We start from the raw sequence: 72,089 nt of genomic DNA, 5'->3' as shown, positions 1-72,089 counted from the left end.
CTCAGTGTCTGAAGTTATGTCACCTTTTTGTCTCTGATTTTGTTAATTTGGATAGTCTCTCTTTGCCTTATGGTTAGTTTGGATAAGGGTTTGTCTGTCTTGTTGCTTTTAAAGAAGACACAACTCTCTGTTTCACTGATTATTAGTATTGTTGTCTTTGCTTCCATTTTATTGATTTCAGACCTCAATTTAATTATTTTCTAGTATGTAGACCTCATGGGTGAGTTTGCTTCTTTTTGTTTTAGAGTTTCAGGTGTTGTGCCAATTCTATAGTGTGGGATTTCTACAACTTCTTTATGTAGCAATTTAGTGATATGAACTTTCCTCTTACTACTGTTTTTATAGAGTCCCTTAAGTTGAGGAAGTTGTGGATTCATTTTCATTGGATTCTATGAAGTCTTTAAATTCTTTATTTCTTCTTTGACACACTGGTGATTCAGTTGGGCTTTATTCATTTTCCATGAGTTTGTAGCTTTTCAAGAATCTGTGTTGTTGTTGAATTCTAACTTTAAGCCATGGTGATTTGACCTAGCAAAACCACTCTTGGGCATACACCAAAGGATACTCAGGTATACCAGAAGGGCACTTTTTCAACAATTATTCATAGCAGCATTATTTCTAATAGCCAGAGCCTGTATACAACATAGATGCTCCTCAACAGAATAATGGATAAAGAAAATATGGTACATTTACACAATGGACTATGACTCAGCTATAAAAAAATGACACCATGAAATTTACATGCAGATGGGTGGAACTAGAAAAAATTCCAAGTGAGGTAACCCAGACTCAGAAAGACAAGCCCAGTATGTATTCACTCATAAATAGATATTATAGAGCAAAGGAAAACCAGACTACAATCCACAGCTCTATAGAAGCTAGGTAATAAGGAACACTCTAAGAGGGACAAAAGGATCTCCCTGGAAAGGTAAATTAGATGAGATCTCCTGGGTAGACTGGGGAAAAAGGGGTGGTAAAGGGTAGGGTTGGGGGAATGAGAACATTATGGAATGGGTTGGTTAAGGGGGAATGGAGTGGAAGAGCAATGAAAGAGATATCTTAATAGAGAGAGGGCTGATGGGGAATGTACTGTGTATGTTTATCTTATTGATTGTTAAATAAAATACTGTTTGGCCAATGAGACATCAAGTAGACAGGACTAGGAGTCAAAGAGGATTCTGGGAAATGTAGTAGAGAAGTGTTGATCCAGGCTGGAAGTGACATAGCAAGGAGAATCATATTTAAGCGAAGGAAAAACAGGAAGGGTCCTCTTTTCCCCTCCGCTCCTGCTCCAGCGGCACAATGTGATCCACTGACAAGGAGGGACACCAATAAGGTGTCTGATAAGATAAGTCTTATAAAATATATAGGTTTATGATAGTTAAGACTGAGCTAACAGATGAGAATCCTAGTCAATGGCCAAGCAGCTTTGAATGTAATACACGTTTCTGTGTATTCATTTGGGCCTAACTCCGGCAGACAGCTGGTGTAAAGCTCACACATGGTGGTGGGGCTCAGGCAGCTTTTGGCAGAAAGATTTATTGTAACAGAGAGCCACTGTGGGGTTAGGGAGAAACCTGGTTATGGTGTAATTCCCAAGAATCCACAAGGATGAGTCCTATCAATCATGGATAGGAAGAGAGGGAGGAGGGAATAAAGAGCAAGGGATATCAACATCATTATGAACAAATCTACAGATACAGTTGAACCAAGCTCATGGATACTCAGGAACTCTAATATGACAACTTGAAGATTCCAGCAAACCAAACTAGACCCTTTGGGTGTGGGAGACAGTTATGAAGCTTAGATTATCTAAGGGGACACTGGCAGTAGTACTAGAAACTAACCCTGTTACATGCTCTATCTTGTTAGAGCCCATTCCCTGTAGTGGATGTTCAGCCTTAAAGCATGGATGAGATGCCTGGACCTGCCCCAACTTAATGTGCCAAAAATTGTTGATTCCTCATGGGAACCAGAAGACGTAGATAGTGGGGGGTGCTAGGGAATGTGAGGGGAGCAGGGAGAAGAGATGGGAGGGCAAACTGTAGTTGGAATGTGAAATGAACTTAAAAACAAACAAATTATCAACAGAGGGGGAAAAAGAAAATTTTAGTCAAAGCCCTTTAACCTACCTATCACTTTCATTTGAAAATAAGTTACATGGAGGACATTAATTTTTTTCTAATAAAGAACTTGAAAGATTGGTCAATATTTAAGAGAACTTATATATTTTGTACAGAAATTATTTTCAATTTCTAGCACCTTGGTGGTGGTTCACAGCCATTGGTATCTCTAGATTTGAGACATCTGATTGGATCTTCTGATTTCCATAGGGACCTGGAATGCATGTGGTACACATGAGTGCAGTCAGGAAAAACACCTCTTCAGCATAAAATAAATGATGGGGTATGGAATGGGATGGGGGATTAGGTAGGGGGCATGGAAGGGAGGGAGAGGAAACTGGGATTGATATTTAAAGTAAGATAGTTTCTACTTAAATAATATTTGTATATAAAAATAATACAAATTTTAAAATTAAAAATTACAGAGCATACAAATAAAATCAGAGGGGAGAAACAAAGCTCCAATCAAGTAAAATCAAATGTGTTGGCTTCTGCAGTACATAGCGCTGAGAACTGTAAGAAAGCACTTTGTGTATATGTGAAACGCTTATACTTTCACTTTGGAGAGAAGAAGAAAGCCAAAGGGCAAGAAATAAAAATGTGAGTTCTTTAACATTAAGACTAAATAGTAACTGTATAAATTTAGGGTTGCATACTTAAGGTGAGTTAGAACCAGAAACAAATTTACAATAATCCCACATTTGGAAACTTACAAAGATAAGCTATCACTTGGTTTTGAATCTAAAAACATAACCTTGAAGGAATGAACCAATCAACTATTAAACATTTTTAAAGATCTGTCTAAATCATGATACTACACTTACCCTGAAGCAACAATTATGAATTTTTGTTGGAAGTGATACATTCATTTCAGGTGCTCAGAAGTAAGAAAGTATTTAACTTGCTTTTTTCATTTTACAGAAGCCCATAGTGAGATATTTTAGGTAATTTGTTAAGATTTGTACTTCAAAAGAGACTGGTTATATTAAAGATACTGAACTTTTAAAGTTCTTTTTTTTCTTTTAGAACTTGAGATGCTTTTAATCTTATCCATTCTGACAGGTGTAAGATGGTATCTCGGAGTCGTTTGGATTTGCATTTCCCTGATGATTAAGGATGTTGAGAAATTCCTGAAGTGTCTTTTGGCTATTTGTGTTTCTTCTGTTGAGAATTCTCTGTTAATATCTGTACCCCATTTTAAATGGATTTTCATCTGGCAGACTTTCATAGATGACATGTGTTTAGCGTTTTAAGTTTTTCACCTACCCTGTACTTTACTTCTTGACATATCCCTTATGAGCTTCTGTGACTTTTTCCTAACTAGGTTAGATAGTTAGAGAAAATGACTCTAAGCTTTCAAGTAACTCATTCACCAGATTTTCCTTGTAAATGGTCAAACAATCATTCTCTAAACTCAGAAATATCACTCTTGAAGAGATAGTACAGTATAACGGAAAGTGAGCATTCTTAAAGAAAAGATTTTTCAAGAGACACGGGGAGGAACATCCCAGCAACTTGTAAAGCATGTTGAAGATAGCCCTTTCACAGCTTCCTTTCTTAGTTACACCTGGCCTCTTTCCTTCTGTCAGCCTTCCTTTCCCATGAGTCAGATTTACTACTCCCAGCAGAAATGGTGAAGCTCTGGATTGAAAAACATATCAGATGTTGAAGTCACTCTTTTCAGGCAAGAATTCCAGAAACATGTTGAATAATATGTTTACAATAAACTTACTTTTCTTAAATTTCTAAATCTTTTATTATAAAGGAACAGATTTGTTAGTATAACCATTATGAAGGTTGTAAATCATGGGTGGAAAAGATCATTTTTTTGTTTGTTTGTTTTTGGTTTTTTGTTTCTTCAAGACAGGGTTTCTCTGTGGCTTTGGAGGCTGTCCTGGAACAAGCTCTTGTAGACCAGGCTGGTGTCAAACTCACAGAGATTTGTCTGCCTCTGCCTCACAAGTTCTGGGATTAAAGGCATGCACCCCCAAAAATGTAAACCAAGTGCATGCAATGACGTTTCCTCTTTCTGTGTTTCCATATTTGCTGTTTCTTAGAGTAATCACTACACATTTAAAGGAAATTCTAGCATCTATTTATATTTTTTCTGTTGTTCCTTTTAAATTTTCCTTTGTGTAAAATATTGTATAATTTTGAAATAACTCTGATGTGTTTGTTATTGTTTTATTTTATTCTTGTTTGGTTATCATTTGATTTAATATTAATAATTTGGTGAGCATATTAAATGCTTACTATGTAAGTCCCTTCCATTTCTAGGATACTGTTTGATCATAACAATTAATCTATTAATACATTCACTGGAGAGTATAAATGTATTGTAAAGAAAGGATACTTTTCTGTATTTATATGATCTGGTAAGTTAAAGGTGGACTATGAATTCATTTACAGTTAACATGATGGAAATTTTACCACACCTTTATTGCCTTTCTTCCCTGTTTAGACATGGATGTATCTAACAACTTTAGGAGCTCAATATTTTAAAATATTTATTTAAAATTTTTATCTGTATGAGCACTGTGCCAGAATAAATTTCTGTTATATTGAATGATTGCTACCTGCAAAGGCTAAAAATAATTCAAGTCAAATCATTTGGAACTGGAATTAAAGACAGTTGCGGAAAACATTTGGCTGTTGTTTCAGTGTCTGTCTTGGTATTTTGATTTATTGTGAATGAGATGGATCTGTTTTTTTCATCAGAATATTTAGTTGGATGTTGTTGATTTCTTTATGTTTTCTTTGTTTCCTGTAACTTTGCTAAAATACAAGATGTAGTTTATTTCTGTCATCTGTGTCTTGACATCATGCAATCTATTAATGACAACAATTCAATCCCACATTCCCCATTTCTGTCTGTTATATTTCTTTACCTTATTTCTCTATTTTAAATTTGAGCATTATATTTAATGAAAATACAGAGAGTAGGCAACCATATCTCGTTATAGCTTTGGGAAAAAATGCTTTGGGTTTTTCCTCATTGGATATATTTGTTTCTACAGTCTTTCTTATGTGGAGTGTTTTCCTTGTATTCCTAATTTCTTCAGGGATTTCATCCTGAAGAGCTATTTAACTTTGTTAATTTTTTGCATAAATTGAGAAAATAATATGATTTTTATACCTAAGCGGGCTTTTGTGCTATATTAAATTTATTAGTACATGTTGAACCAACCTGTGTCCCTGAACTGAATCCAACACTGTCATAGTAAATGTTGCTTTAATAGTTCTCTTGAATTCAAATTAAAACTATTTTATTGACATTATTATTTTCAGTGGTTCAGGAAAAAACAGGTTTCTCTTATTGTCATTGATATTAATCTGGTTGGGGTATTTGAGTTATAGTGGAATTGTGTAGTATGTTTAGTGTTATTTCTGTGAGGAACACTGGAGTTAGCACCTCTTTAATAATACAGTAATGTGTTTAGAAATCTACACAGACAGACAAACAGACAGACACACACTCACACACACACACACACACACACACACACACACACACACACACATACACACGTAACAATTGATGAAAAAGATCATGAATTTGAAAGAGTATTGGAGACTTTGGAGGAAGGAAAGGGAAGAGAAAACTAAGGTAATCATATTGCATTCTCAAAAGGAAAAGAAACAAAATGTATTAATTGATAGACATAACAGATTCAAGCCAAAAGTATGGTAGTGTGTTAAAGAAACAGTCTATACTAAGCTGTTTTCATGACTATAGCTCTATAATAGAGCTTGAAGTCAGGGATGGTGATGTCTCTTGAAGTTCCTTTATTATATAGGGTTGTTTTGGCTATCCTGGGTCTTTGGTTTTTCCATATAAAGTTGAAATTGTTCTTTCAAGATTTGTGAAGAATTGTGTTGGGATTTTGATAGGTATTGCACTGAATATGTAGATTGATTTTGTAAAAACTATGTGGATCCTATCTATCCAAGAGCATGGGAGATCTTTCCATTTTCTGATATCTTCTTTAATTTCTTTTTTTAAAGAATCAACGTTCTTGTTATACATTACACAAAGGTATTTTATGTTGTTTGTAAAGGGTGATATTTTTCTGATTTCTTTCTTAGCCAATTGATATCCTGTATATAGTAGGGCTAAGATATTTTTTGGAGTAAATGTATCCTGCCACTTTGCTGAATGTGTAGGAGATCAGCTGTAGGATCAGCTGTAGGAGATACCTGGTAGTGTTTTTCAGGTCACTTATATAAACTATCGTGTCATCCACAAATATGACACTTTGACTTCTTCCATTCCAATTTGTATCCTCTGATCTCCTTTTGTGTTTTATTGCTCTAGCTAGAACTTGAAGTACAATATTGAAGAGATATGGAGAGAGTGGGCAGTCTTGTATTGTTCCTTATTTTAGAGGAATCTCCTTGAGTTTCTGTCCATTTAGTTTGATGGTGTCTGTTGGTTTACAGTATATTGCTTTTATTATGTTTAGGTATGTTCCTGTTTTCCTGATCTCTCCAAGAGCTTTATCATGAAGAGGTGTTGGATTTTGTCAAAGGATTTTTCAGCATGTAGTGAGATGATCATGAGATTTTCCTTTCTCAGTTTGTTTATATGGTGGATTACATTGATGGATATTTTATGTTGAACCATCCCTGCCTCTCTGGGATGAAGCCTACTTGATCATGGTGGATGATTTTTCTGATGTATTCTTGCATTTGATTTGCCAATATTTTATTGAGTATTTTTGTATCAATATTCATTAGGAACACTTGTCTATAGTTCTCATGCTTAGTTGTGAGGCTTGGGTACCAAGGTTACTGAAGTCATGTAAAAGGAGTTTCACAATGACCCTTCTGCATCTGTTGTGTGGAATACTTTGAGGAGAATTTATATTAGCTGGTTTTTTTTTTTTTGATTACTGGTAGAATTCTGCACTGAAACCATTTGTCCCTGGGCTTTTTTTGGTTGGGAAACTTTTCCACAGCCTCAGAGATGTTAGGATACATGGAGGACCCTAAGAGAGACATATGTGACCCCCAGGAGAAGCAGAAAGTGACAAGATCTCCTGAGCTAATTGGGATCATTGGGGGAGGAAATAGGAAGCTAGAATATAGAGAAAGGGAGAATAGGAGGGGAGAGGAGGACATGAGAGAACAGGATGTTCTCGTCAGGGGAAAAATAGAGTAGAGCAAGAAAAGACAAACCATAATATAGGGAGCCATTATAGGTTTAAAGAGAAATCTGGCACTAGGGATATGTCCAAAAATCTACAAGTTTGACCCCAAATAACAATCTAAGCAATAGTCGAAAGGGTACCTTAGAAGCCCTTTTCTGTAATGAGATTAATGGCTACCTTATATGCCATTCTAGAGTCTTGATCCAGTAGTTGATGCAAGCAGAAGCAGACACCCACATCTAAAAACTGAGGTGAACCCTTGAACACAGTTGCAAACAGGGAGGAGTGATGAGAAAAGGGGTCAAGACAGGGCTGGAGATACCCACAGAAAGAGTTGACCTAAAAAAGTGGTTGCTCATGGACCCTAGGGAAACCAGCAAAGAACTATTCCAGTCAATGAAAGGATGTCAGTTTGAACGTCTGGGCAATCTATGGGGCCTCTGGTAGTAGATCAGTATTTATATCTAGTTCATGAGTGGACTTTGAGAGCCCATCCCCATGGAGGGATACTCTCTCAGCCTAGACACACGGGGAAGGGCCTAGGCCCGGCTCCAAATGATATGACAGATTTTGTAGATCCCCATGGAAGGCCTCACACTCCCTGAGGAGCAGAAATGGGTTGGGATAGGTAATCAGAGAGGAGAGGGAGAGGGGACTGGGATTAACATGTTAATAAAAAAGCTTGATTCTACTTTAAAATTGGTCTAATTACAATTATAAAACTAAAAGAAAAAAATGTTTCAATTTCTACACTGGAAAAAAATGAAGTCTACTACTAACTCTACTCTGTTTCCTTACATGAAAATTCTAGTATATTTTCCTAAGTGACCTTTCTGCATCTACATAGAGACTGTTTCATGAATGAATTTCACAGAAAGAAATACAAAATACAAATAAATCACCAAGCAAATATGATCACTTTAAAAGGAGAATTTCCTAAGATCTGTGATACAGGATATCTCTCCAAAGACAGAAATCTGAAGAGAGAGAGAGAGATAGAGAAATCTAAAGAGAGAAAGCCAGGAAGGAAGGCAAGAAAGAAGGAGAGAGGGGAGGTACAGAGGAAAGAAAGAAGGAGAAAAAGCCATAAAATTGCAAAATTGCTTGTTTCAATCTGGCCATTGGCAATCATGTCTCCCACTATTAGTCACAAGTGAATCTATGGTAACTCAAGTTTAATAAATGCTAATAGGCTACAGAAAATCAGCACTTTGATGTTCTATTATTCTTTTCTGTAATTAAGATAACAGAATTCCACAACCACTGAAGAATTTCTACACTGAAAATTCTTGGAAGAAAACTATATTAGATTGTTTTTTTCATCTGTTATATCATTTTTAAGCATCTTAGATTTTATTGCTCACAGTAATGGCAATGTTCTTACATTCTCCCCAAATTGGAATCTGATAACTTAGGTTGTTTTTCTATTTCCTTCTGTCATATGGTTATTAAAATCACCATCAAAAACAAATGTAAAAGGAACATTAACCAGGAATATCATCAGCTCAAGAGGCCTTTATTCGCTTCTAAATTTTTCATAGTAAATAGGTTAAAGATGTGTAAACATTAAAAATACTTCTCTTGAGTTTTACAAACACATAAACCAAACATCCATAGTCAAACTAAATAGAACATATTGGGTGCTTATCATCCTTATAGATCTTCTTTGGGTGAGCCTCATCTTCCATCATTTTGTTTAATTTATTCTGGTTTACAGCCTTAAGTTACTTCAGCTTAACCACTATCCTATCCATCATGACTTTCTGTCCTAGTTTCCCTTCTCATTAAAATAGTTATAACTTAATTTCTAAGTCAAACTGTGGCTTAAGGCAAAGTATTATTTTAAATATATATTTATTTTATAGAAATTACTTTTGTATGCATGTATTTTTGTGCATTGCACTACTTGACCCCATGATTCCTCAGGAGACCAGAAGAGGACATTACCTTCTGTGGATCTGGATTTATGGAAATTGTGGAACTCCATGTGGAGTTTCTAAACCCTCATTTTGGAAGCAAATGTATTTATATCTTTAAAAATTTTAAAGACTTTTCATGCAATATTTTATGACCATATTATTTCCATGTTAGACCCTGATTGCCTCAGATATTTGCCCTACCTCCCCACCCATCCAATGTTATGCCTACTTTATTCTCTCTCCTTTAGGAAACAGGAAGACAAAATGTAAATAAATAAATTAATTAAAAAACAGATTTTAAGGAAAATAAAATGAAAGTAGCACATATAAATATACACACACTCTTTCACACAACATAAAATATAAAAACAAAAAATCAAAAAAACATTATATACAAGGAAAGTCCAGTCAGTTGACAACAAACCAAAGGAATGTGTACCTTATCTTTCCTTTAGCAACATATGCCTGACATAACAGTCTATAAATAGGAAAACTTATTTTTTGGCTAATTGTTTCTCAGATTTGAAAGCATGGTGAGTTTCCCTTTTGACTTGTGGCACTCGATGACAACTTCCAGAGTATCAAAAACATTAGAAAAGTAGACTTGTTATTTATTGGTATGCTGAAGCAAGATGAAAAGCAGGAGTATTGAGGGTTTATAGCACACACTGCTAATGACATAGCATCACCAAGTTCACTCTGCCTCTGCTTTTCATGTTTGGAACAGTATCTTCTAGTCTTTTCAGGTTGTGTCACATGTACTGATAGTGGCATGGGACACATAATCCTAGGCCTCAGCTGTGCTATGCTCAGGAGGAGAGAGTCCAGCCATCCTCACCTCACTAAAGTCCCAAGTTTTTAAGATAATACAACAACTCCGTAGTGCTGCAAGCTGTTTGCCAGATATCTGGTATTTAGTTCTCTGAAAATCCAAACATAACAAGATACTGACAGATAGTTGTTGAAGATGAAAGGGGAAACAGAATATGTGTGAATGCATACATGCATGTGTTTGCTTATGTGTGTGTATAGATCTCTCCTCAGAACTATGATGGCTCCCTCTCATATGGTATCTGATGGGGGAAGTACTTCTGTGTATGTTTATCTTATTGATTGTTAAATAAAATACTGTTTGTGCAATGAGACAGCAAGTTAGATGGGACTAGGAGTCAAAGAGGATTCTGGGAAATGTAGTAAGAAGTGGTGATCCAAGCAGGAAGTGACATAGCAAAGACTCATATTTAAGCAAAGGAGAAACAGGAAGGCTCCCTTTTCCCCTTCCTCCTCCAGTGGCAGGATGTGATTCACTTATAAAATATATAGATTTATGATAATTAGACTGAGCTAAAAGATGAGGAATCCTAGTCATTGGCCAAGCAGCTTTGAACCTAATACAAGTCTCTCTGCATATTAATTTGGGCCCTAACTCGGGCAGGCGGCTGGAGTAAAGCCCACACACGTGGTGGTGGGGCTCAGCGGCTTTGGCAGAAAGATTTATCATAATAGATATCTCTCATCCTGCTCTCCTCTATTCTTCCCACAACTCAACATTTCTGCTACTCCATTTCCTCCTCTCCCCTCCTCATCTCCTCCTCTCATTCTGGCAGCTCCCTCTCCCCTACCCTGATGTTCCCAATTAGCTCAGGAGATCCTGCCCCTTACCATATTGAGGGGTCCAAGCATTTTTCCATTAGGGTCTTTCATGTTTCCTAGTTACTTTCATGAAGAGGATTGTAGACTGGTAATCCTTTTCTCTATGTCTAAAATTCATACCATGTTTGTCTTTTTGTGACTGGGTTTCCGCACTCAGGATGGTTTCTTCTAGTTCCATACATTTGCCTGTGAATTTCAAGATTCCATTGCTTTTTCCTCCTGAGTAGTACTGCATTGTATAAATGGACCACATTTTCTCTATCCATTCTTCACTTGAGGGGCATCAACATTGCTTCCAGTTTCTGGCATTACAAACAATGCTGCCATGAATATGGTTAAACATATGTCCTTGTTGTTTGAACTTGCATTATTTGGGTATATGCCGAAGAAAGGAATTCCTGGATCTTGAGGTAGACCGATTCCCATTTTTCTGAGCAACCACTATACTGATTTCCAAAGTTTTCTTACAAGTTTGCACTCCCAGCAGCAAAGGAGGAGTGTTCCTTTTTCTCCACATCCTCTCCAGCATAGATTGTCATTCGTGTTTTTGATTTTAGCCATTCTTGCTGGTTTAAGACGGTATCTCAGAGTTGTTTTGAGTTGCATTTCAATGATGGCCAAAGATTTTCAGCACTTTCTTAAGTGTCTTTCAGGCATTTCAGATTCCTCTGTTGAGAATTCTCCATTTAGTTCTGCACCCCACTTTTTAATTTCATTGTTTGGTGTTTAGTTGGCTACCTTCTTGAGTTCATTTTATATTTTGAAAATCAGCCCACTGTCAGATGTGGGGTTGGTGAAGACCTTTTCTCATTCTGTGGGCTGTCGATTTGTCTTACTGACTGTGTCCTTTGCCGTACAAAAGCTTTTCTGTTTCAGGGGGTGCCATTTATTAATTGCAGGTCTCAATGTCTGTGCTACTGGTGTAATGTTCAGGAAGCAGTCTCCTGTGCCAATGCTCTCAAGGGTATCTACCATTTTCTCTTCTAGAAGATTCAGTGTTGCTGGACTTATGTTGAGACCTTTGATCAAATTGCACTGAAACTTTGTGCATGGTGACAGATATGGATCTATCTGAAATCTTCTGCATGTCTGAATCTGGTTGTGACAGCACAATTATTTGAAGATGCTATCATTTTTCCATTGTATAGATTTATTATCATTATCAAAAATAAGGTATTTGTAGGTGTGTGGGTTAATATCATGATTTTCAATTCGACTCCATTTGTCTATCTACCTATTTTGTGCCAATACCAAGCTGTTTTTAGAAATATGGCTCTGTAATATTGCTTCAAGTGAGGGACAGTGAAACCTTCAGAAGACCCGTTATTGTACAGAGTTGTTTTGTTATTCTGGGTTTTTTGTTTTCCATATAAAGTTGAATATTGTTCTTTCAAGGTCTGTGAAGAACTGTGTTGGGATTTTGATGGGGATTGCATTGAATCTGTAGATTACATTTGGCAAGATTTCCAATTTTATTATGTTGATTCTACCTATTCAAGAGTATGGTCGATCTTTCCATTTTCCGATATCTTCTTTAACTTCTTTCTTTGAAGACTCAATGTTCTTACTGTACAGGTATTTCACTTTTTTGATTAGGGTTACCCCAGATATTTTATGTTGCTTGTGGATATTGAAAATGTTTTCTCTGATTTCTTTCTCAGTGCATTTGTTATCTGTATATAGTAGGGCTACTGATTTTTTGAATCAATTTTATATCTTGCTACTTTGCTGAAGATGTTTATTAGCAGTAGGAGTTCCGTGGTAGAGTTTTTTGGGTCACTTATGTAGATGATCATATCATCTGCAAATAGTGAAAATTTGACTTCTTCCTTTCCAATTTGTATCCCTTTGATCTCCTTTTATTTTCTTATTGCTCTAGCTACAACTTCAAGTACGAAGAGATATTGAGAGAATGGACAGCCTTGACTTGTTCCTGATTTTAGAGGAATCACTTTGAGTTTCTCTTCATTTAGTTTGATGTTGGCTGTTGGTTTGGTGTATACTGCTTTTATCGTGTTTAAATAGGTCCCTGTTATTCCTGTTCTCTCCAAGATCTTTACCATGAAGGGATGTTGGATTTGGTCAGAGGCTTTTTCAGCATCTAGTAAGATGAGCTTATGGTTTTTCTTTTTCATTTGTTTATATGGTGGATTACACTGATGGATTTTCATATGTTGAACCATCCTTGCTTCCCTGGGATGAAGCCTACTTGATCATAGTGGATGATTTTTCTGATGTGTTCTTGGATTTGATTCACCAATATTTTCTTCAGTGTTTTTGCATCGATGTTTATGAGGGATATTGGTCTATAGTTCTCTTTCTTAGTTGTATCCTTGTGTGGCTTGGGTATCAAAGTGATTGTAGCCTTGTAAAAAGAGTTGGGCAATATCCCTTCTTCTTCTATTGTGTGGAACAACTTGTGCAGTACTGGTTTTAGGTCTCGTTTGAATTTGTGGTAGAATTCTGCAGTGAAGCCATCTGGCCCTGGGCTTTTTTTGGTTGGTGTGGCTGTTCTTGGCCACTAAGTACCAGTATTGGGTGAAAATCTGGAGATTTTGATGAACCACAAGACTCCTGGTCCTTTTCTGAGAAAATGTCTCTCACCTTTATTGTGGAGCAGCCTTATATACAAACTTACAAAAACCCCAGGTCAAAGGGTTCACAACAGGATATTGATCCCAGTGGGGTGAGATCAGGAAAACAGGAGGCACCTGTGGTTATGCTGGAAAACAACTCTTAAGAGACCACATGGGGGCTGTGTTCCAACATCTCCCCCTTCTTTATATATAAGAAAACAGTTATCAAGTAAGAACTATAAGATTTTAACCATTCTATATTAGTGTGTTACTATAACTATCTTCAACTCCATAAAAGACCATAGAAGGATAATATATAAACTCTAGAACTGACAGAGACACCTTGATTCCTAGACAGTCACCCAAAGTTTCTTGGTAACCTTGGGGCATCCATCTTTAGCCTACTGGCCACAATGTGTCTGGCAGACTCTTTCATGAAACAGGGAATTCTAAACTGTCCTGCATTGGCAGTTTGTACTCCTCCATGAAGCAGGAACTCTTTAGGCATTTTCCTGTGGGTCCTACATGTCCAGTTTATAAAGCAACAGTTAAACAGTTTAGGCAAGAGCAGCTTCTTGCCCAAATTGGTCATCTTGCCATGTCAACATCAAACTCTATAAGAGTTTCTTGGATGCCCATCTTCCTCTCAGATAATTGGTGTGCCAGGAGCAGTTGTCTCTCTCTGTCAAGAAAAACCCTAAACCATTTAAATGCCATGTTTTCTGTAGGACTTTGAAAGGTTTGGAAATATCTATATATCTAGAAAACCTAACTAATATCAACAAATGAAGATCCATTCCAATACAAAGTATCATTTCTATATCATATTCCTCCTTTTTCCTTTTAAAAGTGATTGACTGTGACCACTATCATTTTTAACCAACCAAATTTAATTGAAAACACCTAATTGGATCACCTGGGCCACTGCTTCAGGGGGTCCTGCCCCATGAAACCATACCACTCTGGAAGCCCGGTAACATACCATCCCTTCACCCTCCATGGAAATAAAAGCAGAAATTTTCGTCCCAAGTAACCTGTACTTTTATCAACTGTTGCTCCTTCCCCAGCAATTAACAATTTAAAGACAACACAATAGCATTCTTTTGTTAACAGTCACACATTTACCATCACACTTCATACACACATGTGTGGCTACACCATACCTACAGAACATACATACATCTTTTGAACAAAAGTCACAAAGGAGAGGAGGTGTCAGGGATGGCCATCCTTACCATAGCTTAGCATAGTGGAGGGTCTTGAGGACTGCCGCATCTTTGTCCATTTCTGTATGGTCTTTTGTAGGGCCTGGGTCTTTTCTTCATCTATTTGGACATATTCTCCTTTCTCATTTTATGTGACAGATGATGTGGGACTCTTTTTTGGAGCTGGGTTGTTAGTGCCACTGGGTTCAGGGGATGAAGACATTGGGTTCTGCATAGGGACATAATTCTCCTCACTGTCTCCAGAGTCTGTATTGGAGATGGAATGGTAGTACTAGGAGGAGCTGTAGTTAAAGATGTGGTTGATCATGGACCAAGACTTGGTGACAGATGACTTGAAAGGGAGCTCATTGATAGTGGCTTTGCTTTTCAGCCAGGCTTGAGGTAGATATTGACCGGGGGTGGCTGGATCTCGTTTCCTTGGCTGGCAAAGTGATGGGGAACTGTGCTCATGAGGATGTCAGAATCTGGGTTTGTGGGCACATAGTTGTCATCAGAGCTGGCAGTATCTGATCAACCCATGATTTAGCAGAGATTTGGAGATTTAGCAGACCAGCAGGCAGTTTCTTCACCTCATGTTGGATACTTGTAGTCACTGACTAGAGGTCTCTGTTGAGGCTGGAGACCTCTGGACGCTGCCCCACAGAGGTGTCTTGTGGTTCTGTGTTGGGTGAGCTATGGCTGACTCCACTAGGAGGTTTCCAAATTCCATACACAGGGTGTTGCTGGGTGCCTTGATGGTGTACATGTCCTCACTATCTGCCTCAGACCCTGCTCTGAGCAGGGGCTGACTGGAGCTGCTGAATTCAGCTGGAGAATAGCAGAGATTATGACTGACTGAAGAAAGGTTTCTCAGGGTGTCAGTGCTCTCTTTAGTTTGACTGAAGCCGCATATCTGGCAGATGCTCTGGACTCACCTATTCATGTCAGCCTCTGTCTCAGCCACCAGGTAGAAGGTGTGCTCATTGGTAATGATATCAAACATAAACCTCATTTGGAGCTCTTGTTTGTTGAAGGTCAGGGTTCTTCCAAGCATAGTGCCCCAATTTTTCTCAGGAGGCAATTTCTCCAGCCAGCCTGTGCACAGAACATCATTGCTGGCTGACTGGAGCCTGCAGCAGGCTTGAGCAGACAAAAGCACGGGCTGCTGGGTCAGCTGGCTGCTGTTGGGTAGCTCTGGAGGAGGGATTCCTCAGTGGCGGATTTTCCACATTTCTTCAATAATTTTCTTAGCATTATTGCTTTATCCAAAGTTAAAATTAAATATTACCAGTACCTTGTCTCTTTAAACTTTATCTCTGTGATTGACTGTGATCTCTATTCCAATCCAACTCTCTTAGGAGTTGAGGCACCCCTTCCAGTAACTTTCCAATCCAACTCTCTCAGGAGTTGAGACACCCCATCCAGTAACTTTACAATACAACTCTCTCAGGAGTTGAGGCACCCCCTTTTCCAGTGCCTTTAAAATCCAACTATCTCAGGAGTTGAGGTATCTATTTTCCAGGGCCTTTACAATCTAACTCTCTCAGGAGTTGAGGTATCTATTTTCCAGTGCTTTTACAATCCAACTTTCTCAGGAGTTGAGGTTCCTATTTTCTAGTACCTTTTGCAATCCACCCTCACAACTCCTTACTTGCTTTCAGCCTTCTGAGGGTTATCTCTCAGGGTCCCCTTTCTTTCCCAATCTCAGTAGGACCTCCACTTGTGGCTGCTCTTGGCCACTAAGTCCAAATATTGGGTGAAAGTCTGGAGATTTGGATGAACCACAAGACTCCTGGTACCTGTGATTATGCTGGAAAACAACTCTAAAGAGACCTCATGGGAGCTGGGTTACAACAGGTTGGAAGGATTTGATGACTGCTTCTATTTCATTAGGGGTTATAGGTCGATTTAAACTGCTTATCTGTTCTTGGTTTAATTTTGGTAAGTGATATCTCTCCAGGAAACTGCCCATTTCCTTTAGATTTTCTAATTTTGTGGAGTACAAATTTTCAAAGTATGACCTGATGATTTTCTGGATTTCCTCAGTGTCCTTTGTTATATCCCCCTTTTCATTTCTGAGTTTGTTAATTAGCATGCTCTCTCTATCCTTTTGGTTAGTTAGGATAGAGGTTTGTCTATCTTGTTGAACGTCTCAAAGAACCAACACTTTGTTTCATTGATTGTTTGTAATGTTTTCCTAGATTCTACTTCATTGATTTCAGCTCTCAGTTTGATTATTTCCTGGCATCTACTCCTCCATGGTGAGTTTGCTTCTTTTTGCTCTAAAGGTTTCAGTTGTTCTGTCAATTCTCTCATGTGACTATTCTCCAATTTGTTTATGTGAGCACTTAGTGCTATGAACTTTCCTCTTAGAATTTCTTTCAAATTGTCCCATAATTTTGGGTATGTTGTGTCTACATTTTCATTAAATTCTAAGAAGTCTTTAATTTCTTTTTTTATTTCTTCTTCAACCCAGGAATGGTGCAATTGGGTGTTATTCAATTTCCACGAGTTTGTAGGTTTTCTGCAATTTGTATTGTTGTTTAATTCTAGCTTTAAAGCATGGTGATCTTATAAGATACAGGGGCTTATTTCAATTCTTTTGTATCTGTGGAGGTTTGCTTTGTTGCCAACTATGTGGTCGATTTTAAAGAAGGTTCCATGTGGTGCTGAGAAGAAGGTATATTTTTGTGTGTTTGGATGGAATGTTCTATAGATATCTGTTAAATCCAGTTGGGTCATAACTTCTGTCAGATCCTTTGTTTCTGTGTTAAGTTTCTGTCTGGTGGTCTTGTCTAGTCATGAAAGCAGGGTGTTGAAATCTCCTACTATAAGTGTGTGTGGTTTTATGTTTGGTTTGAGCTTTAATAATATTTCTTTTACAAATGTGGGTGCCTTTGTATTTGGGGCATAGATGTTCAAGATTGATACTTCATCTTGATGGACTTTTCCTGTGACGAGTATGAAATGTCCTTCATCTCTTTTAACTGATTTTAGTTTGAAGTCTAATTTGTTAGATATTAGGATTGCTACACCAGCTTTTTTTCTTGGTCCCATTTGATTGGAAAAATTTCATGCAAAAGTCAAACAGGGGAGGAGAATACAGTACTTAGCAATATTTAATAAATATTTTACCAAAGTAATTCAATTTGAAATTAGGGAGTTTTCAATAATGCATCATGTTGTATTACAGGAAGTTTTCTATCCATTATACAATGACATTTATTATTAGCATGAGTTTATTTTTCAGCTGTTGAGAAGCTGAGACTTAAAATGTAATTTCTGATAATGTAATGTTTCTGACAATGTAATATAACACCAGCGAACATTGTAACTTCTAGAAATATTCAGAAACTTCAGAAAATGGATTAGAATCCTTTTCTCTATTCACATTCCCACTATAGCATATAGAGGTATACATAAAAGATTATATTTTAAACGACAGTTTTAAATATTATGCAAAATGTTTCTTCCTTTGATAAACCATTGCTTTTTTGTCATGTGTGACATATTCTCAAAAAATAATTTAATAACCACATCATGGAAGCTACACAGTGTTCTTTATAAAGCTATCATAGAAGTTTTAAAGTTGTATATAGGATGACAAAAATTAATTAAAAGATTAAGTGTGAGAAACATTACATTTTCAGGTTACTTGAGAACTTATTTTTATAATTATTTACATGAGATTTGGTATCCTCTTAATGATCATTTGAAAATTCATTATCTTGTCATATCAAACATAATTATTTACACTTTACTGTAGTAAAATATTGATGCTAAAATGCAATTTATTTCCTTTGATTGGTTAATATGAACTCATAGGATGATCTATCCACATGCTGGTATAACAATGTCATTGGCATAGGTTTAAAAATGATGCATGAAATAGAGTTTTAAATAGTGCTATTTCTTTGGACCTCTATTTTCTGACCTTACTATGCAAATACATTGAATCATGTCATGTAATTTTATTGACAAGCCATGTAATACAAACTTCCTGAGGGCATTTCTATAAAGATGTAAAAAGATAAAAATGTAACATGAGATTGCTTTCAAAGACATATAGTGTAGTATTAAAGGTCAGCTCCTAGTAGTTTCCCTTGGTCATCTTGTTACATGACAACAATTATAGTTCCCTTGTACTCCAGCAAATATAGAACTGTTTTTCCAAAGTATTACATTAGCATATTATTTTCTAAATGTTGTCTTTATTAATATTTTTAAACTTAGTTTTATGTATGTATTGATTATATTATTTAGCATATGCTCATTTTACACCTCACTAATTTAATTTCATAAAGAAAAATTCAAACATGTATAATTAAATGTTTTTTGTATTATCCATTTCCCCTTATCCTCTCAGTTCTGTTCCCCACAATCCTCCTGTTTACACTATTTGTTTCCCTGAGTGGTCTCCTTTCTATTTTCAGAGAATCCACAGAATAAGAACAGAGGACGAGAGTGTCCAAAGAACTGAAGCTCCATCCCCATTAATTAGTATCTTCTAGCAAGCCTCCAAAACATGAAGTTTCCATAGGCTCCCATTGAAGCAAGTCATCTGTGGGCCAAGTGTTCCTAAATGTGGGCCAATGATGGACATTTCATATTCAAACTGTGAAAATTACTTCCATCGACAGTTTACTTCATTGCTCAACTGTACTTCATGTTATTTTGCAAATTGTCTGTCAGTGTCAGTTGATAATTTAGTCATAGGGATATCTTATTTTTTGATATTTATTCTTTATATTTTAGTTATCTGTCCAAATACTAAAGCCTCCCATTCTGTATTTTTTCTCTTATCTACATGAACTATTCACTTTGCTCCACTGATGCCTTTTTTTCCCATTAGTCCCATTTTAATTTGTGGGACATTATATCCTGAGGAATAGGAAACCTATCCAGTTACTGCCTATGTCTAGACAAAGTGCCTCTGTACTTTTACTTCTGATAGTTTAGAATTTGAGATCTTATATCAAGATCTTTAGTTCCCTACCAGGTAATTCTTTGATTTTTTTTTCAAACAAAGCTCTTAAGCTGTGCAATCAAAGAAATTCATGTTTGCTTGTTTTGATTTAGTAGTTTTGTTTTGTTGTTTGTATTTTCAAAAGATAATGTTTATGCTGCAGTGAAATGTGAATTATGTTTACAACAAAGTGGAATGTTTTACTGGACAACTCTCAAGTTGCTTGCATAACAAAAGTGGTACTTAGATCCCAGGTAAAATATTTTTGCAAGGACAAGAGAGAAAATGGTAACACTTCTACAATAGAACCAGGTCATACCAAGGCACCTCAGAGAGATGTACTGAAACAGAAAGGGTCATGGATGCACATGGAAGCAGATCACATGGGGAACACTTGCAGGAGTGCACTAGGTCACTGCTTAAATGAGGGAAATAAGACAGCTTAGCAGAAGAATCTGTGACTGAAGGAGGGCAGTGACATGTGCACTTTTGAGTGAAAGATTCACAATGGATGCCATATTTGCAAAACACCAGGTACTATTACTGCACCAACATCTGCATTCTGTTTCCAATGAAACTTACAGGTTTACTTGTTTAACTCTGAATTTTCTTCCAATCAAATGCACTATCTTCTTTTAAAGATAAAATATAAATTCTTTCTCTTGTGACCTGTTGAATAAAACAGAACAAAAATACTCAGTATGAATGTTCAAGAATCTTATCTCTTCAATGAGTGGTTAAATAAGCCTATACAAGGCTTTAAAATATTCTTCATTCTTTAAACAGAAGCAAAGACACTTTCATAGCTGGAGATAGAAAAGTGGAATGAATGAGTCAGGAGAGATCAGTTCATAGTGATTTGTCCATCCATTGTAATTGCAAATCCATGTTGCTTTTATTTCATATCTTAGACTAATCAAATGTGTAAAAAGTCTATTATCACTAGTTAAAAACATATCTTAAGTGCATGTTGATAAACTCAGTGTTGTATAAGCACTCAGTCTCTGAATGATACTGGAACATTTGTTTTTGTTTTATTTTTATTTTTCCATTATCATTACACAGAAAGCAAACAGGTTTCTGGGCTCAAGCAGTTTGAAGGCCAAGGTCTCAATTATGTTTTTTTCCCCTGTAAGTGGTCCTTTCTGTGTCTAGATTGAAGTGTCTTAGCCGAATAACATGGTAGAAGATTGTGCACTTAGTGTCCAGGAACTATTTTGCTTTGGATAAATAGAGTGCTTCACTCTCTTTCCTTTCTGCCAATCTTCGTTTCATAAGAACCAAATTACCTAAATGGAGAGTAGGCTGTTAAATGTCTGAACTTCAAGATCTTAAAAGTACTGGAGTTAGTCCTATTGGGCACGTGACAACAATGGTCCTGTTTCTACTTAAACACCCCTCTCCATTATGTACTGACAGCATAGAGAAAGGTATTGTCCTGAACTACCAATGTTCATGTTCAATGAGGGAAATCAATAACTTTACAGAACAGCTTTTCATTTCTTTACATCCTAACTTTGACTGAAGGATTCATTAGATGGGAGGGGAGGAGGTTGAAATTTCTAGTACTGTTAAGGACAACACATCCCCTGAATATCTTCTTCCTGTCATTCTGTGGTTGCTCACCCTAGAATGTATTAGAATGGCAGAACAAGAAATGTATCTTTAAAAAAATAGTAAAAATCTGTAAACAGCATTAGAAAGGGTGACAACAAAAAGGCAAAGCAATAGTAAAATCTCAACACCATATTCAGCCTGCAGTATTCCCCACAGAAATGTAGCCGCTGCAGAATGAGTGCATTGGTGGGTATTCTTGTGTATAATCCCCACATATATCAATTTCGTCATCTCAGTCTGAAGCTTTTTCAAACGTGTTTCTCCTCTGTTTCTAAAAAAAAGATAAATTTAATAATATGTGTAAGGAATAAGGGTAGGAAGCAAAAACACACAGGACAGCCAATTTAATTTCCAATATGACGGTATCCCAGCTTCTTTGATAGACTGCTACTGGCAGCCTTATTCATGATTAAGCAGATTTATTTTTCAGCTTTCCTAAGAAGTACCTCTACAGTGGTAAAATGTCATTTTCAAATCGGACTATAGCGAATGATATTAAAGGAGACTCTTGTTTCACTCTTAAGAACATTTTAGTAAGATTTAGAAGTGTTAATTCATTGCAATTTGGTTAATATGGGTAAAATATTCAAAAACTTTTGTAATTTTCCAAACACTTTCACTGCTAGTAAAGTATGACATACATTATATGTTAAGAAAGTGTCCATCAAAACACAGATGCCACTTCTGTTTGAAACATGAGGAACATGCACACACACACACACACACACACACACACACACACACACACACTATATATATATTTCCTTATGTATCAAAGCAATATTAATTATTCTGTTAAAACAAAGTAGCAATGAAAGCACTAAATTCTGTAAACTCTTTCAATGATTTTAGCAGCTGGTGGTCAAATAGATTAGGATAGTGAATTAATTCTGAAAGCTTATTATGTTATTTATATAGTCAGCATATCATTCATCTAAAACTCACAAATAGGCACATAGTCATTTAATAATCTTAGTAGTTTTGGGTTCATTTATCTATTTATCTATTCATTTATCTATTGTGGAATATAATAAGATCTTTTTATTCTTTAGTATGGATTTTGATTCTGCTTTCAAAATTTGAAGCTTTGATATATAATTATAGAAATAAAAACAATGCTGCTCAATGTGGCAGCTAAACAGAAATGATGCATTAGACTGTCTGCCAGTTGTTAAATAAACAAATTATTGATTTACCTGTCCTGTTTATAACTCAATTGTTTGTATCTTCCTCCCCAATAATTACCTTGTCAATCAATATGATAGAAAAGGTCAATCATATGTGGAGAACAAAGAGGTCTAACTTGAACCATCATACAACAGGGACATCCTCATGACAATTACTGAAACTTCTGTCAGTTCCAGGTACTTTTGACCTCAATGGAGCAAAGAACCTTCAGAAGCTAACCTCTTCCCATACTGATAAACATACTCACAAGATCCAGGAGTCTGAGACATTAAAGGGGAAATTTTGACAAAGTTAAATCTTTGCAGCTTAAAACACAGCCACTCAACAATGTATAAAACATAATGTTATGATCCCCTACTCTCTGTCTGTCTCTCTCTCTCTCTCTCTCTCTCTCTCTCTCTCTCTCTCTCTCTCTCTCTCTCTGTTTCTGTCTGTCTCTCTTCTTAGTATCATAGTTAAAATAATAAGAATATATAAACTCAGAAGGAAACAAGGAAAACTTTATTGGAGTCTGAAAGTGAGGAACAAATATGACACATTTTGATTTTATCTAGTGAAAATGAAGACATAGGAAGAGGTCAGAGGAAAAAGATAGATAAGAGGAAGAGAGAAAGTGGGGCCTTGGCTTAGTAGTCAAGAATGCTCAACAGTGAAATTGTTGAGCAACTGTGAGTTTATGATAATACTCACAGTGTATAAAGCACAAAGCACAAAGTATTTTAGCAAGTGTTCCAATTTTCTTCTTTTGGTGCTGGGACAAAACCATAACCAAAAACAGCTGGAAGGAAGAATATACTTCTTAGTTATAGTTTATAGCTCAGCATCAAGGTAGCTAAGGTGAGACAGAGAACATGGAAGACCTTTCTTATATAATTCATGATCACCCACCCAGAGGTAGCACTACTCATAGTGTTCTGGATTCTCCTGTATCAATTATGTTTTTTAGATACAATTTTACTATGTAGCCTTGGTTTGTCTGGAATTTATTATACAGACAAGGCCTGCTTTGAAATTATGGAAATCAGTCCACTTCTTTCTTGGGAGTTCTAGTATGATAGCTACACATAACCACAAAAGGCTGTGTCAGTTCTTTCAAAGAACAACAAAACACCTGCACAGATAATAGGTTGGAAATATTAAAGGGATAAATATTTTATTCTTAAATTTCTAAAATAGTCATACTTTAATAGGAGAAAACCACAATTTTCTAATGAGAAGCAGTAAAGTTCTAATAGGTTCACCTTTTCACATGGTTCTTCAAATCTTAAAGAGTGACAATAGTGACACCTTCCATTTCACCCAGGATATTAGATCCAAAGCTTATTATGAAGAAAGAAAATCCAATCTTAATTTCCTCTTGGCCTCCTAATATTTGATCAACTACCTAACAAAACCACTTGAAGTGCTGGCATGGTTCCACATGGCATCAAGAACTTGGTTGGTGGAAGTTAATTTTTGTTGAGTTTTAAAATGATTTATATAATCCTCACAAAGATGAGAGAACAATAGAGAGCTGGCTAATAAATCATATTAAGAAAGCACCAATGATACATTATCTCTAGACTTGCAACATGAATGTCACTTTGTCCACATCATTGAAATTCTAAAGTCCATCTGTGTTAGAGAAGGTCCAGGGTCAGATGATGTTTTTACTTACAAGTAACTTTTCTTCACACAAATAACAATAACAAAACATAGTGACCCAAGCATCTCACTATTTGAACTATTAAATGCAAAGTCATTCTCTTCATTTCACATTCACAAAAGCTAAATGTTCATTCTATATTTTCATTTTATAGATCAGTGCATCTCATTCCCCAATGATATTTCAAGGTTCATCAAATAACTTTACTTCATCTGTGTGAACACTAACTATACTGTCTCCTCCTATACTGAGGAGATTCCCAGACTCTTAGAAATCAACTCAAGGAAATTCACTTCCACCCTAGTTCAACTGTACCACTATTCCTTACAATTAACACCATGGAACTCTTGTTGCTCATGAAGCTGTTATACTTTTGCATTTAATTTTTACTTATATCTCTTTGATATTATTAAACATCATTGATGCTCTTTCTCTACTATTGTCTTCATAATCTCTATTCCTTTCCTTCATCTTTCCTGGAATAATATATGACTTTATTTAAATTGTGTTGTTGAGAAAGTCTGACTCTGAACATTTATATACATATCTAAGAACTATCATAAGGCAATTGGAGCCTATCATCTCTAACATTAATACGGGTTCTGCAGTTTAGGTTTGTGGAATATGCCTCAAGATATGCTACATTCTTATGGTGTGGAATATTTGTTTGATGATACAAAGATGTGCTGTATTCTTTTGTGATATATCTGTTTAACTCTGTATATCTGAGTTATTTTGCCTGCCTAAAACACCTGATTGGTCTTATAAAGAGCTGAAGAGCCAATAGCTAGGCAGGAGACAGATAGCCAGGGTTACAAAACAGAGATAATAAATAGAAGGAAAAAAAGTAGTCTTGATAGAAGAGAGAAGAATGAGGAGTGGGAAAAGGAAGAAAGGAGGTCCCAGTGGCAAGCCACCCAGGGACATGGCTGGCCATAGTGTAAGAAAGAAAGAAAAATACACAGAATAAAGAAAGTTAAAAATACCAGTGGCAAAACATAATTAGAGAAATGAGGTAATTTAGAAAATCTGACTAGAAGCAAGCCAAGCTAAAGCCAAGCATTTATAAGTAAGAATAAGTCTCCATGTATTTACCTGGAAGCTGGGTAGTGAACACCCAAAAGTAAAACAAGGAAACAAAAAACTACAGTATACATTTATTTCCCTCATTCTTGTACCACCACTGGCTAGAACCACAATTTTTTCTACACTATGCTAGAAAATAAATCTTTTTGTAAGTCCTCATCAACTGTTTCTAATAATTAAGTAATCTTTCCACTGTGTCACCTGCTATGTTCTTTGTTGCTGTAATAAACACTTGTCCTGCAAATTGTAGCTATAATTGATTTGTTTTGTTTTGTTTTGTTTTTGTTTTTGTTTTGTTTTTTTAATTTTTCAAGGCAAGGTTTCTCTGTGGTTTGGCTTCCCTGGAACTAGCTCTCATAGACCATGCTCATCTCGAACTCACAGAGATCCACCTACCTCTGCCTCTGCCTCCCAAGTGCTGGGACTAAAGGCCTGCACCATCAATGCCCGGCTTGTACCTGTAATTGAAATTCAATTTTCCCATAGAAGTTTACATTATGAATAGCATCAAACACATGCCAGAATCATGTCTAAGTTTTACATGATTTAATGCAATGTTTTCTTAGGACTCAGAAAGAGCAAGTTATAGGTTTGGAATTTTAATCCATAAAGATTGGCCATAAACTGTTATTCTAATGGCCTGTCTCCTAGTTCCTTCTAAACAATATTCAACTCTCTATACTAAATGGAATAAGCATTTGGAAAAGCCAAATTAATGGATGCATTGAGTGTTTATTTTTAGATTTGTGCATCTTTTTCTCCATTAATGGACACTGTCATTTACATTCCATGACTTTGCAATTTACAACAGGAATTATTTTAGCTATTTGAGCTTATAAAAGTTGTACGGAGATGTATGAACTACTCGGATGGCACTGAAATATGTATCAATTAAGCTAATTAATGAATGAAGAATGAATAACTTTGATAAAAATAGACTATTCTTACTGTAAAGCAATTTCTTCATTCCACAGTAATATAAGAGAAATTAAAATGTTTTGTAGTGTTACACATGGAAGGATTTAATATACTGCTGGATGTTGGAGGGCATAAGCTTCATCTCCTTGGCTTCCCTTTGCTGTGCAATGAGATGCAAAATTCTTAAATAGAAAATAAAGATTGTTTCCAAATGTCTCCTACATTTAATGCACATGTATTCCCAAATAATAAATGTATTAAACCAGCAAGTGGCACTCTCATCAAAAGCACCATTGTTTATACGCCCAGTCTAGGCTTTTGATACACTAAATAGAGAAACACTGCTTGTATGATTCAGTGCTGGAAGGAGCCCTTAGCTAAGCCTTTAATATGTTTGGGATCAAAAGTCGGATAGCAAGCTTCTGGAACATGAAAGAAGGAGAAAGCATTATCCCTTAAAATGATCTGGGGATTTTAGAAATGTGCTTTTGTTAAATTTTTTTCTGGGTTTTTCAGATAGAAGGGACCGAGGGTTTTAGAAAGAAGGCCACAGGACATGGAAGACAAATTGAATTGCTTTCATGCTGTGACCTTGGCAAGAAATAGACAAGCTCAGATGATGTAATGTTTAGGTTTCCTCCTAACTCTAATGTCCCATGAATTGAATAATAGCCAAGTGTTCCAGCTACAGAAAATCATTAGATGTCTTACATATTTGAGTGATTTGTGTGTCTCTGTATGAGTGCAGATAACAAGTGAATTGGAGTTTGCTGGGGATTTTTTTCTTTATTCTGCAATTTACTGTTAAAACTGGCTATTAATCTGGTCTATTGAAGTCCAAGAAAGTTACTGATTTCTTCAAAAATTCCAGATGCTCAATGTAACTATTACTTTCTATTGACAATATTTTAATTTAATTTAATGGCATGTTTTCACACATCAGTGAATAAAATCCTTGTCAAGCTACTTACTATATCAAAATGACATATATCAATCTATGTACTTCTGGATTATTTTTACCTGATATTAAAAATATTTTAATTCTTTGTGTTTTTCTTCAAGAACTGGAATATGAAAATATATATAGAATAAATTTAAGATAACTTGAATAAAAAAGAAAGACTATGGCTTTATTTCACCAATACTGATAGATCTGAAGCCATATTTTACAATATTAAGTACACATTTACTACTAATATGTAGCACACTTCAGTGTTTCCTGTAGAAAATATTAGGGCATAAGTCTATGTGTGGCTCTAAAGTTGGGAGACACTTAGCAAAATGACATGAACACAGCTAAAGTTGATAAATGATAATCAAATTGGGTTTTCATTTAATCCAAGCCCTGAATGGGCTAACATACTGAAACTCTATTCCACAAATATTAATTTAACTTTTCCAGCATTGCATAAGTGATTTGTGGTTTATAATTTAACATCCTTTCCAAAATACTTCTTATTGAAAAGTAGAAATTTTCTAAGTACATGTGAGAAATGAAGATTTCACAAAGGTCTAAAACATGTTTCCCACTAAGGTGAAAGCACAAGTGGCATTTATCATAAGAGGACAGCTTTCTCTGAGTATTTGTCAGAAGAAACCAGGATCACAAGGGAGAGCAAGTATGTCAGTGGTTTTTTATTCTAAGTGGTCTATTCAGTTTTATTTGATGTGCACCGATTGATGTCTTTCCTGCCTGCATGTCTAGGCTGGGTTTATAAAACTTTCATATTGTAAAATCAGGAAGACTTCTGAAAAACCTGGCTTTCCTTAATACTATCATGGCCATCTTCACAAACTCATCTCTCTCCTCTCTCTCTCTCTCTCTCTCTCTCTCTCTCTGTCTCTTTCTCTATTTCTTACTTTCTTGTGTGTGTATGTGGTATATGTGTAGATGTGTGTGTATTCCTTAAGTCAGTATCAAGTCATACTGCATTTCCTAAAATTTTAATTAGCTCTCAAACAATAATATTTACCCAATTTTTATGTCAATATTTTATATTTACTGGAATTTGCATTTTGAAATGCATTACTTTTTAGGAAAACAGATTTCTTTTTTAAAAGTAAGAATTCAATATCATATTTGATTATATTGTCAAAATCTAGGTTGATCATTAATGAGACACTTTCAGTATTTAAAAGCAAATAAACTATCAAAAATTCAGAGATTTTGTTTTTGTTCAAAATCTATTCAATTTAGCATATTGTAGAAATTATCATAATTATAAGTAGCTGTAAAGGGACTATCTGTCATCACAGAGTTGTGCTAAATATAACACAATATTACTTATATTGTTTGGAAAGGATCAGAACAAAAGTCATCCATTTTATCCCCTACATACTCTTGATGAATGTGGAGGTAAAAATCATATTATTTAGAGGATATCTCAAAAAATCCTTTCATTTTACTGAGTGGATAATAAAAGAAAATAGAAGTATATTTTCTCATATTTCCTCATTTCTCAAATGAACATAAGAAAATTTTGTGATCAGTAATTGCTCTAAGAAATAAATCACTAGTAATATAAGCACAAGGATATGAATTCCAATAATGGGCATGACATTCTGCTTGCCATCTGTAATGCCCTAGCTCTTCTGCGCACTGGGTCAAGAGACAGGAGTTTCTCTTTGAATCAACAGCCAACAGATTCAGTGAGACTCTATGTTAGGGGAATAATTAGAAAGTATGAGAGCCCCCACTCTGTTATCTCCTCCAACCCTGGATAGACAGGTGAATATAGGCACATGTATAAACAGTACAAGTTTATACACTACATTGCATATACACACACATACAGAGAGAGATTCACACACATATTAACACAAAGTTTTAAATTATGATTCTAAACAAGAAAAAAAGATTTCCTATTACAAGCACACACACACACACACACACACACACACACACACACACACACACACATTAACTGAATCTCTTTTTGATGCTCATATGCATATTTGCATATGGCTGACTCATTAATAAACTCAGCTTTCTCTTAACTACTTACTTAGGTTGCAACACATTATAAATAAACCTCAGTTCAGGGAAGATGTCAGCGTAGTAAATTCCTGTTTGTTTAATGTAACAGGAGACTGATTCCTGTCTAAAACCTAGACAATGTATTTATTAAAAAGAAAAAAAGGATCACATCAGTTACAAATTCTACTACCTAGCTTCAAAAGACAATGTCATGTTCCTTGCAGCAGTTTAGTCCCAGGTTCCCTCCATAGCTTCTCTAGTTTGAGTTTCAGTGAAGGGCTCAAAACTACTGCATATACTGCCCTGGTGCCTAGCAACTGAATGGATTTCATCCTGAGATCACCTTATCTGGAGCACTTAGTGGACACATCTTACAGCCCCTCTGTCAAGGTCTCCTAATGGAGGAGGAAGGAGGGAAATATGCAGACATTTGCCTACTTTGCAACATACTCCTTTACTTTTTATAAATTCAGAATCTTTGAGGAGTGATTAAACAACACACCACTCTGATCTTTTAATGTTTCATTTCAATCAGGGACAGGATATCCTTGTGCAGAGAACAATTGCCTATGGAAACTTAAGCATTCTCCAGTTGAGATATACATTTATATCACCACAAAAGTTCCTAACTATTGACCATAGTTTTCAGTGTAACTGCCATCTTTCTTCAAGGTCACACAGAAGGACATGAATGATGACTATAGCTGTGTGTATTAAGGTTTTAGATGCTTTGTTTTGATATTTTCTCCGTTGAAATCACAATCCCTAGATCCCAACACTAAAACAACAAAAGTGTTATTACTTCTCATCCTAATCACTCACCTTATTTTTATGTGAGACACTAAGGTTGGTGTATATTCAATTAAATGTAATTTAATTGTTGTGGCTCAGATATGGCACTCAGTCTTTCTAGTCAAACTAATTAGTGTTTTAATCAGAGACTCCCTTCAATTCTAAAGAGGCCCAAGAGTAAAGTCATTTCATGTTTCTAGAATCTGGGACTTTAGAACACTTGTCAGGCAGTTCTTGAGACTACCTGACAATGTGAAAATGGCATTCTCATTAATACCCAATCCTCTCTCTGAGAATTCCTCTGCCTGCTTCTCAGGTTCCACGACCAGCTCTAAGAGAATTTCAGTGGTTCACACACATCACCCGCATCTGGTTAAATCTGTAGCTCTACCCTGTTAAGCTTGTGCCTTCTTTCGCAAGAAATTGCAAAGTTCTTTCCTTGTCAATTTCAGTATAAATTTGTTTACTTTTTTCTTTCCAAATCAAATTAAAAATTGCTATTTTTTCAAGGGCAGTTGGCTTACAATCAATTCCTCTTGTCTAGTCAAGTGAAATTTCCTGCCATCTAGACATGATGTAATTGTCATCAGGAGGAAGAATGAATAGTAACATGTCCATTACAATCCACAGTTTTTAAAAATAGAAACAGATAATTAGATAATGCACTCATAGTTAAGTTATCAGGATCCATCTAAGGGGAAATACTTGGAAAGCCAAATCATGCCAACACTATGTGATTCAGAAGAAGAGTTTGATCATGAATGTTGCTTTTGAGCTACCCAGATTGCTCTGATTGTCTTTTTCTCAAATGTCTTTTTCTTAAATATCTTCTCCCCTTTATTATGGTAAAATTGTTTATGATTCTTCTTTATTTTGCAATGCATCTGTATATCTATGTATCAAAAGACATATTGTACATGATAAATATGTATAATCCTATATGGCATTAGAAAATCATCTACTAAGTCATCTGATTGACTGTATATTAACCTTGAGAGTAGAGGAAGGGGTTGAATCAATTTATCTTACAATGAGAACATCTTAGGTCCCTTGTATTTCTATCCTGTGAAAATAGGGACATCACCTTTGTGCTTTCAAGGTTATACCAAATCAATCAAGAATCTGGAATTATATGAAATGAGTAGACTTAGTAGAAATGAGCACTGAAAAATAATAAATAATTTTTCTCAAAATTGACATTTACCAACAGGTACAATTTTGTTCCTAATTTGTTTACCAAACAGAGAATCCAGGACAAAACATTGTGGATGACCTTCATTCTTATTTCACTTTTTAAAGGTGATATGAGCAAAGCAAATATTCCACAGGAAATTCTCCATACCCTTGAAGGCAGAGACTGTCATGCATAGTTTGGTATGTCCCCTGTGACTGGCTCACAAACTAAATTCCTGAGCCAGAGTCATTTCCTATGATGACAGCAAGTTATTGGCAAATCTCCAAAGGTATAAAATCACACTGAGGCTAATAGTAAATTAGAGCAATACTATTTGGTTTGATGGGGTCAAACTATTTCTCTGGCATACAATACAACTCATCCTGGTACCCTTGATGAAATTGCCTAAGAGTATCAACAATATTGTTTCATAAGCTTTACCACAAAAAGAACCATTTAAAACTTTTGAGAGAGTCTTATTCTTGCATGTAAAACAGATTTTTAGTCTCTCATTACTTATACAAGAAACAATTAAAAATACTTTTTCACAAAATTACTCCTTCTAATAGCCAAAATGAGTGGGTAAGCATAACCAGAAATTGACATAAAACATGAATAGGGGATTCTAGATTTAGGATGATTTATTTGTCTGGATGTATTAAAGGGACAGAACCTCCATGGTCCATAAATCAACCGAAATCTGCTGATCTTTATTACATGTATTCACCTCAGAAAATTTTAAAGGAAAAATGTTGATTCGTGGACAACTTTCAGTTAACACATAAATGAGTTCAAACTCTCCTTAGATATTATGTGGGTTTTGGCACTATTTTTTGTTGTTTTTCATTGATATCAGTCTATGGAAAAATGGTTTATCAATGTCAGCATAGATGAATGCCTGAATTATAAACATCATGGTGTCAATTTGGCCAGTGTAACTTGTGACAGCATAACTGTCTTATTCTGAAACCTGAACAATTATTCCTTGTGCCCTTTGTTTCACTCTCTTGCTTTGCTATGGTAACTTTCAAAAATTCATTGACACATAAATGATCAACTTAGTATTTGATGAAAGATCTTCAGAAATCCAGTCTAGATCACTGAACCACACAAGTAAGTATTTATTTGAATGTCATATAAAATATCTTTTATATAATAAACACATAACCCTTAATTCCAAAGTCTATGTTTAGAAGGCATTAAGAACTAGAAATTTCTTCAATGTGTCAGTGTTAATTAACTTTAAGTATACTAATGCAAACAACACCACATCCTAATTAAATGCTAAAGATCAGCACTTACTAAGGTGAAACAAATTGACAGAATTTTACTTACTGTATAATTGCAATGTTTATTTTAAATTTAAACTAAAATAAATCTTATTGAAATAACACTAATTTTGTACCACATTCAGATTTTATATTATGTTATATTTTACATGTTAGAGAAATCTGAACTAAGGTTATAGTGAAGTGGTTCCTTTGATAAATTGACTGTCATGGAGGCATGAAGATCTCTGCTTGTACCTCTACTACTCAATAACAGCGGGTACAAATACAGTCTGTAACAGCTCTGTGGACACAGAGAAAGGATGACTGCCATGGGCTGATTGGCTGTTCAGTATAGAAAGGTCATGAACTACATGGTCAATGAAAGACCATTTCTGGAAATAGTAAGCAAAAGAGTGATCTAAAAAGAGTAAATGTCCTTCCCCTATAATGGTACTAATGACTACCTTCTATGCCCTCCTAGAGCCTTCATCCAGTAACTGATGGAAGCAGAAGCAGAGACCTACAACAACACTGAGCTGAACTATTGGAATCCATTTGTAGAGAGGCTGGAGTGATGAGCACAAGAATCAAGATCAGCCCGAGGAAACAAACAGAAACAGTTGACCTGAACAAGGGAGAGCTCATGGACACAAGCCTAATAGCTGGGAAACCAGCATAGGTCCGAACCAGGGCATATGGATGGCCTGGGAAGTCTATGGGGCATCTGGTAGTGGAACAGTATTTATTCCCAGTGCACAAATGGACTTTGGGAGCCCATTCCCCATAGAGGGATACTCTCTCAGCCTAGACACAAGGGGGAGGACCTAGGCCCTGCCCAAAATGATGTGATAGACTTTGATGACTCCCCTAGAAAGGCCTCACCCTCCCTGGGGAATAGAAAGTGGATGGAATGTCTTGTTGGAGGGGGACACAGGAGAACAGGAGGGCAAGGGAACTGAGATTGATATGTAAAATAAGATTGTGTTCTTTCTCTGTCTGTCTGTCTGTCTGTATGTCTCTAACATAGACACACAACCAGAGGTGGGAGGGGGAGAGAAAGAGGAGAAATAAAGATGGACAGAGAAATCCATTTCGAAGTAAACATTATAGCAGAACGTATTTTGTTATAAGAACTGTCTAAACTCTTACTTCTCACTAGATGGCGCTCTAAATCTAGACTGAGATACGTATTTCTGTCACCAGAAGCAACATTACTTTGTTTTATAAACAATTCATTGAAAGTAGTGACTAAATAATGCACCAGTCTTTATGTACAATATTCAGAATATTGTCTTTATATGTGAACAAGGTAAGAAGACATACAATGTATAATTAAACGTAGATCATTGATTCAGTACTGGAATTAAATGCAAGACTATAAACATGCAATGGCTATTATAAAATGTTTGCTATGCAAATTCCAATATAAATTTGCCAGGAAAAGTTCAAATATTGTACAGATTACTTAATATTTGATAGCATAGAACATTATAATGTGCTTTTAGTTTTGTGAACATAAGACTATAGATTTACACAGTATGTAAATGGTTCCCTATTTTTTAAGTTGTATTCCGAACCGTGCATGCAAAGTGATGCACAGCATAACCATAACTCACCTCTGTGAAACTATGTTTCTAAAGTCAAATACAAACGAACAGTCTTCATCGAAAATTACATAACTATCATGACCTCTGACCTCTGAGGCCAGTGGTTCTCCAATTTGTTCATGTCTGACAGTGATTTTCAGATTCCTAAGTAGAGGAAGCACTTTCTCATCATACTTTTACATCTAAGTGTTGACATTTCATATACTGTGATCCGAATGAACTTTTTGAAATGTGATCTCAATCATTTGACTAGTATCAGGTCAATGATCCTATGACCCAGCATAATTGAAACAATCAACTTATTCTCTATCCAGCGACCTCGGCCCATATGGTTAGCATACAGGGCAGTGTGATGGCCGAGCTACTCATTCAGACTGTCAAATTACACTACATTAAGGAACACATCTAGCACAGAATAATGCCACTGCTGGAGAAAGGAAGCATTTAAAGATGGCCAGCAGTATAAAATGTTCTATATAAGAAGCCATCAATTTTCAAGAATAAAAGTCAATATACTGTTCCCTTGGTCTAAGGTAAGGTCATGATTCCAATTATTATGTAAAAAGGTTACTATGAATGATTTTGGCATGGCTGGTGAACACATGCTTTTTTTCTTATTCTAATCCAATATTAAAAATTGACTAAATCTCTTGGTCAGATGTGTTGGGAAGTAACTTATATTCTTCCTTTATATAGCAGTGAATAAGACTGTCAAGCAAAACATGAAAAAAATGTATTTATTATGGCTGTACTGCATGGCTCAATCTAATGTGTGATGGAGGAGAAAGAATGCCACATTATTTACACAAATATCAGTATGTGATTAATTTTCAGTGATGGCAGTTGAACCTGGAGTCTCACAAATGCCAGTGGTTTAATACTGAGCATTCTCCTCAGCCATTAAAATTGTTATCTTTGTGTTTTTGATTCAGATACCTATAATCTGATTTGAAAGGGGAAGTGAAAAATAATATGCTACTTTAAAATCCATATTTCTGAAACAGTACTGCACAAAGTGGACTATACAATTTATAAATGTGTTTGTTCAAGTACATTAAAAAAGCCTAATATATTACTTTTTCTCTCTGTCTATCTCCCCTGTCTCTCTCTCTCTCTCTCTCTCTCTCTATATATATATATATATATATATATATATATATGTTTATATGTATATAAACATATATATATGTGTGTGTGTGATTTATATTTGTATGTTGATAGATATATATGCTTAATGCATTTAAAATGTTACTACATTTGAAATTAACATTGTGTCTGTGAGTAATGACTAATTATAAATAACTAAATCATAAAACCAATTAATAAAGGAAACATATTTCTATTAATTTTAAAAATATATATAATTACTAATATCAAATTAATAAATATTGTATTCATTATTCTTTAAAATATGCCATATAATACACTGATCATGAATAGAACATATTGCTATGCAAGTAACAGAAATATTAAGAAAGAAATAGAAAAGAAAGTTTTTGTAACGATGTTAAAAATAAACACAGATTTTTAATCTCATATTTTTAATAGAAGTGAAGCTGATATTTACAAGACCTGAAATGAAAACATGGTTGCAGCAGTAGTAGTGTATCCAATAACCTCAGGCACTTCTATCAGAGAAATAAAGCAATTGGACCTGGACCTGTATCCTGAATTTTCATACAGGCATTGAGGATTTGGAAAAATGATTTAATTTCTCATAGACTAGGATTGTTCATCAAGTAATAAAACATGTGGCTAAACTATTACTGTTAATTATCTAATTGGAAGGAAAGCTAAAAATGTAATTCGTGGGATCCCTGACCAAACATTCATTATATAGATTAACTCTAACTAATTATGGGATATGATTACTTATTCTTATAGCTCTTCTACAAATTAATGCTTAGTTATGAAATTAATCGTTCCAAATTATGTGAAACAAGAAAATTAAATTCCAAAAAAGTGAGTATGTGGTGCTCAAAGCAAATTATATACCTAAAACACATGTCCTGCATCTAAGTAACAGAGAACACGGGTTCTGAAGAGGGAGTGGATTGACTGTAAGTTCAAGAACAGGAAGTTTGCTGTAAGATTGCATCCTGGAAAACAGTCAGGGAAGCTACACCTATGAAATCTTAGCAACATGGATGCATGACGAGGACCTATAAATAAGGCTGAACAGATAAATGAACTCAGATCATATGAGGAATTCACATAGGGCCCCACCCTTAAGAATGATATAAGATAACCATGGATTCCAGCAAGTAGGTGAAATAGATTTCTTCAGGGATCAGCCTTCTAACTAGTTTTACAAAAACCAAATGGTCATTACAGAAATCATATTGATAGAAGGAACATCAAAGAGACTGTGAGTTCTATTCATATATTATATATTTAAGGACATATGTGTGGATTTTTACATATTCATACACATTTATGTATGTGTAAACAGACACAAGCATATCAAAATTAAAGAAAAGAGGCTACAAATTCGAGAAAACATAAACATGAGAGTGGAAATAATCAGTCATGCATCTTACACATGTAGCAATTCTCACTGCTGTGTTTCCAATGTTCAGTACTGTGTACTGTACAACATCCAGTTGTTTGCAGGATACTATATTGGACTGCAAGATCAGACCTTTAACAGGTTTAAAATTTTTCATGCCATTAAAAAATATGTAGTATGAAGCTAGGCAGTGGTGGTGCATGCCATTGGAAAGCAGAAGCAGGTGGATATTTGTGAATTTGAGGCCAGCCTGGTCTACAAAGCTACACAGAGAAACCTTATCTTGAAAAATTATATATGTATATGCATATATGTATATATGGAGTTGCAGCTACAGATGAGTGGTAGACTTCTTGTCTAGCATGCACAGAACACTTAGTCCTATTCCGAGCACTGCAGAAACTTGCTATGCAGATCTATACCAGGATTTCTCCTGTTCCCAAGACTTCAGGAGGTTAAGGCAAGCTGATCATAAATGCTAGTTCAAATATATGTAAAGGGAGACAAAGGGGGGGAGCACACACACACACACACACACACACACACAGAGAGAGAGAGAGAGAGAGAGAGAGAGAGAGAGAGAGAGAGAGATCCTAAACTAAACCAGATTCAAATATTACCCTAACCTAAACACTGACCAGTATCTCTACATTCTGAAAAGTACAATATGTAATTTTGTGATGTATATAGGATATGATCATCCAAAATGTTTTCTTTTTTCTTCATCAATAGCTACTTTTGGTTTCACTCCAAGGGAAACTATTATATAATTACTACTCCTGAAAACAGTTGTTAAAATAAAAAGCTTTTCCAATTGATCACTGAGTTGTCTGGAATTTAATATATAACTCATTGCTCAACATTTCAAATCTTTCTTTTTATCTTATTGAAAATCGTATTGTTATACCAAATTAACTTAGAACAAATTCCATCTCTTAATGAGAGTTAGTGATGTGATGTAATCAGGAGCACAATTTAAGAATTAGTAGTTACCAATGAGATGACTGAATTTTTCACATTGAAGAAGATAAATTTCTACTTAAGGCATTTCAAGAGCTTTGTTAATAACTAGTATTTGTTGCCCTTAGGCTCCCTGGAGAATTTGTATCCCAAAGGATTAGAAATATAATCTATTTATTTTAATCCTCATAATTGTTAAAAGAGACCCAGAACAAAATTATTTGTGATTCCTCCATATGTGTCTAAAAGTATACCATTTGGGAAATAGAGTGCCTATGAAATATATCAAAAGTAGTTATTATATCAATAAGCCATTGTATATCTTGTGAACCTCCTTTAAATTATTGTTTATAGTTATCCAAACATTCTCAATCAAGATTTACATTCCTAAGCATGAGCTTATCTCCCAATAAACAGTCAAGTATTCTTCTCTTTAGTTAACTGTACTTAAATGATGAAGAGGGTAAAGAATAAATAAATGATACACTGGTTAATACAATGTAATTAAAGAATACATTTTGACTAGTTTACCTATTACTTGCATGTTACACAAACTTAGTCTTTGTAGACTTGTACTAATCTTGTCACATTTCTTCTGCAGATGTGGTCAAAGAGTTGTTATCCTTTTTCTTTTTCAGTTTTCTTTTTTTTAATCCACCTCAAATGCAGCATAAAAAGAAAAATCTCACCAAGAAACTTCTATAGATGTACATTTTGAAAATAACCCTCTTATTTATAGTTCATTTTGAAATGAATTACAAATAGGAATGTATTATATCAACCATACACAGTAACAAGTCATAAATAAACATGTGTGGGGAGAAATGTAAAAGTGGACACAACATTGCCGCTGCATGCATTGACATATAAACTGCAATTATTCACAAGACCAGCACACTATCAAGTCAATGAAAGTTCCAGCTGGACAGGTGAGGTGAGGGTGAGGTTCCACATCTAATTGAGGATGTTTTGGCACTTTACGGTGAATGAAGGAGAAAATGTCACTCTCCTTTGAGGATATGGCTGTTGTTCATGTTGATGGCCATACATATTCATATGGATTTGGATTGTACTAAACAGGGATAGAGGGATATTAATAACAATAAATATATCAGTGAAAGACATGTTTGAAGGATCTCATTGTCATGCAGACATTACTCTGAGGCAGAAGAAGTTTAAGTAACATAAAACGTTTCATTGACAGGAGTTTGCATATCTTTTATCTTATTTCTTCTTGTACTGGGATATCTTCCCTAGTCAATATATTTAGCCATTACTACAAGAAGATAAGCTTTATAATCATAACATTTCTAATCTCTTCCTGTGTCTTAAAATATGTAATAGTATTCTGCCCAGGGGTTCAGAATGAAAAGCTAGCCACAGGTCATAGATGTCAGGTAGTGGTGATACATAACTTTAATCCCAGCAGCCATACTAGCTAGAGGTAGAGACAGGCAGTGGTTGCACACTTCTTTAATTCCAGGATTCAGAAGACAGGCAAATGGATCTCGGTTAGTTCAAGGCCACACTGAGCTACTTAAAATTGATCCAGTCTAAAAAAGAAACAGCTCACACAAAGGTGATCTCAGAACGTGGTAGAAAATACCTTTAATCCCAGTTTTTGAGATACATAAAGTAGGAGCAGATATTCAGTCTGGGGCATTTTTCTCTCCAGCCACATCCAGGGAATTGGCCTTCAGCCACTCTGAGGAAAGGATAGCCATATCTTTGCTTCTGCAAACTTCCAGCTCAAACAGAATACAATATCTATCTATCTATCTATCTATCTATCTATCTATCTATCTATCTATCTTTGTGTGTGTGTTACATTGAATTGCAAAGTTTGCAACTCCCAAGAATCTAGAAGCATGATCCTATCTAAAACTCCTAACAATAGCAGTTACATTGTCTGAACTGCTCATTTCCTGTGACCAGGAAAGACTTCCAAGGGAAGGTTTGGGATACCAACCCAGCCACATAACCTTTGACCTGCCTATGGCATGTGCCTCTCCTGCCTATGGAATGTCCTGGGGTGGACAGGCTGAAATATTGTAGCACTGGCCAACCAATGATTGGTTCAGCCTGAAACCCAAGCCACTAAAGTGAGCCCTTGCCTGACACTGCCTGGAGCTCTACATTCCACAGGCTGGGTGGCCCAGAGACTAGAAGAAAAGGAAACACATCCAGAGAAAAAAATGTCAATGTAATAAGGACTAAAAATATTCTGCCAGGACAATAGTCATCAGAGAGGCTTCATCTAGCAACTAGTATAAACAGATGCAAAGACCCACACTCAAACATTAGTGTACTCAAGAAATCCTTGCTCAGCCTAGATGGGGGGTGTTGGTCCTGTCCCAAAAGATGTGACAGACTTTGATGAATGCCCATGGGAGGCATCATTTTTCCTGAGGATTGCATGGAGCCTAGGATGGGGAGATGTTAGGGATGAGTGAAAGAATGGGAAGGAGAGGAAACTGGAATTCATATGTAAAAGTAAGATTGTTTTAAAAAGGAAAAAAGAAAACAATGGAAGGATTTGAGGAGACAGAGAAGTCAAGTACATCACAAAAAAACCCAGGGAATCAAATAACCTGGTCTGACAGGACTGAACCAAGAAACACAGAGCCTGCATGCAACTGACCTATGACTTCTGCATATATGTGACACTTGCATGGATAACTTGTAGAGCCAGCTGCCAGAGCAGTCATGAAATAGTACCATGCAGCAGAGGGCCCAGATGCTCCTTACCAATTTCTGGTTTGGCTCACAGGGGAAAAGAATTTTACAGATGCAAAAACAAAGTCAGGTCCAGACCAAGACAATTTCTAAACAGATATAGTATGCTGAAAATTTGCTTAGATGTTGAAGAAAGGAAAGGAAATGGGTATAGGCAGTCACAGAAAACTAAATAGTTTTAAAACAGCAAAGTCTTTAAAGGGAGAGTAAAGCAACACAAAAGTAAAAAAACACATAAATATGGGAAATCCACAAGGTTTCTGGAACCATTTTTGGATCCAGACCAGACTCGATTGGGGATGACATCCTGGAAATCTTGGCTACAGATATGAAGAAAGAAGTAAAAGAAAAATTACACGACAGGTAATGTATATGCTGATCTCTTGACATGGAAACAGCTCTGAGACTGGATGAGGCATGATAAATCTTGTTCATTACAGAGTTCTCATCTCTTACTATTTCATGCCATCCTTTCATATGACCTGAATAGAGGTTTGTGTATACAGTCAAAACAGACTTATAAATTTGAGAGGTGTTTTTACCTGCTCAAACTTAGAACAAAAACATCATCTTTAGCTGATGTGTATATAGCACACATTCCATACTTGTGTTAATACAAATACATATGTTACCTTTAAACTTTTGTGTTTTTTTTTCAGAAAAAGGGACTTGACACCGATGAAAACACTTATCCCAGGTTATCCAGCCTCTCAGAATGATTCTGTTGCAGTTTCCTCAAAATTCTGCACCCAAAACATCTATAAAGCTGCTAATTGAGATGGTTCAGCCTCACAGATTATCTAGCCAAGACTTCAGATAAGCTCTATACTGTCCCATCACACAGACACTAAACAAACAAATAAAAACCCAGCTAGCTCTTCCATTAATTGATCATTATCCCAATTTTCTCAGGATTCCCTAGAAATGTCATGATCCCTAGACAACCAGAGAGAGTCTAGAGGACATGATGTGTCTATTCCCAGCATGTATGGTCAGAGGTTTTTGGGTTGTTTGATGAATGTGAATCATCTTTTAGGAGGGTTGGTTACAAGTTGTTGTTCATTAAGGTCAAGAAGAAAGCTGAGCATAGGAGATTAAATTTAGAAATCTTGTCTGAAAAGAAGAAGAGGGGATACAGAAAAGGTGGAATAAAAGGGTAGATTATTGAATTTACTTTAAATTAAAAATGCAACTAGTAGTCTTCAATATTTTACATTGGTATTGACTTTTCTATATTGAGACAATTTTAAAGTTATTTTTGTTATACTCTATGTATGTTTCTATTCTTGTTTAAGGCATTGTATCTATGCAACCCATTTAAAATGTAAATTTCTAGTCCTTGAAAGTTACTATCACAAACAATTTAGGCTAATTTAAAAATACATGTTAGTAGTTAAATCATCTAACAATCAAATTTGTGGCCAAGTTAGGTATGTTTTCAAGGTCAAACAGAGATATATTCTAGATGAACATATGAACTTCATACATTTCAGAGACCTAAGAATGTGACCTTTAAAATGTTTTAATAAGGTAATGCTTTTCTTGACAGTGGGACTCATCTGTTCCTAGAAGCACCAATTTACAAACAAAGGATGGTGGGAGTCTAAGGACCTCCACATGGAGTTCATTTTCTTTGTGGCAAATTTAGCACCTGTGCAAGAAATTGCTCTTTCCTCAACTGCTGACAGTATTCTGTCCAAATCAGGCAAGCAAGACACAAAAGAAAGTGACTGCTAAACTTTGTCAGATAGTCCTTCAAAATCCCCTCTTCACTTGAGAAGTCTGTCAAATATTCTTGGTACATAGGCCAATGACAGATGCACAATAATGCAGAGGAAATTTGAGTGATTGTCCACACAGCCAGCTGTTTCTGTCATTTCTACAGTTTTGAAAGTTGCTTGCTCTGAACTTTCTGTTTACTCAGGTAATATATCCTTTTTGGGGTTTTGAGGAGAAGGATGACACCAGGAGACCAAGGGCCTCAGAATCTACTAAGCAAAAATCACATGAACTCACAGATAGTGAAAAGGCAACCATGGGGCCTGCACGGGTCTGCATCAGGTTCTCTGCATATTTTTCAGCTTTCAGCTTAGTACCTTTATGGACTCCTGACTTTGTGAAGTAGTGGATCTCTGATTCCTGTGTCTGCTCTTGGGTTTTTTCCTTCTGTAGTTTTGTCTTGTCCAAATTCAATGTGATGTTTTTATGTTTTTTTTTTTTTTTTTTTTTTTTTGTGTGTGTGTGTGTTACCTTAAGTATACTGTTTTGTTAAAAAATGTTTAACAAAATAAAAGAAGGTAAAAACTCTTTAAAGTATAACAACAAAATAAAACAGTAATTGAAAGAAGTAAAATGTGAGAATTTTTAAATCATGAACATTCACATATTCTTTCCATTGTCTTAACAACCATGAATCAGATGCACTTTGCAGAGAAGCAATAGGGTTTTGTTTTTTTTTTTTTTTACAAAATTACTGTGTTCTCCAACCCTGCCTGCTTTAAGAATAATGCTAATTACCCACAGTTAGATAATCTAGATTTATAATAATGAACATTATGATATTGTATTGCATGTGGAATTTATATGAGAGAAAGAACATAAAAATCAAAGTGGGCCATCAGGGTGTTTGAAAGATTGATGATAAATCTTCATCGTCAAATCCACTGTATCTTTAATTACAGAAGAGACACACCTCTAACAATGTTTAAGAAGAGATTAAAATAAAAGAGTGTGAGAAAAGTAAATTTAGAAGATATTAAAGATAAAACATAAATAGTGATTCATAGTCATCTAGACAAACATAAGATTAGCATTTAAAATAATTTGAGTAAACATAACTGTACACCATGTTGATATTTTACTGTTTCTTTGAATTGTAAATATATATATAATATATATATATATATATATATATATATATATATTCTGGTTAACAATACAATTGGGGTTGTTTCTAATACTTATGACTTTCCTTACAAATAGAAATATAAATTATATTGTTAGAAGCTAGCATATGTTATAATATGGTCATGACAATATCACATATACTATTTAAATAATGATAGTAACAACAATAATATGTTGCCTCCAGGAGCTTATTTTGCCAACTTAAAAATCTAGTTTTTGTAAAAATAACAATAACTCTGGATATCATTTCTCCATGAATGTTACCACTATGAAATAATTTTATAACAGGGTAAGATTCTTAGGTAATGGTCCTAAGAAGAGCACAATATAGAGACAGATTTATAAGTAAAACTGTCTTTCATATTTATTGCAGGTCACAAATTTGACCAAGTAGCACTGGCTGCCATTGGAAAGATGAAGGTAAATTATATGTCCCTGTGTGTTTTCTTTAGTAGGTTTCCTACATTCTTTTTTTTTTTTTTTTTTTTTTTGGTTTATTCAAGACAGGGTTTCTCTGTATTGCTTTGGAGCCTGGCCTGGAAATTGCTCTGTAGACCAGACTTGTCTCAAACTCACAGAGTGCCTCCTGCCTCCTGCCTCCTGCCTCCTGCCTCCTGCCTCCTGCCCCCTGCCCCCTGCCTCCTGCCTCCACCTCTGCCTCTGCCACCCGAGTGATGGGATTAAAGTGTGCCACCACCACTCTGCTCTTACAATCTTTCTTGATTAGTAACTGTATTTCAAGACTCTTTCTTACAATTGGTGAAATGAATGTAATGGAGGAAAAATGATAATTCTCTTCACAAAGTTAAATTTGACAATTCTATGTGTATATTTTGTCTAGATTTGCCCATTCTCATTTGGGAAAAAATGTTAAATACAGTAAATTCTCATTATATCCTGTAGTTGTATTCTATAATGTTTCTTTAAGAACTGAGTTAGCAAATATTGAATAATTGTTCCTAGGAGGAATGCAAGGCTACTTTCCTGTGAGTTTCTGTTCATAACAATTTTATCAAGCACTCAATATATTACTTTCTTTTAGGTGTGCTTCTTTAATATATAACTGCTGTATTAAGATTGAACTCATAGTCAATAGTACTTTAACTCAAGCCCGAGAAAACTTATCTAAAATGTGACATTATTTTTCCATAAGGCACATAGCTCCCTTCCTTTTCTTAAAACAATGGCCAACAGTTTACTCCTATGCTTCTGGGAAATTTTAGACAATTCAATCATCAATGAAAGACATAAAATTTATTTCAGAAATACTAGACAGAACAACAACTAAATCATTTATTGTATGAAACCTTACACAGAAGAACATAGAGTTTTCCTGTCTCATGTCAGCTGTGAAGGTAGCTTACCTCAGGCAAAATGGAAGGCATTGAAGATTATTTCCTTATGTCTTTACGAAACCATAATACATGTGGGCCTTGTTACAAATAATTCTGTACACAAACACGCACAGAGAGGTTACTCATGTAGAGTAAGGATGAAAAGACTGTATGGAAATTAAATGAAAGAAAAGATATACCCACATTGACTGTTGTGGGCAAAAAAAAAAATCTTCCCACTTATTGCATTTGAAATCCACTCCACAGGGAGACAAGTGGATGACCCATAGCTCGAACTGTGTGCTCAGGTTTGAGGAAGTAACAGGCCCATGAGGGGAGCTCATTACTGATGGTTATTAAACTACAATAGCCACAGAGTGTCTTCTAAATATGTATAGTTATATCCATAATAAAAAATCTTCCAGCCAGAATTAGAGGAGCATGTTTTTACATTAAGTAGTGGTGAATACAGAGATATGGCTATGCCAAGATGCAGAGTAAGCAATGGATGTTGATTTAGCTCTAAACAAGATATTTATTCCATCCCATCTAGATCTCAGGGAACATTATCAGACAGATCATAGGAAGTATGTAAGGCTCTGAAGATAGGGAAAATCTATAGAATGATTTAAACATTCAAATTTTGGGGTATTGTGCGTATTGTGTCCCAAAAATTAACCTCATATGTATTATAGCACTGTCTTGGAGATACCATAAACAATTTAGGAAGGGTTTCATAGTCACAGAATTGATAAAAGATAAGTATTCACCCCATTGGCTCTAGACTATTTTGAATATTTAACTTTGCCATCTCTAAAATGTTCTCATTTATCATTTTTCTGTCAATCTAATTTTCAATGCCTGAACTTGGAGATGACATGGAACATAAAAGTTGTTGAATATTTTAAAGATTTTTGTGTGTTCTTTCTTCCTTTCTTTCTCCTCCTTTCTCTCTTTCCTTCTTTCTTTCTTCCTCTTTGTGAGTGTATGCATGTACTTATATCCCACATGAATGTGGGTATGCTTGGATGCCAGATGAATGTTAGATGACCTCGAGATGAAATTACAGGGTGCTGTTAGATGAAATTACAGGTGTCTGATGTGTGTCCTGGGAACTGATTTTGAGTCCTGAAATGTCAGTAAGTATTCTTATCTATATTTTTGGTTGTGAGCCTAGCCTTTAACAACTGAGCTACCGCTAGAGGCTGAGTATTCTTATCTAATAAACCTTTTATCCAGCTCTAAATAAAATTATATGAAGTTCTTTTGTAAACCCGTTTATTTATTTATTCATTTATTATTTGTTATGCCATATTAGAACAAGTATCCTGTGTGTTCTGTTATACATGTTGACATAAGTGGAGAGCCTGGCACCACTTCTTTCCCGTACTAGGAAAGAAAACAGCATGAACACTTACTTAGTGCTTTATCAATTAATTTTACAGGTGACTGCTTGACCTGGCCAAAGAAGATTTTTAAGATAATAAAAACCACCAAGACTAAAGCCGTAGACTATTGAGCCTACAAAACAAAACAAAGCAACAATTGCAACCCAAGAAAAGAAAAGCAATGAAAACATTATTTCCTTTGATCTAATGATAATTTGTAGCAATTACACAATGAAATGTATTGTTACCTCTGCTTCTTAATGGATGTCTTTCAGAAGTGATTATCTTTTGCTGAAAAACAATTGACATGAGATTTTTCTAAAACACCCTTATAATATACTACAAACAGAGAAATGTTAATTGAGCTAAATAGCAATAGAGTTATTTAAACAAAGACTTATCTTTCTTTACCTTTGCCAATATAATAAAACAGGCATTTAGAATGTATACAGAATTACAGGTTAGCAATCTGTATTGTTTTAGAGCTTTTAAAATATAAACATATTAAAATAAAAACTTAAAATATAAAAAATATAACCAATATTTTAGGGAACACTGCACCTAAATTATAACAATTAATGACAAACTTATGAATATTTAAGTATTCAATATTTAATCATAATAAAGGCAAAGTTTTGATAGGATCATTAAAATTTAATCTCGACACCATCTTCCATTGATTCACATTTCAATTCATTTGCAGAAACATAAAGAGTAAATTAGTGATTATCTTAGGCTAATGAGAACACTATTATTTTTCTTATTGATTTAAGAGTGGTAATAGGAAATGGGTGTCTGACTTGCCAACTGACAATTCCATATATCATACTCAAGGCTTAAAGGGAGTAAACTGTGACACAAATACATAAAACAAAACCATTAGAGAAGACTATGTGGTTGTTTTATTTTGCTAATCAGAAAGGGAAACTAGTTTAAATGATTCATATTGAAAAGATAAAACACAGCTAACACAGAAACTGACCCGTTTCAGTTTTAATTGTAGGGATTTTCCATCAACTGTTAGCCATCCAGTTGCAGCATTAGAGGACTCTTTCTAACTCTTGTCCAGTACTGTCCATACACCTGCAAATAGAAGGTTCATGAATGCCTTCCCTCATCTCTCACTTGAGGTTTACTTTGTCAAGAAGACTGGCTGAATTTCACAATTATATCTGGTAGCTTTGGATGGGACAAAAGAAATTACTGATATAATTGCTCATAACGTTTTTTTCCTCTGAGACTCAGCTGCATGGGGGGGGGAAGCATTTTTATTTTGTTTGTTTATTTGTTTTCTGTCTTTACTTTTGTTTTGTTTATTTTGCCTTTGTTTTTTTCTGTGTGTATGTGTGTGCATGTGTGAACATGGTGAACAGGATTTTGAAAAGTTTCAGATGTAGGTCTTTTCTCATTTATTAAAAAAAATTCCAAATGTGTACATTTATGGACCCATAACTAAAACAGAAATAAGATTAAAAAAATAAAAAAACTGACTTAAAAAAATAGATTCTTCTTTCATGCAATACATCCTGGCCACAGTTTCCCCTCCCTGCACTCCTCCCAGCTATTCCCCCCAAGCTCCTTTCTTCCCAAGATCTACTCATCCTTCATTTTCTCTTAAAAAAAAAAAAATTGCAGACCAACAAGAGACAGCAAGTAAGCAGGAGTAAAACAAGATACAATAAGACAAGATAAAAGCCCTCATAATGGCCAGGCGTTGGTGGCTCACACCTTTAATCCCAGCACTCGGGAGGCAGAGGCAGGTGGATCTCTGTGAGTTCGAGGCCATCCTGGTCTCCAGAGCTAGTGCCAGGATAGGCTCCAAAGCTACACAGAGAACACCTGTCTCGGAAAAAAACAAAACAAAACAAAAGAAAAACAACAACAAAAAAAAAAACAGCCCTCGTAATGAGGCAGCCAAATAAGAGGAAAAGATTTTCGAGAGCCAAGATGAAAATTTCCACTGTAGGAGGTCCAGGGAAACACCACAGCCATCACAAATATGCAGAAAACCTACAGACCCCTGAAGGGCTGGGCTTGATGCTTCAGTCTCTGTGAGTCCCTGTCTTCGCTGCTTAGTTTGGAATGGGATTGCTCCTGGTGTTCTCCATCACCTCTGATTCCTAGAAGCGTCCCTCCCTATCATCTTTCTGGTTTCCTGATCCCCAATAATTTCATATTAATGTGAACATTTATGAAACCATGAAACTCTTCAATGTTTTTCAAATATCTTCTGTTTTTCATAATGTGATCGTAACTCATCACATCAAAACACATCAAAATTATATAATGAAGAATTTTTCCATAAAATTTTTGGAATCCTTATTTTTATAAAATTTACAATTAGAACAAATTCAACTATGTTTTCTTTACATGGCCTTGTATAAATGATCATTTTTTGAGAGCGCAAGTTTATCTTTTAATATAAAAGAGAACATGTTCTAATTAATCTCCTACCTACAGCCTTTTCTATACAAATTAAGTGAAAATACAATTTGAAAGGAGATTTCCTAAAATAAAAGCATGTACAAAAACAAATAAAACACAAAATATCTTATTCCCTCCACCCCACCCCATCCCTTAATCACAAACTCATTTTTAATATAAATTTTTATTTAAATTAGAAACAATCTTATTTTACATAACAATCCTAGTTCCCTCTCCCCCCCCCTCCTCCCACGGCCTCCACCAACTCCCCCATTCCTCACCTGATCCACTCCCCAGGGAGGGTGAGGCCTTCCATGGGGGATCATCAAAGTCTGTCACTTCATTTGGGGCAAAGTCCTGTATAATTATTAATAATTGCATATAGATTATATATATTAGTATTTCGTCAAACATACAATTTTCCACATATATAGCATGCATTCAGACAACGTAATTCAACATAAAGTTTCTATAGAACTACGAGTTCTTACCACCCACAGTAACACTGAAATTTTGTTTATAAACCTTCTAGTTACCTTAGAGACAATATTGAATTGTAAAATATTTTAGTATATAAAGAAAACCATTTGTCAACTTGTAATTGACATAATCAAAATTTTTGGCATTGGGGTAAATGGCACAATCTGCTCATATATTAATGTGTTAATGGAATTTTATTATAGATTAGAAGCAGGTGTATAAACAGACAAATTATTAGTTGACTTCTGCTGCAGTATCACTATGTAATAAATTGGACTTTAATTTTTCTTTTTCTTAGAAAGGCTTAGTTACATAAAAATAATAATGTCGATTTATGGATTATAATTGAGGACAATTAGAAATAGCAGTGTTGTTATTTTATATTTATTTTTTATTACATGCTTAACACTAGCTCAAGCTGGTGTCATCAGTTTTTGAGTTCTAGTAAGTTTTGTTATTTTTTATCTGATTGTGGCTAAAGAACATGAGTACATTGACAATTGTGTCTGCAAAACAGTACAAAGTTATTTTCCCATATATGAATAAAATTTCAGCATTTAACTTCAATTGCTTTACTCATATCTTAACTTATAATTTCCAGTAAATGAAGAGCTAAAATAATTGAGTCCACCACAAATTCATATAAAGCGCCTCTACTACCCAATGTTTAGGTAGCTGGAATTGAGGCTACCATAACTAGTTAACAGTAGATAAAATTATGAGTGTGTAGCCTCTCTGATGAAATTAATAACTTTATGAGAAAGGAAAGATATATGAGCCCTCTCTGTTTTTCACTCCATTACTCTAGGATTACAGAAGATGCTGAGAAGCCTGGAATGGATACTTCAATTGTAACTAAATTGCCAGCCACAGTAATTTTTAACCTTCTCAGAAGCCAGGACTGTGAGGCTAATCATATGCTGCTTAAAACATCCTGGCTAATGTATTTTGTTACTTCAATCAGAGCACAGAGACCAAGTACATACTAGTGTTTGATATCACCACTGCTTTTTCTGAGTTGGACAAAATTTAATCCTTTTTTTTGTTGTTCTGAGTATAAATGATATGAGCACCTAATGTTGCAGATAAAACACTGCTTCTATCTCAGCACTCAAGAAGTTCCAATACAAAGGCAAATGAAGGAGGTTATGAAATAAATTTCACCATGTATACTTGAAGAAAAGGTCAAGAAATAAACCAAGGTACATGGCAATATTTCTTTCTTCAAATCCCATTGTGTGTAATCTTGTATGCGTGGAAGTATACAGAATACAAATTTACCTATTGTGTTGCAGGTTTTCTGTGGATAGTTGAACAGCAAGCATTATACTGGATCTGGTGAACACTCTCAGTGTAATAATATACCCTGCGATGGAGATATGCATAGGGATTTACTTAATCCATAATGTTTTTGGTTACTGTATGTGTCAATGTATGTGATCATCCCTCCTAGAAAACTAAATACCCCAATCTTACTAAAAAAAGAGAAAAGAGAAGTAGAATAATTCTTCAAGGAATATGAGCAAGGATATATATTCATATATATATTATATATGCAAACTATGTCAACTTAAAATATTTTCTACTAATCACCTATACTCATAGGGCTTATGGATGACTTTGGAGTTCTTCATATTTAATGAAGGACTCCTGAAAACTATAAGCAAAATGATATTAACACAATGTGCAATACTGAGAAAAAATAAGGTAGATGATGAGGGTAGACATATACACACATTTAAAGATAAAATACTTCAAAGTAAAATCAGTCAATAACAAAGGAGACAAAGGAAATTAAGGATGGCAGAGTGGTGGTGGCACATGTCTATAATCCCAGCAGTCATAGTCAGACAGAGGTGGTACTCTGGATCATTGTTAGTGGAAGTGTAGTGTAAAAACATGGAATAGAGAACATGATAACAAAAACATTGTAAACAGCTTATTTCATTTAGTCTAATGTAAAAATAAGAGGATAAAAAGGAAAATTCTAATTGACACACACTATGACATCAAGATTAAAGTCTAAAATCATATAAATATTAGGAGAATTTTAAATTAGTCAGTAAAAGTTTTTAAAACAATTCATGCTGTACTTCCTAACAAGACTATCATCTTACAAATTTGTGAAACATTGTCTATAAAAATGCTATGTGCAAACATTCCAAGTCCATTATATGGTTTAGAGAGAGTTGCTCTTTAGAATTCACTTACCTAATCCATCAGTTAAGGTCTGTAGGAAATTAATTATTCTTTGTCCTACGAAGGCAACAGTAGATTACAAAATGAAAATAAAAGTTAACATATTCTGATAGTGACAATAGACACAATACATGAGAAAATATAGATACCTAATTGCAAAACATAAGAAATAATAAAGATAAGGAAATATGGAGACAGTATTTGTTTCAGAGAAATTATCATATTAGACATTATATGAAGAAGACATGTCAGAGAATATGCTTCTGGATAAAAGATAAAAATATATGAGAAATTTAATAATACAGTGTTTGGGGTTTAAAAAAAAAAAAAGACTGGAGCCTTCCTTACTGCTGGGCATTTTGTGAAATGCCGGAATATACTATATAGGCTACCAGGGAAGTAAGACTTGAACAGTGTTCCCCAGCCATGGACCCTATAGTTGGGTGCATTTCTGATACTAACTACCCTGTGAAAGAGGCATGTATCTATACAGCAAAGTGGTGCATCTTGCATATTCAAAGTGGAAGAAGAAGCTAGAAATGAAATATTAGAGACAAAATATCTGAGATCCAATAACTATGAGAACATGATATGCTGGATTGACTATAGAAGTAAAGACTTCTAGAAACCATAAGTTATACAGAAAGCAAAAAAAAAAGAGTCTTATATGGGTATATTATTTTTATCACAATTCCTACACAATTAAGAGAGTGAAGAGGTTTAGAGGCCACTGGGAAAGCTTGGTGTGGTAATACACACCTGTAATATCACTGTATCACAGAGAATTTAGTGAGAAGATCATAAGATCAAGTTAAACACCTACATAGGAGACTACACTTTGGATGGAAGCAAAATAAAACAGCAAAACAAATGAAAGATACTGCTGCAAATTTTAGACAAGATAAAATATCATAGGTAAAGCAAAACAGACATATTCTGGGTTTTTGAAGATATTATTCTCAGAAATGGACTGGAAATAGAATACAAAAATAATGTTATTAAGGTTAGCAGCAAAACATTTTCAAGGAATACCTAAATTACCTAAAATGCTCTTCCCCTATAATGAGACTGATGACTACCTTATATGCCATTCTAGAGCCTTCATCCAGTGGCTGATGGAAGCAGAGTCAGACACCCACAGCTAAACACTGACATGTACCCTGGAACCCAGTTGCAGAGAAGGAGAAGTGATGAGCAAAGAGGTCAACACTAGGCTGGGGAACATAGTTAGGATGTGCAATGGCAGATTATGGTATCTTCTTTTATTTCACCTTTCTGATTGTTAATTTTGGAAGTTTTACACTATTAAGTTTTAATCCTCTTTTAGACTAAAAGCAGAATTGTAGGGAGACACCATAACCACGCCTCCCAAGGGCTGGCTACAGGTGTGCTTAACCACACCTCTCAGGGCGTGGTCAGGGGATGTTGAGGATGATGCCGGGGGGGTTCTTAAGGTTCGGCAGACATGTGGGAGCGCTCTTGCTCTGGCATCCCTATCTTGCTGCTTCTGGGCACACTTTGGCTTGCTCTTGACCAGTATTATTTGAATAAAGATATCTTAACCTGCAAGCTCATGTCACATGTGAAACCCACAGAAACAGCTGACCTGAACAAGGAGTGCACATGGACCCGACACTGATGTCTGGGAGGCCTGCATGGGACTGATCCAGACCGCTGAATGTGGATGTCAGTGAGGAGTCCTCTGCACTCTATGGGACCTCTGATAGTAGATCAGTATTTATCCCTGGCATAAGAAAGGAATTTGGGAGCCCATCCCACATGGAGAGATGCTCTCTCAGCCTGGAAACATGGGGGATGGCCTAGGCCCTGCCCAGGATGATATACCAGTCTTTGGGGATCCCCAGTGGAGGACTTTACTCTTCCTGGGTAGCAGAGAGGGTTTAGGTGGGGGATTGGTGAGGGGTGGGTGTGGAGGGGATGGAGAGGGAGCAGAAATTGACATGTGAAGAAAGCTTGTTTCTAATGTGAACTAATAAAAAATTTCTTGGAAATAAAAGAAATACTATTAGAACAGGTGAGATTGTTTTAATGCATATTTGATGAGTTCCAGGATCTACTTTCAGGAGTCATTGGTGAGTGTATATGTCAAGAAGAATTAGAATGCCAAATGTATTATTTTGGAGGTAGATACATGTGCCATAGCAGAGACATACACAATTATACCTGTACATAAATAGCCTCTTCATGTCTTAACTTCCTCAGCAGCCTCTACCACTTCACAAAATGTCTAGTCTCAGGAAGCTTCCAAATGGTTCTTGTTTGACTCATCTGTACATTGTACTCATATTTTGTAGTATCTTAAAATATAGATATACCAACTAAGAAAAGTATCAAGTGCGTATATTTCTTTGGGAAACTATGATGCTTCCAAGAGGAACATTTCATATGATGACATCTCACACCCAGCAATGAGTTTTTAAGTTCCCTTGGCTTTCAGGACCACCATTACATAAAAACACAGTCTAGTTACTTCTGAACCACTATTTTCTCTTTACACATAATTTCAAATTGGCTTACAAAGGATTCAGTTTCCTTTCATTTTTTTAACACACCCTTTTCTTTTCCACTTGAAGCTCCCATTCTGACCTCCATTCCTGTCTAAATTTAGTATCATAAACAATACTCCTCTATTTTCACAAGACCTTTGTTCTCCTTTCCCTCCCTACGACCAGAGTACACCACATGGACCTTTTTTTAAAACTTTCTTTTCATTTACTAATAAGGTACATTGGGATGACACAAAAATATAGAGAGATTACATAGCATGAATGTTTCTGTGGCTGGGCTAGCTCCCACCACCATTCACTGACCCAAGGAAACATGCAGACACTATATTAATTATAAAGCTGTTGGCCGTTGGCTATGGTTTCTTATTGGCTAGCTGTGACTTAATTAGTAACCCATTACTACTAATCCATTTATTCCTCCATAATCTTGTCTTTCCAGACCTGCAATTTCTTTGCCTGCTAAATGATGACACCTGGCTCAGGATCTCTGCAGATAAGAGAAGAGAGTGATTTCTTGTTTGTCCCTGCTCATATTCTGAATGTCCACAGCTATGTCACTTCCTGCCTGGCCAATCAACCAATCAGTGTTTTATTTATTAACTAATAAGAGAAACATATACACAGAAGGACATTCCCCATCAAGATTAAAAGCATCTCCCCACCACATGGACCTCTTTTATGTTGTTTTCATTTACATATAAAGCATGCTATTGTTATGTCAACTTGATTCAAACTAGATTTATCTAAAATGCTGGAACATCAATTGAGAAAATGCCTCAATATAATCAGGCTGCATTTTCTTAATTAATGATTGATGTGGGAAGGCCAAACCCATTCTGGCTGATGGCATCTCTGGGCTGGGGTCCTGGATTCAATGAGATACCAGGATAGTCAAGCCATTCAAGGAAACTAGTAAGAAGCACCCCTCTGTGTCCTCTGCACCAGCTCCAGCCTCCAGGTTCCTGTTCTGTTTGAGTCCCTGTCCTGACTTCATTTGATGATGAGCAGCAATGGTAACTCTAACTAAAGCAATATCTACATATGAGAAAGAACACAGCACATTTATGTTTCTTAGACAGGATTACCTTGCATAGTATTTTTCATTTGTTTTATTCATTTACTCCCAAAAGATACATGATTCCATTTTTCTTCATATCTGAATAAAATATTCTATATGTTTCCGACATTTTCATTATCAGTTTGGCAAATGAGCACCATATGGTTTGATTATATTAGCTTTTAATTATAAAGAGAGAAGCTGTGAACATGTTGAGCTGTTGAGCAAGTATCTCTATAGTAAGAGGTAAAATGTAGAATCTTGAGTATAAATATGGAGTGGTGATTCAGAGTTATGACTTTTGGAAGAGTAAGCAACTGGTCTCTGTTTGGTTTGAGGAACACTCCATAGGACACTATTCATACTTGGTACTCTATACCTCATAATAAACCTGTAGTCAAAGAGGTTATACCAGTAGCCAAATGATATTCTCGGACTAAATCAGAGAACTTTTGTTCACAATGAACATTGGTGAATTTTAGATATTCATAGCTGCTCAAATTTTGATAACAAATAAATCTTAATATTCAATGCTAAATAAGACACTCCTCCTGAGGCTCAAAAGTCATATCCAAAGAAGAGCTAAAAAGAACATAAATCTGGATGATAGAGAGAATTGCTGTGTGAAATTCTATCTTCAGGTTATTGGTCAACAAATGAGTTGATAACCTTATAACAACTATGTATGTGCAACTGGCCTACGCAACACTGAGCATATCAACTGTTGATATGGACATGAAACCATATTCATCACTGCTGATAGATTACTTGGAAGGGGCCGTTATGTTTTTTAGCCATTGAGAGGTCTACTGGACTTCAGCAGATAGTTCCAATTCCAGGGTTGAACAATTAATACATATACAACATATCTCTTGCATCTAAAGCTAAGGATTTATAATAGAAGAGGGTGGAAAATGTGTAAGAGCCATGGAACTGGAAGCTTGTTCTGAGATTTTATCTCCTAAAAATATCAGGAAAAAATATGACACACAATACCAAAACATAAGTAATGTTCAAGAGGAAATATATAGAGAGAGCATTGATAATGTGGTTTGGGTAAGAGTGCAGCATATTAAGGCTATCAGAATGCCCTGCATACATATATGTAATTGCCAAAGAGCAAGTAATAAATACTTTAAGATTTGAAGCCTGATGTAGGGTGTCGTTATATATGCTGTGAATATGTCTTGCTTTTATTGGTTGATAAATAGTGCTAATTTGACCTATGGCCACACAGAATAGGGCCAGGTGCGAAATCCAAACAGAGATAAAGAAAAAAGACAGAGTCGGGAGATGCCATGTAGACACCAAAGGGGTAAGATGCCAGAACATTCCTGGTAAGCCACAAGCACGTGGTGATACACAGGTTAGTAAATATGGATTGATTTTACTGTGAGAGCTAGTCAGTAAGAAGCTTGACCCATCATCCAAACAATTGCAATCAATAGTAACCCTCAGAGTGTTTATTTGGGACTGGTATGCAGGATGATAAAAACCTCTAATACAAGAGCCAAAGTGAATAAGAAGAAAATATCTTCATATGATTAATTGAAATTCTGAAATAAATTAAGGAAATTTGTGATAGTTATAATTTAGAGATGCTATATAAACTTTTCCTCAAATATCAAAGAGAGCCAAAGTCTATATTCGGAAAGTACAATAAGCTAAATGGATGCTAGCATGTCAAATCACAGACATATCAGTGTGAATATCCTGACATTTGTATCAAAACTCTGAAATATGATAGAGTACCACTTTCTTTTTTATTTAAATTCTTTAATTACTACTCATATTTACATATCCATAACCCCATTCCCTCACCCTCCCATCCTCCTATGTTTCCCACCAACCCCCCAACCCATCCCCCAACTCCTCCCCAGAAATAATGAGGCCCTCCACAGGGGACCTTCAAAGTCCTTCATATCATTTGGGGGAGGGCCTAGGCCCTCCTTGATTTATCTGGTATGCAATAGTATTCCTCCATAGAGAATGGGCTCCGAAAATCCATTTGTGCACTATGGATAAACACTGACTCTACTGTTAGAAGACCCATAGACTTTCTTATACAAATAACTTCAGACCAACAATGCTGAATTATGGAAGACACTTGATAAAAGTCTACAGAGAAGAAAATCATTTCAAACTATAATTCATTATTTGAGTTAAATAATGTTAAAGTGTTTTTATGATATAAAAATACTAAATTTTCGACATGTAAATTCTGATTTAAAAGGATTCTAAATCAATGAGCCACTGAGAAGATCAATTACTAAAGACAGCAAATTAATATTTTTATTTTAAGTCTTAAAATAATTAAACGTATTTAGCAGTTAGAGCTCTATCTCAAATTATATAAGATTAAAAACAACATGTAAATATTTTCCTCAAATTGTAATGCAAGTGGTCTTCTGGTCTTTAGTTAAAATTCATCTTTTGTTGATGTTCTACTTAATAAATCAATAAAGGAATAGGGATTTCAAGTGAACAGGAGGTTTTTGGTACATCTTTAATAAGAAAACTTAGCAATAAGAGGCAGAATGTGTGTTGAGCTGCCCCTGTACAGTAATTGAAGAACAGAACATGTCAGCTCAGACAGAAGCACTGTGTAAGTATGTAAGAAGACCAAAGTCTACTTCTTCTGGTTAATTCTTTACTATGTATCTCATTAGTTAGAGAGAAGCAATGAACTCAGAAAATAGTCACCTACTCTGATAGAGTGAAAACAAGAGAAAAATGTTGTGTTGGGGCTGTGTGAAAGGATGTGGTGGACATGTATGGGTGGATTGACCAAAGTGCATTATATGCCAGTATGGAATTCTTTTTTTATACCAGAATGAAATTCTTTTTTTTTTTTGAACTTTTGAAAAAAAATTTTTGAATTAGAAACAAGTTTGTTTTATATGTCAATACCAGTTCCCTCTCCTGCCACTCCTCCCCTACCACCCCCACTGAACTAAAACCCTACCTATCAGGTACCCTTTTTCCTCCCCAGGGAGGGTGAGGCCTTCCATAGCAGGTCATCAGAGACAGGATGAAATTCTTAAACAATCTATTTTTTTGTATATGGATGTTCCCACAAATTTCTCCTCTGTATGTCCTCCCCACTTTTCTTCACTCTTCAAGCAATATTTCTCAACTAATCAATGGTTTTATAGAGACCATCTCTTAAGAAGAAATAAAAATAACCAAGAAATAACATTGGAAGTATTCAACATTTTTAGTTACCACAGAAAGTCAAATTAAAATATCTTTGTGATTTATTTTATCCAAATAGAATAGCTACTATCAACAAAGTAAGTAGAAATCAATGCTTGAGAGAATGAAAAGAAAGTATGGCCCTCATTTATTGCTGGTAGTTTTACAAACTGAGCAGTCACTCTGGAATCAATACCTATAATTCTTCAAAATCTAAAAGTATATCTACAATACAACCCAAATATACCACACCTTGACATGTACTCAAAGGGCTTGATATCTTATTACAGAGATAAGTTCATAGGCATATCCATAACTGCTTTATTTATAATATTTATGAAATGGAAAGAAATCTAGAAGTCCTTCTAGATGATGGAAATGTGTTACTTATACACAATGAGTTTCTATTCAGCTATAAAGAACGATTAAATATTAAATTTCCATGTATAGGGATGGAAGTGGACAAATATTACTCCAAGATAACCAACACGCAGAAAAATAAGTATCTCATATTGTTGCTTACTTGTGGATTCTAGCTCTGGATCACTAGACCTGAATAGAGCTAAAATAACTTCTATAATCTTGGAGAGGAGAAAGGGAATATGAGTAATGCTAAAGAGAGGGATAGTGGGCCATAGATGCCTATGAACAACAACAATGGCCATTCTAGCCATATAGTCTCAATGCTGTGATCACGCCACATGGATTTTGGGAGATGGGTGGTAAGCACAGCTTCCCAGTTGAACTTAATTCTTCTCGGTAGGAGGGAATCCCTGTCTGATTCTATAAACATGTCCAGCAACCTGTGAATAGAAAATCATAGACCCCAGAGGTAAACCTACTATTACCCTTCTCCTACATCTGTACAGATTTTTATTCTAATCTGAATACTTGCCCTTATAGCCACTAATAAATATACTTCCACATTCTCCTCAGAGAGCCATACTGATCAAAATTCACAAAATAAGTGATCATGGTATGCCCGGCTAAAATTGGTATATTGAACAGAGTTCAACGCCCAAATCCAAGACTTAATTTATGGTTATGAGGACTTTGAATATGAAATTGTTTTAATGCTTCATATATATTAGTGCAATTTATTCACAAGATTTAATTGAAATGTCTTATTATCAAGGTTTTATTTTTACTTTTTATATTACCTCTTGCCCAATGTTTTCAAAGTTATATATGAACAAAAGCATAAGGGACCATATTTTTTGGGGGTAGTTATTGTTCCCCGTTTTAGGCTCAATAAAAAGTTGGTTAATTTACAAATGTATTTTCTTCATATAACTAGCTTCCACATTTGCAGTTTCATTCAACTCCAAATCCAAAATATTTATGTTCATATTTTTTATATGTCATTATTCCAAGAGCAATGATTTATCAACTAATTATATAGCACACACTTTACATTAGGTATTATATGTAATGCAAGATGATAAAAAGTGTCTAGGAAGATGAGCCAAATACATGACATACTGAATTATTTTGCATTAGAGATGGTGAATCACTATGCTGCAACGTCGTGAGTTCTGGAGGGAACCTAAAGGATAACTATAGCTGTTTCATGGAGAGTAGAGTCAATTAAATAAAAGCTAAGGATATTCCAGTCACTACAATAGCTTTCCTGCTGGTTTCACACCCAGTCTCCAAAGTGAAAGATAACCAATTCACACTGTTTTAGCTCATGCCTAATTTTTATTCTTTTTGTCTGTCCACTGTTTTCAGAAAGACAGTTAAACATCAACAATGTCTAGAGCATGCATCTACTCTGTGGGCAATTGGAAATCTTCTCTCTCAGTCCAGATACATGAGAGAGGGCCTGGCCCTTCCCCAAATGATGTGACAGACTTTGATGATCCCCTATGGAAGGTTTCAAACTCTCTGGGGAGGTTAAAATGGGGGATTCAATGGGGAGGGGCATAAGAGGATGGAAGAAGAGTAACTGGGATTGAAATGTAAAATAACATTTTTCTACATTTTTTTTTTTAAAAAGGAAATCTTCCACTATGTATTTTAGTGAGATATCTATCCAGCCTGCATCTGTAGCATGGAACACGCCCATTTGGGCATGGCTCAAGGTTCCAATGTGAATGAGAATGAGTTTTTGGTCTGGGATCCGTGCAGGTGGCTCTCTCTTGTGTCCCATTGGGTCATAGAAAGCAGCCTGTGCGGATCCTTAGAGACAGAACTACTACTTCTTGTGTAAGTGACTTTTCCCTGAAATAATATTTAGCCTATAATTGTACCTAGTCCCATAAATTATTTTCCATGCCTCCGCATCTAGTGCCCAACCCACAATCCTGAACATAGGCAGGGTTGCGGGACTGTAAGGCTGGAGACAACTCCAGACCAGACAGCTGAAATGATACAACTTCGTATTATACCCTGGCCAGAGATACAGATAAGAACTTCATTAAAGCATCTCCTGCCATGAAAAAACTAGCTACAAATGTTGCCACTAGCCTCCTTGAGACTTTTTGTTGCTCTAATCATTTTTCCCTACAGGATCATATGGAGTTATTGGTCATCCAATTTCAACAGGAAGTAATCCTAAGAAAACTTTTGCTGTGTTCCTGCCCAGTTCAGCAGCAACCTGAAAGCCACTAAATAACACAGGAGACACTATATTAATTACAAACTGTTTGCCAGTGACTAGGATTTCTCATGGGCTTGTATTTCTAATATATGTATTTCTACATTGTCTTATCTTATCCAGAATGCCAGACTCTTGTGTCCTCTCCTCCCAGGATCATATGGCCACCTCTTACTTCCCAACTTCCCAGAATCCTCTTTGTCTCCTAGTCCTGCCTATCTTGCTTCCATATTGGCCAACAGTGTTTTATTCATCAAACAATAAGAGAAATATGTGTATACAACAGTTCCCCCATCAAGAAAACAATGCCCCTTTCCCTATTGTTGGCTTTAAGGGGTAATAATCACCTGCATAGGGTCATTTTCAGTTGTTTAGGGTTGGGTATGGAAGATGATGCCCAGACTTGGGTATGTTTTTTGTTTGTTTGTATGTTTTTCAAGACAGGGTTTCTCTGAGGCTTTGGAAGATATCCTGGAACTAGCTCTTGTAGACCAGGCTGGTCTCAAACTCACAGATATCCACATGCCTCTGCCTCCTGGGTGCTGGGATTAAAAATATGTGCCAGGAACGCCCTGCTTTTGGGTATCTCTTTTAGATAAGTTTGAGGATATGGATGGAAAAGGTATGTTTAAAACTGGATATAGGTAGATTTACATATTTTCTAGTGAACTAACTTTAGCAACTGTTAGCTATAGATAACTTAAATTGTTAGATTATTATTTGTTGACTATTTAGGGTCTTCTTTCAGTTTATAATATATTGCACACAAATATAAAACTATCTTGAAGTATATACATTTTGTATATTTGTGTATTGATACAACTTAGGATATTATCATATTGCACTTTACAATTCTTCCTCTAGTCAAGACATTTCAATTCTATATCTGTTATTAAGAAATTTTATACATATATATTGAAGTCATTGTCCTGGATAAATTATTTCAGGAAGCTTCAGCCATCGTAAAACTAGGTTTCTGAGAATTACAGACTATTACCACCTATGTTTCTTATCTATGTGACTAGTCAGACATAGATATTGATTTTCAAACACTTCATAGACCTGCAGAATATTGCATTTAAATGTTTTAATATTAGTACTGCTTTGACACGAGACACAATTGCTCTTGACAGCACAAAGCTATTCCCAAGAAAATGTTGGGCACCAATGTCTCTCCTTCTGGAGTCTGTTCTCTCCTCAGGTAATGGCCTCTTGGGCAAAGAACTGCCCCGCCTCAATCAATGACTTTGGAAATGCTGTCCTACTGTGCTTGCAGGAGATAAACGTAGAAGACTGATAAACATTGCCAAGTCAGGGAAAGACAGACTTTCTACCTCCCTGTATTATTCAGGACTCAGCCAAAGCTGATTGCCCCTACACTGTTGTGAGACTTTGGGTGACTGTCCAGGTAGCCTGCTGTCTTTGCAGCACCTATTGGAAGTTACTTTTCAGCACTTCCTTCCTACCCTAGATTGTTATCCTCATTCTCAGGCCTTTGATGAGGTTGAAGATTAGTATGTCACAATTATTCTTTTCTCTTAAGTGATAGAAATGTTAGGTGCAAGACTTAAGCTTTCCAGCTTAAGATACCTCTATAGAAATCTCTGTTATGCCTTTACCCTAGGACTAGATATATAGTTCTTGCCTTTTGCTCTAGTTCCTTCACTGAAAATAGGTCTTAAGTGTTTGTAATTACTTTTCTTTCACCTAGAACATACTTGATATTTGCTGTCTTTATATGTAGTTTTGTAGAGGTGATGTTTTATTCCTATTGAGAGTATAGAATTTTAAACTTCCAAAAACAAAAGTTTCTATTGAGAAAAGCTGTATGGCTGACAGGTGTATTTTTGTCAATAAACTGCCATAAGCTAGCAATTTGCCATACTTTCCCATTGTTTGAAGAAAATGAATTTTACAGATAAGACACAATGTCTTTCTCTGCATTTGCTTTGTGACATGGGCAAAAACTCAAAGTCATTTTTCCCTTTTTATATTAGAAACAATATTAGTTATAGGCAGATAATTACTAAAGAAAATATAAAACAATTACTCTAAGAATTTTAAGAGACTAGCAAAAATAACATCTGTATATATAGTCACATATATAGAAATGAGATAATTTAGTTGTGCATATCAATAATGCTTAAGTAGTCACAGCAATTTATTTTCAATTAGTTAAATAATTTTAGTTACTGAAATAAAATTTTAAAGTTTTTTAAATAAAACCTATCTAAAACAAATATTTGAGGAAATTATTAAACTGTGATATACATTAACTCTGAAAATTAAACATCTAAAGAAGAAATAGATATTTATCCATTTTAAAGTTCCCCAATCTCTGTTCAGTTTTTTTAATAATATAATCACATATACAGCAGTTTATGTTAATTAATTCTAAATGATATAAGCAAACATCTTTAATAATGTTAACATAAGAGTATGTTAGTAAAGAAAATCTCATCTTAACATGAATATTGCTCCATTTTTATTTGGACTTATCCTTGTAGATATACTTTGAAGATGGGTGTTTTGTGTTTTCTCATTTTCCTTAGTGAGAACATTAAACCTTCACCTCTCACCCTGAATCATGTGAATATGAACAGTGTCACTTGGTCTTACACTGGTGATTTATCTAGTCTGGCATTATCTATTCTAAAAATATATTTTGAAGATCATTCTACCCACTGTGCTTATGAACACAACATGGTTTAGAATTTACAAAAAGGGTAGAGATTTATCTTAAGCAAGAGTATGCCAATTGCTTGTGACATTTATCCTCTAAAGCCAGATGGCAGTGGGATGGAATTTGGGTCTTCATTTTTCCTTCATATATTATTCAGAAAGTAATTCAGTGTTCAAATGGCAAAACCAACAAGCTTCAATAATTCTATCATGTCTTGAATCAGGTCAGTTGATGAAATAATGGAGGTTTTCCAGCTATTATGAACTTGTTTAACATATTATATTTGGCTACTGATTTCAGTAATCTTAAAAGGGTTAATGATTAATGATGAGAAATAACAAATAAATGTGTCATGCTCACAGAAAATTTTTCATCCTGTGTTATAAAATATTAATATTGTACTATGGAGTGCGGAACCTGCTTTATCAGTCTCCATTTCCTTGTGCCTTTTTTTGAAGAAAAGTAGCTTTTAATATCTGAACATTTTGAAGGTTTAAGCAATTGTGTAACTTTAACTCTAGAAGTGATGATCTTATATTAATATTGAGACCTGGGAGATACAGATAAATTGAAAGTATGGTGTCTTCCATGTGAAACAGTCAAATATAATATTAAAACCTGGTAACAAAAGTAAATTGTCAGTATAAGTGTTAAGAAACTGTATGTGTTTACACTAAAAAAAGACTTCAATTTTTAGGTAATATAAAATATTAAGTCATAATGAAATGTTGATCCAATATCAAGACCAGGTTGGGGAATCCCACAGAAACAGCTGACCTGAACAAGGGGGAGCTCCTGGACATCAGACTGATAGCTGGGAAACCAGCATAGAACTGAACCAGACTCCTGAATGTGGATGTCACTTTGGAGGTCTGGGCATAGTATGGTCTTTGGTAGTGGATCAGTAATTATCCCTAGTACATGAAGGGACATTGGAGCATATTTTACATAAAGGGATACTCTCTTGGCATAGACATAATGGGAGGGTCTAGGCCTGGCTCCAAATGATTTGACAGACTTTGAAGATCCTCCATGGAAGGCTTCATCCCACCTGGGGATCAGAAAGGGGATTTGTTTGTGGGTGGCAGAGCAGTAGGGGAGGGAGAGAGAACTGGGATTGACATGTAAAACAAGCTTGTGTCTAATTTAAACTAAAAAAAGAAAGTTTACAGGTGTATCCTTATGAGAAGTCCATTCTTGCTTTCTCCATATATATATATATTTCTCCTTCAATATAAAAGGTCTATATTATTTCCTCTATCCTCCATAATTCAACTGTTTTATACTCTAGTAGACCCCCTTTCAGTTCATTCATTCTTGAATAGATCTACTTTGTAAGATATAGCTGGCTATATTTAAATTGAAGTGATAGGCTTCTTTTTACATTGGAAAGCATATTTTCTTGGGAACAAACTAGCAAGCAAACAGACAAATAACACGTATATTTGGAGAATAATCTATGAAATAAAAAATACATATGCTAAAATTTTGTTCTCAATGCAGTTACTTTCTTCATTGGTAAACAAATGATGACAAATGTACAGAATTCCCAAAACTTTCAGTGGGAAAAATTATTTGCAAAATTCAATTAATGTTTTTGCTTTATCATCAAATATGTTTTTTTTTCTCAATGAATTATATTTCTGTCTCGTCCAACCCCATTCAGGGGAGAGGTGAGCATGGGCCCCTGTCTCAGGCCCGACTTCCACTTGCCCTTTTTGGGATCTCCTGGCCTGGGGACTATGGGCAGGTCAACTCACCCCCCACAGTGCCAGCAATCCAGAGTCTGGTGATGTCCATATAGTAGTCCTGCCTCCACACCCCAGGAGTGGGAGAATCTCAAACCTGCCTGTACCCATATTGAGACCCATAAGAGTATTTGACCTGCTTGAACCCACTGGAAGGGAATCTTGCACCCATTTCCTCCAGGAGAGGAAGAGACCCCACTTGAACCCACTGGAAGATGGGATGGGAAGATGGCAATATAAAAACAAATTCAAAAATAGAAAAACCAATATGATACCACTAGAGTCTAGGGACTCTACATCAGTAAGACCTGAACATCACATCACAGATGAAGCAGAAGAAAATGACCTTAAAAATAACTTTATGAAGATGATAGAGGCCCTCAAAGGGGATATCAGAAAATCCCTTAAAGAAATGCAACAAAAAACAAAATAAAATTGCAAGAAATCTTTTAAAGAAAGCAAGGAAAGCCAAGAAATAGCAATCAAACAGATGAAGGAAACAATTCAAACTGTTCAAGATATAAAAATTGAAATAGAGACAATAAAGAAAACACAAACTGAGGGAATGCTGGAAATAGAAAAGCAGGGTAAATGATCAGGAACTGCAGATGCAAGCATAACAAACCGAAAATAAGAGAAGGAAGAGAAAATCTCAGGCTTTGAAGATACACTGGGGACATAGTTTCCTTGACCAAAGAAAATCTTAAGTCCAACAAATCCTTAACATATAATATCCAGGAAATAAGGGACACCATGAAAAGACCAAACCTAAGAATAATTGGTATAGAAAAAGGTGAAGAAACCCAACTCAAAAGTGTAAAAAACATATTCAACAAAATCATAAATAAAAACTTTCCCAACTTAAAGAAAGACATGCCAATGAAAGGACAAGAAGCTTACAGAACATGCCACAAAATAGTACCCTCAAAACATAATAATCAAAACACCAAACATACATAATAAATACAGAATATTAAAAGCAGCAAAGGAAAAATGCCAAGTAAAATATAAAGGCAAGCTGATCAGAATTACACCGTACTTCTGCATGGAAATTCTGAAAACCAGAAGGTCCTAGATAGATATTCTGTAAACAATAAGAGACCATGATGACAGCCCAGACTACTATACCCAGCAAAAATGGGATGCGACCTGGGGTTGTTGGGGGGCAAGAGAGGAGGGGAAAGAGAGGTATTGACATTAAAACAAGCTTGTTTCTTATTTAAATTTTAAAAAAAGGAAAATATATTTCTGTGTAACAATTGTGAAAGAGCATATTGTTCTTATTTTCTCAAATTTTTGTTTCTGTCATAAGGTATTTTAATTACTGTCTTTTCCCATAATATGAAAGCAATGATTTTGCCTGTCAGAATGTGCTCAAATCTTACCTTGGAAAGACATCTTCAAACATTGGTGACATTCATGATCATGGGCCACTTATTATGCTGTAAATTCTTATGTGTGCATATTAACTAATGTATAGTGTGTAGAGTGATCAAAAGATTGAGAATATAGGAAATAGATGCAAGTCTGAGTTAGACTGGAAAGTTAATGTCAGATGGAACAGCTGACCACTGATTTCAGGAAGTGCTCATTTCTATATAGAAGAGTATCTGATTGGCAACTGGCACCTATTTGCATCTCCTGACAACAGTAAGCAACTGCACTCTTAAGTCCTTTGAGTGTCAGTATCACATTTTTAAAATTTCCTTCTCACTCTAAAGGATTGTGGTAGTTCTAAGGATATCAGGATGGCATCTATTCTTCTGATGTAAACAGACATTAAAAATTAGACTCCTATATTTATAAAGTTGTGTAAATAAAATGACCTCTCCAAACTCTGTTGCAAGATAGAGAGAAATCAGCAGTATGTACTTAGTGCAAATCATTTGAGAATGCAATTCAGATAACAATTTACATTATACATGAAAAGATACACAATGAAGAGAAATTTCTCAATAATCACACTTAAAACTCTAAAGTCAGCATCTAGTGAGAAGATCATGTGAAAGCAGAGACCCACAGCAGGGCACTGAGCATAACTCCTGGAGTCTATTTGTGGAGAAGGGGAAGGGATGAGCAGAGGGGTCAGGAATATGCTGGTGAAACCCAAAGAAACGCTGACCTAAGCAAGTGTGTGAGCTCAAGGACCCCAGTCTGATAGCTAGGGAACCTGCATGGGACCAACCTAGGCCACCTGAACATGGGTGTCAGTGTGGAGGCCTGGGCAGTCAATGGGGCCTCTGGCAGTGAAACCAATATTTATCTGTAGTGCATGAATGGACTTTGGGAGCCCATTCCCTATGGACAGATACTCTCTCAGCCTAGACACATGGAGGAAAGCCTAGGCCCCACCCCAAAAGACATAAAGAATTTGATGATGCCCATGGAAAGCCTCATCCTCCCTGGGAAGAGGATGGAGGGTGGGATGGGGGATCACAGGAGGGCTTGGAAGCATGGGAGGGAGAGGGAACTGGTATTGGAATGTAAGATAAGATTGCTTTTAATTTAAATAAAAATTTAGTTAAATAGTCAAAAGTCAGGTTTTATATTGTCATGAACAATAAAACAACTGATATGATCCATTATTTTAGCAAACTCTTATTTAAAAATATTATATGGCTAAGAAACTCTCCTTGGTACTTGAAATTCAATACAAAATTAAAAGGTTGTTTTCATGTATTTTAAAGTATATCAAATAAAATTAGAAAATGAAAATAGATATCAATAAAATATAAATATTACAATATGATAAATATAACAAAATACAAAAAATATACAAACATTTATTAGTTTATAAGGTAAGAAACCTGAGAGAGTGAGAAAGAGAGAGAGAGAGAGAGAGAGACAGACAGACAGACAGACAGACAAAGACGAAGGAGAAATTCAATGTGTCTTATGACATTTTTAAGATCTTTTAAGAGGATAGACAACCATGTAAGTAAAAATATTCTGGGCACAGACTATTTTGAGCACAGATGTTTTAAAGAAATATATACTAATAGTTTTAAAAGCCTTATCACAGGCTAGAAATAAATAAAAGAAGGAGTATAAATGGGATCAGAATTAAGATTTTTTTGTTGAAATAATTTGTCATCTAGTTGATAAATGTTGACCATTGAAGCATTTGTAGGAAAGAATATGGGATTCTAATTTGAACTTTAAAAAGACTAACTTTTTAATAACTATGCTCAAAATCAATGAGGACAAATCTCAAAAGTAGTGAGAGACTGGCTTGGTTTCTATTACAGTAATTCAGCAAAGGTTAAACCATTTCCTACTAGGGTAGTTGGAAGGATTTACTAACCTCATTGGACATGGAAAAAAGTGTTGGGGTTGTGGATATGTTTTTAAGACACTGGTCATGAAAGACTTGCAAATTAACTTTGTAGAGATAACTCCACACCAAAGTACATGGTTGATTAAATTAATTATAGTACTGTCTTATGATTACTACAGATGATATAATTTTTGTAGTTCCCAGACCTAGTTTAAGAACAATACTGTTCTGTAAAGTCAAAATATAACAGGGTACGTAAGGACTCAAGATTATATTAGAAACCACTGGTGATCTAGTGAAGAGGTAAATTTACAGAATATGATATGATTGACTGATCAAGTAGACTACATACACAGTTTTTTCTTAAGGGACATTAACAACCACTATAACATTTCAAATATGTTCATTTCTTTGCACATATTTGTGTGATGAATTCAACTGCCCCAAAGTGCTTTAAAATTATATCATCCAATACTCCTTTGTTATCTCTGCCACAAGAATCCTGCAGTAGTACATCTAGTGAGGTTTAACCTGGAGTAAAATCTCATTTCAGAGTGCATTATGGTTTGAAGTTCCACCAAGGCAGCTTCAAGGTTTCTACTGATTAGAATATAGTCATTTTATGTGCCACTTACTCCAATTCTATTTATACTCTCAAATATAGATATTCATTTCTGGTTTCAAATGCCAAATTTGTCCAGAAAAACATATGCCCCACTTTGTGTGTGAACATCTTGAAAGTTATATGGTCATTAGAACTATGGGATTTTCCCTCAGGAGACTCCTGCCAAATCATGTCCTGAGTTTTGATTTTAATCTCATTGTCTGTGCCCACTCATAGATTAGAACAGTATATATTGATGATTACAATGTAGAGTCAAAAATAAGTTATATTCACTAGTTTATTAAGGGAACATACTCACACAAGGGAACCAGTGACCAGGTTTGCACCTGAGTAGGACTGACACAGAAATGCTTCCCAGTCAGGTCAGCCAAGCGAGAGAGAGCTGCCTGCTCGCCTTTCTCCTTCTTAAACCCCTTTTAAATAAATGAGACCACGTCCAAGCGGGAGTGGTCGGTGATACCTATAATCAGGGTCTCTCCTACAAGTATACTTGTGCCCATCCTTGCAGCTGTGCACAGCTCCAGGTACTATTTCTACTTTATGACATCACAAATTGGACATTTGTCCAATTCTGTGACAAATAATGGACAATGCTACTAGCATAAAGTAAGAAACATTCAAATATCCTCCTAAGCATGTAGTGGTAACATTGAAGGATTTATTTTTAGCATATAGAAATGAAAATACAATGTTGAGGCAATAATTCTGTATGTCAATGCTAAAGATATGGGCTTTCCTGAACTGGGGTGCTACATTATATACTCTTTAACTTTTGGAAAGAGAACACCATCAGAAAAATACAAGTCTTATCCTGCCATACAATGAGATGTCTTTAGTTCTAACTGTTGATTACTGTGGATGGAAGTTTCTGTCTCACTTGCTTCCACAGCCATTTAGTCCCAAATAAATACAAAGTCCTATATTAATTATGAACCGTTTGGATGATTTCTCAGGCTTCTTATTGGCTACCTCTCTCAATTATTAACCCATTTCTATCAATCTCCATGTGTTCTTGGCTTATTAGTGATGTTCAAACCTCTTGCTTCCTTGGCAACCACATGGCATCTCTCCCCAGACTCACCCTCCACATCCCAATAACCAGCATTGTCTCAGTCTAGTAGTCCCACCTATGCTTCCTGCCTGGGTACATCATGCCTGTCTATAGGCTGAAACAGCTTTCTTCATCAACCAATAAAAGAGGCATATAATCACAGCATACAAAAGGATATCCCCCATCACATTAGAGTGAAAGCTGAATACAAGGAAAAGATGAAATAAAGGACTTATATTGACATGACAGCATGAAGAATATAGAGTGTGAGTTTCTGAAAGGCTTCTCTTTAAACTTCCAAATTTTGTCTGATAATTTTTCCCAGCTATTTAATAGCACATAGGGAGACAGTTTGATACAGATCATAATCCTTGACAATGTTACAGAAAGTATGAATATTTTGGGGAAACACAGTATCACATGGCACTCCAGGGGATTGTAGATGTCTGGGGCTGTTGAGCACACTGTGTACACCATGACTTCACCTTTCAAGTAGTCATGCATTATGAAGAGGACAGACACATGGCAGACAGATCACAGTCTTTAGTGTCATTTTACATTTAAACCAAGAGAAATGCAAACCATCTTGCCTTTTATGAAAACAAAGTGCCCATAAAATTAGAAAAAAAGATATGTAATAACATTGCACTCTGTAAGGAAGTTGTGGTTTGGTTTTAAAACAAACATTTTCAAGATGAAAAGTATATATTACTCATGATCCTTCTCTGTAACACAGTTATTATAATTATTTTCTGCAGACACATTGTCTAAGTAGACTATGTGCAAGGTTGAGGAATATGTACTTCATGCATGTAACTCCAAACTATGATATCATGGCTTCTAGCTGCCAGCATTATGAGGCGAACTGTATTACTATGTAATTATTTATTTATTTATTTATTTATTTATTTATTTATTTATTTATTTATTTATTTATTTGTAATTACTCATATTTACATATCCATCCCTCCCATTCCCTCACCTGCCCATCCTCCCATGTTCCCTACCCAACCCATCCCATGACTACTCCCCAGGGATAGTTTGGCCCTCCATCAAGGACAGTTAAAGTCTGTCATATTGTTTGGGGGAGGGCCTAGGCCCCCTTGCTGTGTCTGGGCTGTAATAGTATCCCTACATAGGGAATGGGCTTCCGAAGTCCATTTTTGCTGTAGGGATAAAGACTGGCTCAGCTGTGAGAGTACCCATAGACTGTCTTGGCCTCCTAGCTGGCACCCACATTCAGAGGGGTTGGTTTGGTCCAATGCTGTTTTCCCAGCTATGTGATTCAGTTCTCACTAGATCAGATCCACTATTTCAGAACGTCTCTCCATCCCTGTCTTGGCTCCTTTGCTCAACTCACCTCTCTTTCCACAACTGAACTCTAAGAGTATGGTTCAGTGTTTAGTTATGGGTGTCTGCCTCTGCCTCGAACAGCAACTGGATGAAGACTCTCCTTCCTCTCCCTGCACCCAGGCTCCAATTTGGTCAGGGGTACTTGTCCCAATCTCCTTCATCGAGGGACTATGCAATCTTCTCTTAGGGTCTTCCTTGTTTCGTAGCTCCTCTGGGAGTGTGGATTGCAGACTAGTGATCCTTTGCTCTATGTCTAAAAAATCAAAAATGAATGAGTACATACCATGTTTATCCTTTTGTGACTGATTTACCATACTGAGGATGCTTTCTTCAAGTTTCATCCATTTTTTTCCATTGAGTACTACTCCATTGTGTAAATATACTACATTTACTCTATCCATTCTTCAGTTGAGAGGCATCTAGGTTGTTTTCAGGTTCTGGCTATTACAAATAATGCTGCTATGAACATAGTTGAACATATGTCCTTATTGTATGTGTGTGCATTTTGGGGTATATGCCCAAGAGAGGAATTGCTGGATCTTGAGGTAGACTGATTCCCATTTTTATAAGAAACCACCATACTGCACCATACTGCTTTCCAAAGTAGTTGTACAATTTGCACTCCCACCAGCAATGGAGGAAACTTTTCTTTCTCCACATCCTCTCCAGATAGACTGTCATTGTTGTTGTTGATTTAAGCCATTCTGACAGGAGTAAGATGGTATTTCAGTGTGGTTTGAGTTGCATTTCCCTGATGGGTAAGGTGTTAAACACTTTCTTTCAGCCATTTTGGATTCCTCTGTTGAGAATTCACTATTTAGTTCCACACTCCATCTTTTAATTGCATTGTTTGGTGTTTTGGTGGCTAGCCTCTTGAATTTATTTTATATTTTGGTGATCAGCCCACTGTCAGATGTGGGGTTGGTGAATATCTTTTCACATTCTGTCGGCTGACGTTTTGTCTTGCTGACTGTGTCCTTTGCTTTACAGAAGCTTTTCAGTTTCAGGAGGTCCCATTTGTTAATTGTCTATTTCAATGTTTGAGATACTGGTGTCATGCTCAGAAAGCAGTCTCCTGTACCAATTTGTTCAAGGGTGCCTACTTTCTCTTCTAGGTGGTTCAGTGTGGCTGAATTTATGTTGAGGTCTTTGATTAATTTGGACTTAAG

The 72,089-nt window shown here is 35.6% G+C and overlaps 1 long non-coding RNA gene across 2 annotated transcripts; it reads right to left on the bottom strand.

Moving 5' to 3' along the window:
- Nucleotides 1-17,723: 17,723 nt before the first annotated feature.
- LOC103160695 lies at nt 17,724-71,373 on the bottom strand. 2 transcript variants are annotated; one of them, XR_003480862.2, is made up of 7 exons: nt 70,928-71,373; nt 50,817-50,861; nt 49,887-49,971; nt 48,407-48,482; nt 46,684-46,784; nt 45,950-45,992; nt 17,724-20,261 (listed from the first exon to the last, which is right to left on the bottom strand). It is a non-coding gene; the product is annotated as an uncharacterized LOC103160695 (long non-coding RNA). The 2 variants fall into 2 exon arrangements; XR_004772541.1 differs by lacking the exon at nt 17,724-20,261 and adding an exon at nt 36,931-38,408.
- Nucleotides 71,374-72,089: the final 716 nt, after the last annotated feature.

This window comes from Cricetulus griseus, assembly GCF_003668045.3.
Source record: "Cricetulus griseus strain 17A/GY chromosome 1 unlocalized genomic scaffold, alternate assembly CriGri-PICRH-1.0 chr1_1, whole genome shotgun sequence".
NCBI lineage: Eukaryota > Metazoa > Chordata > Mammalia > Rodentia > Cricetidae > Cricetulus > Cricetulus griseus.
This window is presented reverse-complemented; position numbering and strand designations above follow the sequence as displayed.